Raw genomic sequence first — 60,948 nt, forward strand, 5'->3', positions numbered from 1 at the left:
AAAGCACGGTGCCTGCCATGCAACTTATGGCAACGTTCTCGGTGTGAAGGTCTTTAAAGGGTTTGCATGCTTCTGCTACTTTTGTAAAAAGCATTAATTAGGTCAAGCAAGCAAGTTTATGTTTTGGCAAGGCATGCATGCATGCAGGAAATAAAGAGGTTTTGCTGCTGCCTCGTTCTATGCTTGTGGTTCGAGTACTTTTCTGTTTGGAAGCTCAAAAATAAAGGCTCTCGCAGTTCTGCTGGATCGGCGAGAACCCACACGTGTAGTTTCTAAATAATCATGTAACTCATGTTTATGCTGCTTTAAATTTGTACCCTCCCCTTGTTGTTTACAATAAGCTATAAATCTGTGTTTCCAATATGAGTCAATGGTGATCCAAACTGTTCAAATTGTGAGGCCCATTCCGTATTGTAATCTACAGTGTATGTGTACCTAAACGTTAATACGACCCAATAATGGAAATCGTTCATATGTTAATTAGGTCTTCTTCTTAGAATTATCTCAGAGATCATTCAGCCATCTAGTATTTTAACCAAATAATACTAATTCAAAGTGCGCGGTGTGATTTTAAATAGAAAGTAACCATTTAATTAGTCAATGTTCTTTTTATATTTTTCGTCTCTTTTGAGATCCCTGCAACAAGATATGATTGATGAAGAGAACAAACCGATTTATGCTTTAATCTAATGAAATATTAATTTGCTTAAATCTTAACACATGCATTGCAGTTGCAGACTAATTAATGTTGCCTTGCATATATAAATTTAATGAATTATGAGCATATTGAGATTTGAGCATTAGGTCTAAACAATGTCAAGACAGGGTTGAGACAATCAAGATATAGATAGATAGAATCCATACTGCCAATACGTGTTTGACTGAATTTCATGAAGATATCGTAGAATCTTAACCAGTTAATGCTTTCATCATTAATTTAATTACGGTTGTTAAATTAATCCCAAAAGGATGAACTTTGGCAAAACTGGCCCCTGTTGAATATGTGTGGCAATGGAACCAGAATTTAAGTTCACGTCTCGAACTACCGAATTTCAAAGCTAAAAGAAAATAAAAAACTGGTACAACTTTTTCAGCTAAAATTTGGCTCGAGGCCCTTGAGCTAGATATCAATCTTCCTTTAGATGTCTGCGGGTGTACAACCACACGTGAGAATGTGAAGGTGACAATGTCCCACATTGTAAAATTGAGAAACCTAACAAGGACTTATAAGGTGTTGAGCTACTGCCCGCATTGCCAATTAGTTTTGGAGCGGAACCTCAACTTCCTTCAAGAAGAAACCTTTGAGAAGACCAGCTAGTCACACTCTGTAACATTAGTTTGACATTCGATTCAGAACTTGGTAGTATCGAAGCATGATATAGTTTACCAACTATGTATTTTGCTCTTTGTTGTTGTTTTTTTCTTTTTCTTTTTTCTTTTTTGTGGACTTCAAATTAGTCTTTAATTCACTATTGCACTTTTTTTTTTTTTCCAGCAAATACAATTTCTTCCATGCTCGCCAGTGGGATACAGCTCAATTGGTTGAGCTAGGTGGAACCCATGTGGGCAGAGGTTATAAACTCCCATGCACCCAATAAATGTTTGTGTAAAACTGTTGCGTAGATTCAGCTGCACCAAAATGGGTTCAACTGCATCCTCAACTTGTGATACTCGCAAGTGCACGAACCGTTGATAGTTTAGCGTATGTAAGTGCGAGGTCGATTCCACAGGGATTGGTGATTGAATGATCCAATTCAGTTTTCCTACACAAAACATAAATAAAAACAAAAGAAACAAAACAAGAAGAAAGAATGTACATTACAAGAAAAATAAATTACAACTACGAAAACATTAAGGAAATTAAGAGAACTTTGAGGAAGAGAAGAAAGTGTTGAGAACTTTGAGAGGGAGAAGAAAGTATTGAGAACTTGGAGGATTTTGGAAGAACATGTGTTTGAGAGCTTTGAGGATTTTGGAAAGGTTGAGACATGTGTTTGAGAGATTTGGAGACTTTTGGAAGAGAGGAGAGATGTGTTTGAGAAAGAGAAGGGAGGAGTGTTTGGGAACATTGAGAATTTGATGAAGGAATGGAAGAAGTGTTTGGAGAGTGTTTGAGAATATGTAGGCTTTTTGGAGAAGAAAGGAAAGTGGTGTTTGGGAACTTTGTGGATTTTGGAAACTTGGAAAATTTGAGAACGTAGAGACGGGAGGAGAAAGTGTTTGAGAAGTTTGGAGAATGTTTATGAACTTGGAGAATTTGAGAACTTAGGGAAGGGAGAGAAGGGTGTTTGAGAAGTTTAGAGAATTTGATGAAGGAATGGGAGAAGTGTTTGAGAACATGGGGAATTTGGAAGAGAATGGGAATTGTGTTTGGGAACTTTGTGGATTTTGGAAGAGAGAGTGTTTGGAAAATTGGAGAACTTTGAGAACTTTGGAAGGGAAGACACATGTGTTTGAGGAATTGGAGAATGCTTGGAAGAGAATAGAGAAGTGTTTGGGAAGTGTTTGAAGATTTAGTAAAAGGATCATATTACAACAATTGAGAACTACAAAGGGAAATTAAGAGAATTTGAGGGAGATAAGGGAAGGGAGCTCTAGAGAAGTGCTTGAGAGCTCCCCCCCTTGGGGTGTTGTTACAAGCTTAGAGAACTTCCCTATTTATAGGCCTAGGGGAAGTGAAAATCAGAATTCAATAAGACTAATGCATACAACACTTGAATTATAAAATCTGAAATGGTTGATGCACTTGTATTAGAAAATCTGAAATGGGTGATGCACTTGTATTAGAAAATCTTGAATTGGTTGATGCACTTCACCACTAAATCCCACCAGCAGCCCTAGCTCATCTTCATGTCACCATGACCAAGCTTCCAACCAGAAATGATAGCTCATACCTAGCTCACCATGACCAAGCATCCAACCAGCACATGCTGAGGTCAGCATGACCAGCAACTTCAAGGGCTTACAACTTGGGCTTCTCTTAATCAAATTAGGACTTTAAGCACTCTAAATTGAAGTTCAGAATGTCTTCTTTCCAGCCATATGTTATTTGGGCCAATCCAAGGTCGGAGGAAGAAGTTAAGGCCGAAACAAATTGCTAACTCATTTTCCGCGCTGATAAGATCCATCCTGAGCATGGTTCTGTGTTTGCTAGGTAACGGACTCCAGATTTATCCAATGGGGCTGAATTTTGGATATGTTATAGTAAACACCAATTGGAACAACTTTCATGAAGAATGTGGCCTCATTCGAGCTATGTAGGTTGTTGAAACAATGCTTGCAATATGACCTACGGAACTGGACTGGCAGGGGGCTGTAGCCAAAATGAGTTTGTCTTTAAGCTCTTCATCCATTCATCCAAATTAGGCCTTAACATGCTTGAATTGCATGAATTATGCTCTCTAAAGCCATCATTATTACCTAAAGCTCAATGAACTGAAAGATAAACACAAAAAGGATTAAAAGCACAAGTTTAACTCAAAAACATAACCAAATCATAAGTTAAAAGGGTACAAAATGATATGTAATTTATGCACCGATCAAATACCCCCAAACCTAGATTTTGCTAGTCCTCGAGCAAAACAAAAGGAAAACAAAGATAAAAACAAACAAGAAGTTAATTAAACCACTTTCGTAGGTAACTCGATTGCATTTAGCATATGCAACAAGCCTTTAAACCTCTAGGCATCCCTAATAGGAGGAGTTGTGTCTCCTGAGGGTTTAACAGATACGATACCCACAAACGTTTTTCTAACTCTACAAAACAAAATGGTTAGAAAACTTATTAGATTTGTTAGTCCTTAAGCAAAATAAAAATAAAAATAATTATACAAACAAAAATAAAACCAAAAACCAAAAAAATAAATAAATAAAATAAATAAATAAAAACAAAACAAAAGTAAGACTCAAAACAATCTTCCCGAACATTTTCTGAAGAGAAATGACTCATGCACATGACTCAAAAGTTTTTAACAATAAAAACTCAATTTTAGACATTATTCACAAAGCGGCAAAGTTCAAAACATAATATGCTCAAAGTGTAGTAGTGTGATAGCCAAATGCAACAAATTCCCCAATCTTAGTTTTCACACAATTTCAAAAATCATACAAAGCACAAGTTCAACTTCAAATCTCACCAAAGTTGTCCTCTCACAAATGAATCACTCAGAAGAGGGCTATAATGCAACACTCAGTTATAAACATGAGATTAGAGTTAAACCATAAAGACTTAACTCAAAATAGAAAGATGAAGAACTTGCATTAATATGATCTCAAGAAGGATGCCAAACACTTAAAAGCAGAAAATGAATGCAATTCAACCACATGACATTTAAGATCAATTTAGGTCTTTAGTAAAGGTTGTAATTGGGCCAAGGGAGTAAGGTGAGTAAGAAATGAAAGGTATGGATAATACAAAGTCCAAGGAACTCGCAATGTAAGAGCATAAAATAATTGTTTACAAGACTTCGAATCATCACGATTAGATTTTTTCTTTTACATGATCAAAACTCCTTATACCTTCATTTACATTGATTGATACTCCTTTCCTTTAATTGAACAAACACCAATTTATTTTGAAGGCCCAAAAATGAAATTTCAATCAACCACTACTTAAATTTTCTCTTTTCTTTCACCAATTGTGTGATTTTTTTTTCTTCGAAATGTAACACCCATTCCCAAACTTAGTATGAAAAACACATCCCAATTAAAGCTCATGAGTTCCTTAGAAAGGTAAATATTTGTTTTTCGGGCTAAGGCGAGGAAATAAAATTGGTAAATGAAAGAAAAGGTTTACATGTAGGCTCAAAATGGTTAACAATGGAAAATCATGCTTAAGCATGCATAAGGTTAGCTTGAAAGGCACAAACGATCCAAAGAGGGCCTTAATATCACTTCTTAAATGTCATGAAATCAAATTGCATAAGAATGAATGACTTTTAAGTGTTCAACCAAATCAATGAATAATGAGATCAAACAACAACTTTGATGACAAGAAAATAAGAGTATGTATATAACACTCATGAATTGAAGTACAAGGCTCAAAAGCTCACTTTATATGGTTGGTTATATAAGTCTAATTTATGCTTCATACAATTCTTTAGATCATGCAAATCCTTTAATTGGAAAATTATGAAACAAATGGTAAGTTTAAAGAAGGTTTCAAGCATATCATGTTAGAACAATGCCAAATTAATTTTTTTTTTTTTAATTTTTTAATTTTTTTAATAAAGAAAAAAAAACACTAAAATAAAATGAAATCCAATTTTCATTTAAGTCATGCAAACATTTATCACAATCTCATCAAATGTGTTCGGAAAGTGAATAAAATCAAAATAAAAATAAAAGCAAGACTCAAACAAAATAAAATAAAAATAAAAACAAGCAAAAAAATTAAATTAAATTAAGGAAAAAAAATCAAATTTACATGCTAAACTCCAATACCCCCAAACCTAGAAATGAACATTGTCCTCAATGTTTAAAAATTAGGAACAAGCAATGTCATAGCAAGAAATGAAAGGTACTAAAGTAAATATAAATCACAAAACACACAAGAATTAAAATACACAAATAAAATAATTACAAAAATAAAAATTACAAAACAAACAAACAAACAAACAAAAAATGAAACAGTAAACCCTAATCACACAATTCTGAAACCCAAAAAAAATTTGAAGCCCAAAGCCCACAATTTCGAAACACAAACCACGGTGAATTTAACCCACTTTGAAACCCAAACTAAAGTGAAACCCGACCCACAATTTGTTTTCATTTATGGCTTTTTATTATTATTTAGTTTTGTAAAAACAAACTATCGAACCGTGATTAGCAACACAAAGAGCGGGATTTTAACATGGGTCATGATGTCTCGGTTCAGTGTAAGGGACCAACAGACAGGGCGAGACAGGTGTCGACGCATAGAGGCGCCGCAGACTCCACAAGCAGAAATTACGGGGCCATACAAAGTCGTGATGACTTTACTGAACGCGTCCGTTCAGAAAGGTCACGTCGAGATAAATGTGTTGGGTACGGTTGGAAAGCGAGAAGGTTGTGGGACTCGATGAATGCTGGAGATTCAGAAATGCTTAGACGCTGCAATGGCTAGGGTTTGTCAAAGACTATATCTATAAGAAGGAAAAAGAAGGGGATAAAAACAAAACCACAAACTCAGAAACACAAAAGAGAAAAGAAGAAAAAAGTGAGAAATCAAATGGCCTCTTCCTACCCATTTTCGTTGGATCTCAACCTAGCTCCACCGACTCAAACGCGGGGCCAAGCAGCAGCACCAGTATGGATGCCCTACTTTGGCTCCTCACGGGGGCCTGTGACAGTAACTGACTCAATACTCCTGGACAACGATGTTGCCATTGGAGTGGCTAGAAATTTAGTGACTCCTAAAGATATACGTGTTCTGGGGACAAGGGATGACAACCGGGTCGTGAGCGATGCCCTGGCACTGAGCGTGTAGAGTACGGCAACAGTCGCAAGTTTGGGTCATCGCCTACTTGCGAAGTCCCATGAGGTAGAGGTGCTGAAAGGTCAGTTGGCGGCGGAGCGAAGTATGGTTGAGGAGTGTCAGACTGCTATAAAAAGCTTGAAAAGGGAGAGGTCAAGGATAGTGGAGGTGAATCGACACCAGCTAGAAGTATTGCGGGACGAGAATAGAAACCTATCAAAGATGGTAGAGTTGTACTCTCGCGACATGCGAAAACAACTGGAAGACCTAGACCGACCGGGTAAACGCAAACAAGCTGATCGCGAGAGTAGTTACGCTCAAGCTAAGATTGCGATCTTTGGGAGCTCAAGTGATGAGCCCCAAGAAGCTGTGCGTGAAGCCCCGGAAGAGGACAGCCAGAGGGCCAAACTCAAAGCTCCAATGGTCGAGACACCAAGCACCGAGAAGAAATGATTTCCTACTGCATTATTGTTGTTTTTATTTTATTTTGTTGTTTTTGTATTTTCGTTATTTTGTTTCGGAAATAAAAGAGTAAGGTTGCAGAAAGAAAAATAAAAAGAAAAAGAAAACAAAGACGACAAATGGAAAAGAAAACACATTTCCCTAACTAAAATAAGATAAAGATGGTAGCCGAAAGGGAAAAGCAAAAACACAAAGCTCTAGAAAATGAAAGTAACGGGCAAAAACATTAAACACTAGAAAACACGGAAAAAAGAAAAGTAAAGTGAAAGTAAAGGTGCTCCCCCTTGAAGCGATTAGGTCGAGCATGCCCGGGAAATCCGAAATGGTGTTGGCTCTCTCTCATCAGCATATGTCTATTTAAACCACACCTCTACAAGCGGATGATACCCAGCATTTCTTCCTGCAAACTCAAGGAAAAACATCAAAAAATTCAGAAGCAAAACAAATGGCATCCTCATGCACTCACCTTGATGATCTCAACCTTGAGCTCTCACTTGCACCACCGAATGCCCAGACAAGGGCTCCTCCAACTCCTGTCTTCCCAAACTCCACATATCATCACGGCACGGCCTCAAACTTTGCTGAGGCAATACCGAACTTTTCTGAGGCACTGTCGAACAGAACAGTGCTGCTAGGAGGCATGATTAGCAGCAAGCTCACTCCGACAGATCATCTGCATGTGGCACAGAGGTCTGATAAGGCAGCGGTAGAGGAGTCCCACAATTTAACTGTGCTCCATGCGGTCTCCGCTACCAATTTGGGCATGCGATTACTGGCGAGGACAAGGGAGTGTGCCGCGATGAGCGAGGAAATAGCTTCCTTGAAGGCTATGGTGGCGGACTTGCAGAAGCGGCTCTACTGTGCCAATCAGCACGTGGAAGCACTGCAGAGAAAAAATGAGGACCATGTGGAGTTGCTGCAGATTCTGCAAGTAAGAGATAATAGAGGCATGCCATGAAGATGAAGATGAAGATGAAGAAGAAGAAGAAGAAGTTGTTTTTATTTTTAATTTATTTGAATGTTCTTCTTTTTTATTATTATTTTTTTTGTTTTTTTTTGTTTTTTTTTTTAATTTTTTTACTTTTTTTTTTTGTTTGTAATGCAGTGTTTGAGTGAAATAAAAATAATATGTTTTTAACACTCAGAAATAAACTAACTAACCACACCACGTAAATAAATACATAAACTAACTTAACAAAACAAAAAAAAAAAAGAAAACAAAGAAGTTCCAAATTGATTTTTTTTTTAAATTTATTATTATTTACAACTAACTGACCACACAAAGAAAAATAAATAAATAAATAAAAAGAAGTTCCAAATTGCAATTTACAAGGATAAAAAAAAAAAACTCAAATTTCAATTTTTTTAATTTTTTTTTTTTTTTGTTTTTGTTTTTTTATAAAACACACAAATATACAAGCAACTCATGGATGACCAGTTAAGGGCCTCAGAAAACACAGCCAGGGGATCCGGGAAGGTTGGAGGGGTCACAAAGGTCCCACTTAAAACCCAAACTTCTTAGACACCGAAGGTGTCGCCTAAAGAACTCCTAGACACTGTATTGACGGAGACGCTCACTGGAGTTACCACGAGTCAGCTAATATAAAAAATCTTTTTTAATTTTTTTTTTTTTTTAATAAAAGAAATAGAAAATTAAAATTACTGAAGTAATAACAAAACAACTAAAGAGAAAGGATTGGAATACTCCCCCTTGAAGCGATTAGGTCGAGCATGATGCATTTGGAGGTCGCGACTTCTCCCACTGCTCCACACTCCCCATTCTTATGATTGAGGTTGCCATCTCTCTCCATTTTTATTAAGCTATCATAAATTGCTAAAACGAACACAAAAAACTTGAAACAGAATTAAAGGATTACGAAATATAAAAAAAAACTAAAAATGAAAAGGAAAAATCAACACATGTCCAATTCCATGCTTCAAAGCAACAAGCACCAATGGGTTGTGTAAGCTGGGACTTAAACCCAGTTCTCTTGCTTGTTGGGCAATTGTCCTTTTCTGTTGGACTACAAACACAACTTGTCCATTAATGTCATTAACTTTAAAACTTGAAATTGTCCAGTTAAGAAAAAAAAAATAAAGTAGGAAAGCCAAATAGAATCAAACAATGTTACCGATCCCCGGCAACGGCGCCAAAAACTTGTTGCGTAGATTCAGCTGCACCAAAATGGGTTCAACTGCATCCTCAACTTGTGATACTCGCAAGTGCACGAACCGTTGATAGTTTAGCGTATGTAAGTGCGAGGTCGATTCCACAGGGATTGGTGATTGAATGATCCAATTCAGTTTTCCTACACAAAACATAAATAAAAACAAAAGAAACAAAACAAGAAGAAAGAATGTACATTACAAGAAAAATAAATTACAACTACGAAAACATTAAGGAAATTAAGAGAACTTTGAGGAAGAGAAGAAAGTGTTGAGAACTTTGAGAGGGAGAAGAAAGTATTGAGAACTTGGAGGATTTTGGAAGAACATGTGTTTGAGAGCTTTGAGGATTTTGGAAAGGTTGAGACATGTGTTTGAGAGATTTGGAGACTTTTGGAAGAGAGGAGAGATGTGTTTGAGAAAGAGAAGGGAGGAGTGTTTGGGAACATTGAGAATTTGATGAAGGAATGGAAGAAGTGTTTGGAGAGTGTTTGAGAATATGTAGGCTTTTTGGAGAAGAAAGGAAAGTGGTGTTTGGGAACTTTGTGGATTTTGGAAACTTGGAAAATTTGAGAACGTAGAGACGGGAGGAGAAAGTGTTTGAGAAGTTTGGAGAATGTTTATGAACTTGGAGAATTTGAGAACTTAGGGAAGGGAGAGAAGGGTGTTTGAGAAGTTTAGAGAATTTGATGAAGGAATGGGAGAAGTGTTTGAGAACATGGGGAATTTGGAAGAGAATGGGAATTGTGTTTGGGAACTTTGTGGATTTTGGAAGAGAGAGTGTTTGGAAAATTGGAGAACTTTGAGAACTTTGGAAGGGAAGACACATGTGTTTGAGGAATTGGAGAATGCTTGGAAGAGAATAGAGAAGTGTTTGGGAAGTGTTTGAAGATTTAGTAAAAGGATCATATTACAACAATTGAGAACTACAAAGGGAAATTAAGAGAATTTGAGGGAGATAAGGGAAGGGAGCTCTAGAGAAGTGCTTGAGAGCTCCCCCCCTTGGGGTGTTGTTACAAGCTTAGAGAACTTCCCTATTTATAGGCCTAGGGGAAGTGAAAATCAGAATTCAATAAGACTAATGCATACAACACTTGAATTATAAAATCTGAAATGGTTGATGCACTTGTATTAGAAAATCTGAAATGGGTGATGCACTTGTATTAGAAAATCTTGAATTGGTTGATGCACTTCACCACTAAATCCCACCAGCAGCCCTAGCTCATCTTCATGTCACCATGACCAAGCTTCCAACCAGAAATGATAGCTCATACCTAGCTCACCATGACCAAGCATCCAACCAGCACATGCTGAGGTCAGCATGACCAGCAACTTCAAGGGCTTACAACTTGGGCTTCTCTTAATCAAATTAGGACTTTAAGCACTCTAAATTGAAGTTCAGAATGTCTTCTTTCCAGCCATATGTTATTTGGGCCAATCCAAGGTCGGAGGAAGAAGTTAAGGCCGAAACAAATTGCTAACTCATTTTCCGCGCTGATAAGATCCATCCTGAGCATGGTTCTGTGTTTGCTAGGTAACGGACTCCAGATTTATCCAATGGGGCTGAATTTTGGATATGTTATAGTAAACACCAATTGGAACAACTTTCATGAAGAATGTGGCCTCATTCGAGCTATGTAGGTTGTTGAAACAATGCTTGCAATATGACCTACGGAACTGGACTGGCAGGGGGCTGTAGCCAAAATGAGTTTGTCTTTAAGCTCTTCATCCATTCATCCAAATTAGGCCTTAACATGCTTGAATTGCATGAATTATGCTCTCTAAAGCCATCATTATTACCTAAAGCTCAATGAACTGAAAGATAAACACAAAAAGGATTAAAAGCACAAGTTTAACTCAAAAACATAACCAAATCATAAGTTAAAAGGGTACAAAATGATATGTAATTTATGCACCGATCAAAAACCTCCTCCCCTAATCGCTTATACTAAAAAATATAAAATAAAAAATCTTCCCGGCTCTTTGGGAACTGTATTGAGCTATAAGTACCAAAGTAATATAAAAGTAGTGTATAAATTAATACTTCAAATTTTGGTCAACGTTTCAAATACTTAGGCCTCGTTTGGTAGGCTGGCCTGGACTGGTTATGATTGACTTGTAAGTACTGGATTGGATCGGCTTGGATTTTAAGTCCAGTGCAGCTCACTTTTGCACCAAACAATGGACTGGATCAGATATTGAATGCGAGAGGGATCTCTAATGCATGTAGAGTTTTTTCTTTTTCAAACTGGAACCAAATGAAATTTTTTAACTTTTTGGCAGAGATTGAAGAAAGAGGCCCAACTTTTTACAAGAATATATGGAACCACCCAATAACAAGAGCTGCCATTGTTGCCGATTGTAGCCTCTGAGTAATAACAATTCCCAGTTTTTGAGACAAGGAAAAAACAAAAAATCTCACAATACCAAACCGAAAATAGAACCCATGTCATCGAATCCAAACTGAGACTTATATCAAGATCTAACCATTACCCAATCTCATATCAAGATAATAATAAATATCAATTTTTATATAAAAAACAGAAAATTCGATGCAAAATCACTACAGTACAGACGATGCGAGGAGAGAGAGGAGATGAGAGGAGAGAGGAGAGAGAGGATAGAAGAGAGAAGAAGGCAAACCACTAGATAACAGAGTACAGACGATGCGAAGGAGGCGGAGGGAGACGAGGCGCTCAGATTCATTGTAAACCCATTTCTATCGATGGGTTTGGAGTCCCTTGTTATTCTGGATTGGTGTCCAAGAGCCATGTCCAGTCCGTAACGCATTTTAAGCTCACCAAACAACAGACTGGACCCATGTCCATTTTAATTGAATATATCCAATCCAGTCCAGCCCACCAAATAGGGCCTTAGTGCTCTAAACTTAGTCTACCAAAAAAAAAAAAGCATTAAATTTGAATTTTCAATGTGTTTTCCTTATTTACCTCAAAGGGTAAAATCGACACAATAAAACAAGTAAATGGCAAACCAATGGTTCATCATGCAGTTTCCGACCTTCAAATATATTTCGGTTTAGTTGCCCACCTCTACACATATATACCAGTGTGGCTCCGCCCCTGTGTATGAGAAACACCTCTCTTCCTTCTTAACTTTTGCAGAAAAAAATAACAATAATCTAATATTCAAAATCTTGGTCAATCGTCAAAATATTTTAATCTTATTAAAAAAGAGTAGAAATTATAGGCCAACACTGCAACGCCACGTGCTTCTGTTGTTAGTAAACCATATATTAAAAGGATATATGCAACCAATCTTATCACATTCTTCCAATCATTATAATGAAAAGAAGCTTTAAAATTATGTTTCGAGACTTGTCAATGCTATGAAGATGAAAATGAGAATGCCCCATAGGTGCCAGGTTCAGAAGGTTACACTTTGTCTAAGTTACAATAAAATGCGTAATTTTAGAGCATCCGCAATGATGCTCTCTATTTCTTAGCTAAAATTTAGCTAAAAATATAAGAAAGCTATTTTAGGAGCTCTCTAAAAAATTTCAACTCCAACCATACTCCCTAATTTGGAGAGTCGTAAATGTTATAACTCTTTTTTGATTGGTCCATCTCTATTAAAAAAATAAAATAAAAAATAGTTAGCATTAAATAAAGGTTTGAAATACTCATTAAATAAGGCAGCATTAAATTATAGGGAGCCACTGGGAGTACTTTCTCTCTCCTCGGATTTAGGAGCTCCTAGAGGACTCCCTATTTTAGGAGGTGGATAGGGAGCATGGTTGGAGTTGCATTTTTACAATTCCTCCCTAAAATTTGTCTAAGGAGGTGGTTTAGGGAGCCCATTGCGGATGCTCTTAGGGTAAACGATTACCAAAAACATTTATTAAAAAGACTTTGGTTTTTAAAATAATGATACATATCCCTAAAATGGAGGTTTTAAGATTGTTCAGAGGATCAACATTCATATATCCCTTGTTTTATGATAAGCAGTTGTTGATATCATGACTAACCGAGCAACTAGCTAAGCAAGATCAGCCACGTGCCATGCTTTGAGAGGTCATCACCTTTGCCAAAAAAGCCTTGCCACAAGTCATGGAAGATTACAAGAGGTGGAGACTCCCCTTCACTTAGGAAAGAAAATCACTCTCCACTGAGAAAAGAGTCTTGACCCTTGGACCTTGGACTCTTGGGCTTTGTACTTTAGGCCTTGGGCTTCTTTCTTCTTCCCTTCATATTTGGGTCTAATATCCTTATACAAATATAAACAAACATTATTATAATGAGAATATCCTTCTCCGTGGACATAGCCAATCATTCGGGTGAATCACGTATACCTTGTATGCTTATTTACTTTACTTATGCTGAACGTCATTGGCTGCCGAAGGCTAACCTACCGAAGGCCTTCACTCTCCCCCAACCTACCGAAGGCAGTTTCTTACCTTGCCTCCCGAAGGCACATACACTTGTCGAAGGCACACGCCTTCACACATCATCTACCACTTCAGTCTATCTAAGTTAAACACCATTTTAGGGGTCAACAGAATCAGACATGGTGAAACTAGAGTAAAGCAAGTTTCCACGTTTACTAATAAAAGAAAGCCTAAACAGTTACGGATGTTTGATGGCTATCACACTCAAATTGGGCACACGTATCACACATACGCGTGCCCATTATAAGGCACATAAATGTCGAGATGATATTCGTGTCCAATAAGGGGTTAATAACCACTAAACATCCGTAACTATCGGAACTTTAATTACTAATAAGTCTATTGGAGAGGTGCTGGATTCAACCCGTTTTGGTGAAATTTGTTTCATAAAAAACATGTGCGGCAAATTTCCTAGGCATTCGGTAGTGTGTGCCAAGAGAACATATTACAAAGGAGTTGAGATTGTTGTCCCAACGGCCCAATAGTAGTAGTCATGTCCAAATGATGCACTGATATTGTCTCCATACTAATCACCTAGGTCTAATCCTTGGGTTGGATTAGGCTGAATGGACTTTTGGGTGTGGGGTTTTATGATGCAATTAGAAGTGGACTACCTATATTTTTGAACTGTAGATTATTATTGTATTATCCGATGTGAGACTTATACATCATGGCTTGTATCGAACCATTTAGACCAACATAGATAAATTAATATATGCTGTAATCGTGTTGAGATCAACCTTACTTAAGTTTCCTAATTAATGGAGGTTCAGTTTAGAAAGGGATTTGACTTCACTTCAGATGCTGGGTCTTCTTTCCCTCAATTGAGGAAACGGAAGGGGCTCTTGCCTTCTTAGGTTTGACTTTGATTAAACTTAAAGCAGCTATAATTCACTGTTCCCAGAATTTTGCCGAAAGACGTGCCTACAAGTTAGACTGTAGAGATCAGATCCATGAGGTTCATAGAATTATTAATAGCTTTCGTTATTCTAAAAAAATTTCATAAGCACATGCAGAACTTACAAGAAAGTAAACATTTTAATAAACAGTTTTCATTCATATATACTTCAGTCTATCTTCTACGTGTCATGTACAGATTGATCAAGTTGTGAACAACGCCTAATTTACTGATCGGATTTTCATTTAGAACCCAAAAAAAAAAAAACAAACAGTAAAGAGAGAGGGAGAGAGAGAGAGAGAGAAGGGACAACATATTCTGCCTATAAATTGGGGTTGGTCCTCACTTGTACTATCAAGAAAAAGAACCAACTAAAGAGTTCAAAGATGGCAAAGTCTGTTGCTGGAATCCGTCCCACAGTTGCTATCCTAATTGCTTTCCTTCTCATCGTTTCCTTGGGTGAGCTTAGCTAAACCCTAATCTGTATCAGTAGCGAACTCATGAATTTATTCATGTAGGGCATAAAAAAAGTTGCATTTTACAACTTCGTAATCATAGATTTTTTATTGTTTTTATAATTATCATCCTATAAATTTTATTTTTAATATATGCGATATTGAATATTTTGTTGAATTTGTGTGATAAACAGTGGTGCCAACGGCCGAGGGAGTAATATGCCCGCTGGAGTCGAAGCGCAGCAAGACATGGTCAGGGGTTTGTGCCCAATCCAAGAACTGTAACAAACAATGCAGGACATGGGAACGTGCAAAGCACGGTGCCTGCCATGCAACTTATGGCAACGTTCTCGGTGTGAAGGTCTTTAAAGGGTTTGCATGCTTCTGCTACTTTTGTAAAAAGCATTAATTAGGTCAAGCAAGCAAGTTTATGTTTTGGCAAGGCATGCATGCATGCAGGAAATAAAGAGGTTTTGCTGCTGCCTCGTTCTATGCTTGTGGTTCGAGTACTTTTCTGTTTGGAAGCTCAAAAATAAAGGCTCTCGCAGTTCTGCTGGATCGGCGAGAACCCTCACGTGTAGTTTCTAAATAATCATGTAACTCATGTTTATGCTGCTTTAAATTTGTACCCTCCCCTTGTTGTTTACAATAAGCTATAAATCTGTGTTGAAAAATCTGCCAGTTTCGACCTCCGTTTTCAGCCACTTTTGTTGACTTTTTGGGGTATGTCCAAGAACAAAAGTGGCTCCAAATTAGGTGTATTACCTAGGGTAGGAGTCTTGGCTCGAGATTCTGAGATTTTCCGGCGATGCGATATCGCTTTGGACACCCACGCGCTGCCAGCGCGTGTGGCGGCGCCTGGGCACTGTATCAGAGGGGCATTTTTGTTCCAATGCGATCCCCTGGTTGTCACGAGCGTGTAGGATTTTACGGATCTCAATTCGGATAATGTTTGAACCCCGAACGGATTTTACATATTGTGTGATTTCTGGGTTTGATATATTAGAACCGTTGGATCGCTTCCAATTTAATATATGTTGATCTAGGCATTCCTAAGATTGTATAGGATTTCACGGATCGTGAATCGGAGCTCCGGATGTTCCGATTCAATAAGTTAAAGTTTGTGTTTTACGATAACCGTCTGTTCGTGCGATCGTGAGCGATCCGACCGTCCGATCTGAACCAAACTTATAGGACGTATTTCCTAGACCTTGGGGAACCCATAGGAACTTTCGGATCGTAAAACGGAGGTCGTGGGCCCGCGGGTCTGGTTGACCAAATGTGGGAAGTTTGACCCTCGGTTGACCGTGAGTCTTCCGAGGTAGTTTCATCCTTCGAAAAGTATTAGGATGACCTTGTAAATGAGTCTTAATCGTTATTTGAGTTATTTGGATTATATTGGGAGTATGAGCTTGTTTATAATATCTTATGGGATTCTTGGATATTATTTGATAATTGAAATTATGAAATGGATAAGTATGGGATACTCGATTTGTAGGGTTGTGAAAGTGAGTCTTGGGACTCGGTTATGATTATTAGGAAGTGAATGGGCATTGCTTTCAAATAAATGGCAGAGTTTTGAGATGGAAATGTTTTACATATGAATTTAATGGTTTATTGAAATGCACTTTATATTTAATAGTTGAAATTATTATTTTGTAAAGTATTTGTGATTTATGTGAGATTAGAATGTTAGTTTGAGTGCTATTAGCACTACCTTAGGTACCTCCCGGGATATAGATTATGCTTGAGAGTTTATTGTCTATACTAGGTAAATTGGGAAGAATTAAATTAAGGAAGGGATTATTATCTATAAAATATTTATATAAGGGTTCTGAACTCCATCATCATATGTACCTCCCCTTGGATGATGACACTTGGATAAAGTGGAAACGGATTTTTGGAAACAGTGGATATGGACACTGGATTCATGGAAATGGATATATGGAAATTGTGGATATGGTCTGGATATGACGGAACCCGGGGCATACCTTAACGGGGTGTCGCTGTAGACCCTTAATTGGGTAGTCTGCGTGCGTAGGGCTGTTTTCAGGCGTACGGGTGTTGATTCTTCGTCCGTACGTGCTGGCTGAGAGTTAGTCCCCCGGTTGGACGGCTCGTCCCTAGCCACATGGATGTTTTGAGGCCGGATAAGTGTGAGCTAGTCAACAATCCCCAGTTGGATTGTTTTCCCCAGTACATGACGTGCACCATCATATGTACCTCCCCTTGGATACTGATACATGGACATAGTGGATATGGTTTGGATATGACGGAACCCGGGGCATACCTTAACGGGGTGTTGCTGTAGACCCTTAATTGGGTAGTCTGCGCGCGTAGGACTGTTTTCAGGCGTACGGGTCTTGATTCTTCGTCCGTACGTGCTGGCTGAGAGTTACTCCCCCGGTTGGACGGCTCGTCCCTAGCCACATGGATGTTTTGAGGCCGGATAAGTGTGAGCTAGTCAACAATCCCCAGTTGGATTGTTTCCCCTGGTACATGATGATGGTGAGAGGTGGGTGTCATTATATGTGGATTGAGATTCTTGAGAATGTGCTTTGTAAGTACCCTGTACATGTATGAACGTATAAGCCCTGGTTTTGGGCAGTGTTGTTTGGCACCATACGCCTTGGATAGGGTGTGGATTGACCTTTAAACCCTTGTAGGCCCGTCGGAGTTTGTCCAGGCCTGTAATGTCTTTTTAATACGATGCTTGGGGAAGAAATTGATAATGTTTCAATGTGTTTTTGTTGGATTTGGAATTGTGACAGATCTGAAGTGTATAGTTGGTTCTGTTGTAAATAATTGTCTATTATCGGAGTTGTGACCGTTGATATGAGAACTACGTGTGGCTTGATCCCTTGTCCAAGGGTACGTAGGCAGCCTGGGGTCTCACCTAGGTGCAGCCGTGAAATATTATTGTGTTTAAAAGGTTTGATCGATTCTGCGATGTGATGGTTGGATTTGAATCCGGTTTAATGATTTCTGTGGTGCTTGTAAAGTTGTTTGAGGTCATTAATTACATGGTTTATGTATTAATCGACTTGAGAACATTGTTGGTTCTGTTTCGAACTATCTGAAGGCCGGGGGCCAATTATATGAATTGCATGAGATTATATTGTGCGTGCTGCCGGTTGGGATATTAAAATGTGAATTTTGTGCAGGTTGAAATTTGGGGAATGTTCAATTTACAGGGGAGATTTTGCCGAAATTTCGGTAGGAAGTCTCGTGCCCTTAATCCTTTTTGGGAAAAGAGGATATAGTTTCAGTGAGTGGGCCTGACATCGGGGTGATGTCGGGAATTCCACATGATTCGTCTCGGGTTCCGAGAAATTCGGGGCGGGTCTTGTCAAAGTAACCATTTAGTCAATGTTCTTTTTATATTTTTCGTCTCTTCTGAGATCCCTGCAACAAGAGAACAAACCGATTTATGCTTTAATCTAATGAAATATTAATTTGCTTAAATCTTAACACATGCATTGCAGTTGCAGACTAATTAATGTTGCCTTGCATATATAAATTTAATGAATTATGAGCATTGAGATTTGAGCATTAGGTCTAAACAATGTCAAGACAGGGTTGAGACAATCAAGATATAGATAGATAGATAGAATTCGTACTGCCAATACGTGTTTGATTGACTTTTATGAAGATATCGTAGAATCTTAACCAGTTAATGCTTTCATCCTTAATTTAATTACGGTTGTTAAATTAATCACAAAAGGATGAAATTTGGCAAAACTGGCCCCTGTTGAATATGTGCGGCAATGGAACCAGAATTTAAGTTCACGTCTCGAACTACCGAATTTCAAAGCTAAAAGAAAAAAAAAACTGGTAATATAGACTAAGCTAGACCCATTGACCTACAATTCTAAAACTGGTAATTTCAAAGCCAGAATTTAAGTTCACGTCTCGAACTACAGTTCCAAAACTGTAAATAATGGTAATGACTGAGACTAAAATGGAAATTGAATCAAATTACAATGAGCCAGATCTGTTTCATTAGTAACAGAATGACTAAAGCCTAACAAATTCTGACAATCTCGACCCAAAAAAAAAAAAAAAAAAACTGTGACTAGTATAATACAGTTAGAAATTTGCTGCATTTACCATTGTGACTAGCTACTCACACTCTATAATATTAGTTTGACATTTGATTCAGAACTTGTAATAAGTTGTAGTATCAAGGATGATATAGTTTACCAACTTTGTCTTTTGCTCTTTGTTGTTTTTGTTTTTTGTGGACTTCAAATTAGTCTTTAATTCACTATTGCACCTTTTATTCCAGCAAAAAAAATTTCTTCCATGCTCGTGGGATATAGCTCAGTTGGTTGAGCTAGGTAGAACCAAGTTCTAAAATATCGATGGTTTCGGAAATATCGGTAGTCCAAAAACAAGGAAATTTCGATGGAAATATCGGGATATTATCAATATCGATAAAAATTGAATAAAAACCACAGAAATTGTAAGAAAAACTTGTAAATTTTTCTTGAAACTTTGGAGGATGTTTATTTAGTCAATTATCTATTACTTTATTACAAAAAATTGGAAGTAAATGCATTGCATGATGGGTTTAACTTATTTAAGTTGATTATATAACGAGCTGACAAACATTGCAAGTGTAGAAAATATGTAGTAATTAATGAAAGAAGATTAAACACACCATAATCATGTATTTATAATGATTTACAATATTTTACACTTTATACTTTTGCATGATAAGACACATGAGACTTAGTACCACATAGAATTCCTATAAGGTTCAAATTTGATTTATTTACACTAACACCTCCTGAGGTTTTCAGCTTTTCCATAAAACTCCTTGAGGTTTTAGAAATTATAAGAATACCCTTTGAGGTTTTAAATTGTTTTCACAAACTCCTTTTCATTGATTTTTCATTCAAAGATTGATGATTTTATACAAAAAAAAATATCCAAATGACAAAGTTGGCTTTTGAAATTAGATTGCATATATTTCATTGAGGTTAATTTTGTCATTTGCATGAGTTTTTTATATAATGAAATCATCAATTTTTGGACAAACATTCAACGAAAACGGGTTTTGTGAAAACAAACTGAAACTTAAGGGGGTGTTCGTGTAATTTTTGAGACCTGAGGGGGTTTTGTGAAAACATGTTAAGTTGTAATCTAGCTAGTATTATTTTAGCTTTCCTTGCCAACTTTGTAATAGGACATGTAATGTATTTCTCAAGCTCAAGGGTTTTAGACTAGGTTAAATTTGTATCTAGTTGTTCTCCTTTGGCTGTGTTCATCTGTGGTTCAACATATTCAAGGAATGCCAAAGGTTTGCATTACATTCATTAGAATGCATTAGGTTATGACTACTAGTCAACTTGTTTGAGTTTTTGACTAGTCATCTTTCGTGCATCATGAGGTCTGCTAGCTCATTTCGTTTTCTAGCTGGGTTCTAACGAATTTTGTCTTATTCTATGATATTCTTCTGCAACCATCTGTCTATTTCAAACCTAGGAATTTTGGGTAAATGGTCCCTTCATTCCTTTTGGAGTCGTCACTTCAGACAAGGGGTTCTTGAGAGGTTGTGAGTTTTCTCCTCCTTTACTTTCCTCTTCTTTGGAGTGATTTCTTCATCTTTTAATAAATGAGTTTTTCAACTTGATTTTGAAAACTGCTTTAAAAGATGAAATCTACATCTAGCTAAATCAAACACATTCTCATATAGATCTAGGTCATATTCTAGATTGATTTCTTCAAGAGTATGGTTTCTTAAAGAAATTGATCATTTCATTTTTGAATCCAAATTTCTCATTCTTGTTTGGAGTTTAGCTGCGTGACCTGGTGCCATGGGATGAATGAGCTAAGGAGGAAGCTGCCATTGCCATGAAGAACTAGCTGCAAGCTTTGCTAAGTTTGGAAAAGAAGATTGCATGGAGGAGGTATAGTTCATTTCCTAAATAGATCTAGGTATCCTTGAGCTTGCTTGTGATTTCTCTGTAAGAATCTTCTTTGCTTAATGGAATGTTTGGTTGGATGATGACTCCCAGTATTTCCCAATGGTGGGTTTGTGGGTGAACAATTTTCTGGGTTTGTTGTTCATGTTTATTTTGGTTTGTGTTCTTGCTGTTGACTAGTCATCATCTAATTGTTTCTATATACTTGTTCTTGATGTATTCACTCACACATCTCACCTTAGTTGTTGCTAGCACAGAGGATGCCTAAATTGACGGGTCCTTCTGAGTGCCTAGGTTGTCACTAGTGATTTTCTAGTTTTGCAGGTATTGGTTGTTTACTTTGTGTGTGTGATTGCTGCCGGTTTATGACTCTTAGTTGACTAGTCATATTGATCTCAGGTTAACCTAAGATTTGTGTAGTTGGTAAGTCTTTAAAGTAGCTTTTAATTTACCTCCTTCACCCAAGTACCAATTACAAAACACAAGAAACCTCAGGGGGTGTTAGTATGAATAACTCTTCAAATTTTTCATTGTCTTCATCATCTCGATATTATCGATATTATAGCAATATTTTGGCCAAATATTGCTGAAGTTTAAGAGAAATTAACGACGTCGATATTTTCCGATATATCGATAATTATATGATATGTGTATGGATACGTTCCAAAATATCATTGACCCCAAAAAACAATAATATCCTCGATATTTCTCAATATTATCAATATTTTAGACTATGGGTAGAACCCATGTGGGTAGAGGTTCGAAACTCACAGGCGCCCAATGAATATTTGTGTAAACCCCCCTCCCCTAATCGCTTCTACTCAAAAATAAAAAATAAAAAATCTTCCCGGCTCTTTGGGAACTGTATTGAGCTATAAGTACCAAAGTAATATAAAAGTGGTGTACAAATTAATTCTTCAAATGTTGGTCAATGTTTCAAATACTCAGTGCTCTAAACTTAGTCTTTAAAAAAAAAAAAAAAAAAAAAAGTAGTGTATAAATATTTACTTTAAATTTTCGTCAATATTTCAAATACTTAGTGCTTAAATTTCTTTTACACTTTTTTTTACAGCAAATAAAATTTCTTCACGATAGTCTAAATTAGAAGAGAGGGGGTTTCTCACACACACACAACTGGTGTCATGGGGGTTCGAACCTGAGACCTCTGGTTTACATGTCAAGACTTTTTTCCACTGAGCTAGACCTTGTTAGCAACATTGGTACAAATTAATACAAAAGTAGTTGTATAAATATTTCAGATACTTAGTGCTCTAAACTTGGGCAGAACATTGTAGTCTACAAAAAGAGTAGTAACCTTCCATGTCAATAAAAGTTTAGGCTTGTCAACGCCATGAAGGCCAAATTGGGAAGGGCCTATAGATATAGGTTTTGTTTTGTTTTGTTTTTGCTGCTTGTACTCTGTAGATATCTCAGTCAAACCGTATATGAAATAGGTCATCAGGTTATAAATTAGGATTGACCGTGACATTAAAATTGTCAACTATCTCATCAAAAGAAGAAAACTAGATAATTAGATTATAGTTTTGATGGGACTTGAGCAATTTTACAGATCTAAGGGTCCGTTTGGTAACTTTTCCATTTTGTTTCTACTGTAGTTTTTATTTTTAAAGATAGAGAAAACATATAGCGAGAAAAAGATAAATGGCTGAGAGAAAAACTTGCAAAAACCAAACACTTGAAATATACTTAAACACTTGGAATTTTGTCGGAGAAGGTTGCTCCTGTGAATAAGAATGAAAGAAAAGGTTTTGATTAGTTGAGCCGCACGGTAGATTTTAGGGTTCTTCCTGCTGAAAGAAGCATTTCATTTCGCTTTCCGAAATTGCCAGCACAGAAGTTGAAATATTTCCAGAAATAAGAATACTGTTGCATCCACGTTTTTGGAGATCCAATCAGTGAGGTGTGTATAGAAATAGTAGAAGCTTGGATTCTACAAAATTGTGGAGAATAACAACTAATTAATTTAATGGTCATGATGTTCATAAAGAAAGAAGATGAATCAATAAAAATTAAGGGAGAAACTGCTTCTTAAGACTATAAATGAGGGGTTGGTCCTCACTTGCATTACCAAGCACAAGAACTAAGAAAGAATTCAAAGATGGCAAAGTCAGTCGCTGCCTTCCATACAGCAATTGCCCTCCTAATTTTTTTGCTTTTCATTGCTTCCTTGGGTGAGTTATTAGAACCCAACTTTTATATGAACTGATCAACAGCTTATATCATCTCTGTTTAAAATGAGAAATATGCATTATTATTGGGTGAAGTGTATGCTTGCATTCTAGTTATAATATATTATTCTACTTCTGCAATTTGTGCTACAGCATTAGTGCCAACTGCAGAAGCCACAGCAGTGCTGTGCCGGTTGGAGTCGAGGTGAAGCAAGACATGGTCAGGTATTTGTCGTTAAATTTTAGAGAGACGGGCCATCGGCCCACTATTAGCAACACCGATATTGTCCTCAACTTAACCACTTACAAAGCCCAGTATGTGTAATACCCCGAAAAATTCAAGGTGGATTTTCATATTTTAGTGAAAAATAATATAATGGTGGAGAATGATTATGGGTATTTTATTAAGTGATTTTGGATTAAGATTATTAAATTAAGTGTGTTTAATTTCAAGTTGGACAAACATGACCAAAATACCCCTATGTGTGGATAATTACCAAAACACCCTTGTAGGCAAAGAAAAAAGTGAAATGTGGAGGGCATCAAACCATCATCCTCTCATTCTTCCCCCCTTGCCTCAAGCATTCATATCCACCATTTATGAAAGGATGAGTCACCTAGTCTAAAATGGTGAGTCACCTAGCCTAATTAAGATTCTTAAATCATGAAATTATTCTCTTCCTTCCCATTTATTGTATCATCACTCTCTTCTAACTTGATGACTCACCTAGCCTAAGGCTCTTCAATCATGAATTTACTCTTATCCTCATCATTCATTGAATCATCCCTTTCTTCCTCATTCACCTTAGTTTAATCCTTATTCTTCTTTTGTTCCTCTTCAAAATCCAAAATTCGTTACTTCCTTGGAGCAGCCGAGAACTCAAATTTCGGAAGCTCAAATGAGAAAACTTTCTTCATAAAAGTTGTTCATTTACATGATTCCTATAACATACTCAAAGTTCAGCTCAATCCGACTAGTATAGGCTCTGAAACGTTGGTATGATCACAATAAGTTTACCATTTCCTGATTTCACAGCAGTATGCTCGGTTTCAATATGTTTATGTGATTTCCTGTACTCAAATGACTTTGGTTTCTTCATCAAAGTTGTTTGAAATGCTGTCTATTATAACATACAAAATTTTAGATTGATCGGACTTCTATACCCACCTTGGGAATGTTTAGAGTGGAACTTGTTTGTAGTCTTCGACCTTCGTTCCTTCCCTCGTTTTCAGTCCAAAACACTCATTTCAAAAGCTCAAAACACTATGGTTTCTTCATGATAGTTACTCCAAATTCTCCTCTTTATAACATATCCAAAGATCATCCAAACTCAACCATTATAACTCTCTGAAAATTGGTATGAACAAAACTTGTTCAATTGATTATGTTGAATTTCTTGTTATAGATGTGTACTTTCTCTCAAATGGCTCGTTCCTTATCATTCAATTGATTAAATTAGCCACTATCATCTCAAGTAAATGTTTCTTTGAAGGCATGAAGCTCATCTTTTTATTGTCTCTTTGAGTACTAGTTATAAACCAAGTGTTGGCTAGAATGCCTCAAGGACATATATATACCTTTCGAAGTGTGTTTTTGTGAAGTTCTAGATTATTTCAATGTGATTTTGTTCCAATTTCATTATGGGATTTTGTTACATCAAAATGAATATCTCAAGGGTTATTTCAAAGTTGGTTTTGTGCCACTTGAATTTAAATTGATTTTTTGTGAAATTTCAAAGTAGAAACTATCCTGCTGGAATTGTTTTGATTCTGCTGCATACCTTGTTTTGAATAAGTGTTTGAAAACTTCCTAAACTTGGATTTTCATGAAATTTTAGTATGTTTTACTTTCTTGTATTTTCTTCAGATCTGGAAAGTTTTATCCAGTTTGGTTGTAAATTGTAATTTTGGTGATTTTTCAAATTAAAGTGTACAAACCTTTAAAAGAAAAAAAAAAGAACGTTATGCAGCCTAGTCTGTTTTGGTTTCTATTTTGACATGCTTCCTTAACCCTAATTTTTATCAAATTTTGACATCTTTAATGTTTCTATGTCTAGTTGTGATCTGGAAAGTTTTACATTATTTTGATTTGAAATCAATATTTAGTGAATTTTCAAAGTTAACGTGTTCCAACCCAAATATTTAGCAAAACTGAAATTTTAGTTTTAAATTTTCTTTATGAGTATAGAGCTGAACCACCTGTTTTAAACATCCAAAATAGTAGAACTATTATAGGAGGGGAATAGATTAGTTTTTCCTTGACGTTTGGTTCTAAGCTTGCTTGGATGTGAGGTTAAGGGAGTAACAATCGGGTCAAACAACTTGTCAAGTGTTTTATGGGGTTTACGTGCGCTAGTAGGACACTCAAATTTGTTTCTTTATTTCCAATGAATTTTAATAAGTAAATTATCTTAACTAGGTGTTCTACTCTGCGTACTTTCGAGGACGAAACCGCACAAGGTTAAGCTAGCTGGACATGAGGTAGGGTTTCTTGATTTCCCAATGATTGGGCTACGTCACTTTTAATCTTGGTGCTTATATTTAGTACTATAAATATGAATATTATTGTTGATTTGCTCGGTGAATATTATTATTCATGTGATTAAATATGAAATATCATTTTTATTATTTGTGTTATTATTCAGCAGAGATAAATGATGTTTGCGCTGCATTACATATGCATCATAAAGACAGTGGTGTTTGGGGTGTGTGTGTCGTTTGAGGTATATCTAAGGGGTGGGAGAAGGTCTTAGATATATCTAAGTAAATAAAATGTGGAATATATTCAGGTGAAGGGAATAGAGCTTAAATATATTGAGGTGATGGGAGCAGGGCCTCTAATGAAAAGTGAAAGTTGAGAAATTCGTAAACAAAAGAAAAATTGGTTAAGGGACGGATGAGCGCTAGTCCATATTTTAGGGTATTCGGAGCTACAGTGGTAAAACGCATGGTATGGGACATGCATGCTTATTTCCCTAAGGTATGAATTAGTGGGATTAGAAGGGAGTGAGTTTATGACATCACCGCATATGCAAATTTATTTATCTGGTATGATTACATAATTATTATATATCTTTTGTTGTTTGATGCATGACACTTTGATTAACTATGATAGCTGACCTTAAGGGGTTTAACGGTACTCTACTGGGCATTAGAATGCTCATACCCTAATAGATTGTACAGGATTAAAGCAGAAGTTTGAGGAAGCGGGTTTCAACTAAGCTGCTGGGCTTTTGTTGTTGATTTTTTGTAATTAATATTTGTAAGTAGTCAACCGTTTGTTAAAGATCTTAGTGTGTATTTAACTTCGAGCTGCTACGACTCTGATTCTGTGTTGTTAAGCATATTTGTATTTATTTGTGGCTCTTTTTCTCATCATATCATGGTTGTAGGATTTTATTCTTATGACTATGGTATGACTCACACCCTGATTCGGGAATATCCCTTATTTTCGAATTGAGTCGTGACAGTAGGTATGAAGTTTTATCACAAAAGCCCTTGTTACTATTAGTAGTGGAACCATTCATTATATATTGTATTTTATTTAGTCAAATTTCCGATGTGGGACTTATATTTTTTAACACGCCCCCTCACGTGGGACCACCACATAGTATGCCACACATAGAGCCAAGTCCACATCGGAGTCAAAGCCCAACGTGTGAACACTACGTATTGGGTAAGGGGTAAGGGGTAAGGGGTAAGGGGTAAGGGTAAACATTCAAGCCCAACATGTGAACACCACACATTGGCTAAGGGTAAAGGGTCAATTCAAGCCCAGTCAATCAACCCGCTCTGATACCATGTTAAATTTCAGAGAGACGGGCAAGTGGCCCACTACTAGCAACACCGATATTGTCCCTAATTTAACCACCTACAAAACCCAGTAGATATAAGATTTTATCACAAAAGACCTCGGTATTATTAGTAGTAGAACCATTCATTATATATTATATTTTATTAGTCAAGTTTCCAATATAGGACTTATATTATTCAACATTTATATCAAAGTCCGTACAGGATTCACGTGTTTCTGCTATTTTTGTAAGAAGCATTAGGCCAAAAATCATGTTTTTGGCTGGGAATGCTAAAATGAACAGCTTCAATTGCTGACTCAGTCCGTGCTTTTGGATGCCCATGGGTTTGAAATATGAAAAATAAGGGCTTATGTTTCTTCTAAATAATTATGTAACTCCTGTTACCATACCATCTCTGTTTACAGTACCTTTGTTGACAATAAATAAAGTCGATCCAGTGAAGAATATTTATGATTATCTATGTTCAGCAATTATCACACAAAAGCAAAAATGTGTATGATGTAATCCTTGACTACTGAAATATGAATTTCAGATAATAATAATTTCGCATATAATAAGTAACTACGGAAGACTTAATTGTATCTCGTGGGTTATGTTGAGAGCATTCACATTCATGCTCTCTATATTTTAGTTAAATTTTAGCTAAAAATATATCAAAGTTATTTTAGAAGCTCTCTATAAAATTTAAACTCCAATCATGCTCTCAAGTTTATGGAGTCATAAATGCTATAACTCTTTTTTAATTGGTCAATCTCTATTAAAAAATAATATAAAAAATAATTAGTATTAATTAAAGGTTTGAAATATTCATTAAATAAAGTAGCATTAAATTATAGGGAGCCATTAGAAGTCCTTTCTCTCTCCTCAGATTTTGAAGCTTCTAGAGGTCTCCCTCTTTTAGGAGGTGGATAAGGAGCATGGTTGGTGTTGTATTTTACCAATTCTTCTCTATAATTTGTGTAAAGAGATGATTTAGGGGGTCCATTATAGATGCTCTAAATATAACTATAGCTAGGTTAGCTCACATTAAGTACAGAAATACACACTTACCCTAATTGAGCTAAAAAATCATCAAGAAAGAGCTCTTAAATGTCAGGAAATATATTTGTTGATAGTTACAAAGCATTCAGAGAAGAGTTCATTGACGATTTTCGACTGGTTTGTGCCCTTTTTTAGATGTCAGGAAATTATAACTGTCAAGAATGATAGTACCGTTTATTGACGTCGGTACTCCTGACGCTTTTTGAGTCATTAAAAAATGACTATTGTGACCTTTTTTAGCTATCAGCGAACGGTGTGTGTCGTAAATCTTTCTTGGATTCAGTTCCAGCTTTGATTTGATCCCTTCCTCTTGAGTGCGTTGATGACTACCCGGCACGAACTTGTAGATTTCATGGGCGATGGAATTGACATAATATATTTAATGACTATCTTGTATCATGCGCAAGTTCAAGACAAAGACTAAACAAGATAGAGTCAAGAGAAGTAAAACTAGTGGGAAATACTGTTCGGTGTTCATGAATTTGTCCTATAGGTGAGGTGAAGTTGCGAGTGGAAATAAAAGATTGTTCAAAGGGTGTCAATCCCAAGATATTTCGGAGATGACTTGATTTCATGGACTTTGGGATCTAATCTTATTCATTTCAATTGCTTTCCTCTTATAAATATTGTTGTTGTGGATTCTATAAATGGTTATAAGAAAGTAGATAAATTAGCCAGTCACTCACTATATATGCTATCATGGTGATTCAATTTCAAAACCACTGCATTAATTTTATAGTAAATTTGGGTTTTCCCCTTTAAATTCATTTTTCCTTACCTACAGCCCATCCTTTTATTTTTCTATAAATTAAACCCAATTTTTATAAGTAAAACCCAATGACTAGGATCCACCTAAGCAAGTTACCTAATCCAGCTTAACATATTAAATGTTATATTTTTTCAATTCCTAAATTACCCTAATTGCATTTTAACGTTTTTTTTTCCAACAAATTTTTTGCTATTCAATGTCATAATGGTGTTTCAATTTTGCATAAGTTTTGTGGGTCAGTTTTATTTATTTATTTTATATATAATTAAAACTTGGTGTGTAATTAGTGTCGTATGTTTTTGAAATTGATTGGTTCTAATACACCTATTATGTTTTTTTTTTAATTATGATTGGTTATATTTTGTAAACGAAATATATAATTAAAACTTGGTCTGTTTTTCCGAATCCGACAACCTGACCATATTTTGTTTCAATTTCATAATAATTGGTTAGTTATTTCCTTTTATTTATATCAAAATTTCAAATTTAATAATTGTTATGGATTAGAAATTAATTTGTTTTAGGAACATTAATTTACCTACAAATATTTTGTATAACTATTTTTTCTTATAAATAATGTACCTATATTTACGTATATTTGCTAATAATGGACCATATTCAATAATAAACCTATTTTTTTTATATATATAAATAATATACCTATATTTTTGTATATTAAATAATGTACCTATCTACGTATATTGGAAAATTATAATGTACCTAGATATGTTAGATATATTAAGTATACAAAAATTGTTACACAACTATCAAAGAGACCAATATATATTTATGCTAACAAACTCCCCAATAGAAAAAAGAGAAATAGTCAACCCTAATTAATGCACGGGTTCAAATTGTGACTCTAGAGGAAATTGATGGATTAAAAAAAAAATAGAAACCACGTTGAATGCCTAGTTAAAAACATTATTGAAATCCTAACTTTACGGGATTTTTTTAAGAAGAAAAATATTCAGCAACAAAGAGGGGTTGATGGCATGATTTGTAAATATGTCATAATTTATGAACACTTTGGCATCCAATTCAAAATTGGGTTTTATTTAAATGTAATAAAATAGATGGGTTATTGTCTAGAGTATTTTAGTTGTATGGGTCTATTTTGGTTAGACCCTTAATTTTATTTAGTTTTTTTAACCGCAATTTGGTCCATAAATTTATTTATTTTAGTCAATTTGGTCATCCAACTCTCTCAATCATACCAATTAAGACCTTTTGTAACATTCCATCAATTTGAAGGTTAAAACCATGAATCTGAAACCATAAGTGTGGAAATAAAGATTGAACGAGAAAGCATAAGGAATTGAAAGGAAATGCAATTAAACTTAAAAAAAAGAGCAAAAAGTAAATTAAAGAAAGGCAATGACGTAAATGATAGAAATTAAAGTACATAAAGTAAATTATGTAAATTAAAGTGGGTAAAGGAAATGACGAAAATTAGAGTGCGTAAAGTAAATGGCGGAAATTAAAAGTGCGGAAAGTAAACTAAATTAACCAGAATAGTAAAGAGTAAACTATGGTTGGAATTGAAAGACTTGAATTGAAATACAATGACAACAATTTAAACTAGACTAGTGCGTTGAAATGTAAAGACATAATTGAAATCTACGGGACCTAGGCCAGAAAAATAAGAATCAGGCTACGTGTTATATTACGCTACTCCTAGGATAGGAATTTAAAAGAATGTAAATTCACAAGTTGTGTGTTGTATCCTTCTCCTCTTCTACAACTTAGTATTTATAGGGGATTATGTACATTCCAATTGATCGCCTTAAAATCCGTCAATCAATATAATTTCCTCCTTGTCGCTCTCTCGTTCACACGAGGAGAGCCTTGACGGCTAGGGTTAACGTTTCTCCAGTTTTCTTTACTCATTCTCTGTGCCGTCTCTCTGAGTCTTATCTAATTGTCTCTTTGGGTTTTTCTTGGTGAATTGGGTATGACGTTTTTTTTGCTCTTTTGTTCTCTGTGCGGTGGCTGCGTTGGCTTCCTTTTTGGGTTCCTAAGGAGCCAGTCGCTGGTGAGGGATCTCTATCTTAACACTATGGAGATGGCCACCGCCTCTTCTGCTCAAGGGGATGACAAGTATGCAGCACCAAGCGGGAATCAGAAGCGTGGGAAAACTGGTGTTGGGCATCTGATTGTTAGTGGCGTGGATTTTCTGATAAGCATAGTTTTTGTATCGAGGATTTTTTTGACAAGGCGGAGCAGACCAGCCTCAAGGGGTCGCCAAGATCTCCCTAATAATTCTCCTATGGAATGTTCGTGGGCTTGGCAACTGATGAACGTTCCTACTACGAGGATCTTTCTTCAGAATTTTCTTCAGGCTAAGAGGCCAATCTTGGTCTCCATTGCTTGTCAGTTGGGGTTTTGGATCAAGAAAATTGGAGATGGCGGTTGGTGTTTGGCTAGATCTATTATGATGCTCACAATACGTTTTTGACTATATACGAAGAACTATGATGCTTTCTTAAGAGTGAGGCTCTTTATAAACAACATTTTCTAAATAAAATAAAACAATTGGGCCAATATAAGTTACTTGGGTTCTGGACTGTTGCTCTGCCCGCCCTAGGGCTAGGACTGAGCCTGTTAATAACTCAAATGGTGAGGGAGAGTGAGATAATGAGTTATGTTTAGAATGGTCTAAGTTTCGATTTCCTTCAATGTAACAAAGAAAAAAGAAAATTAAAGGAACAAATTTTGACTAGATTAATGGATTATTACTGTAAGCTATATTTTTCAGGAGCACTTACCACCTAATATTTTAGCAAGAGACTTGTCTTGTTCTAAATATTGGTTGGATAACTAAGGGTTTGTAGCTCAAGTGGTTATTAAGACATGTACCTCTGCCGGCACCTGAGGTCCTAGATTCAATTCCCCCAATATCACTTGTATAAAATAAAAAAAGTATTCATTGGATGAAAATTAATTCACCCGTCAACGTCATTAGGACATATTTCATAGATGATTTAAATTACATGCTCTAAGCCTCTCTCTTACTAATTAACGGTGGATGAACTTTCTTCCACAAATATTTAGTTTTCAAGCCTGGAAGCAATTTTTTTTTTATTTTAAGACAATTAAAGTTCTGAAGCTTAGTAATTAAAAGGTTATTCTTTCACTGAATCTTAATACAACCACTTCTCAATTTATTCTTCATCTATATACAGGCTGTAGCCATATATGGCCGGTGCATGGTTTTGTTCAAAAGCTTAATTAGTAAGGCCTCCGCCCATTATAATTGCCTGGGGGATCATAGTTGCACCCAATGAAGGTGCCTCCGTTGTTGCACCTTGCTTTTGCACACCCTAGACGAACTGAGTTGCGCCAAACAACCTGAGAATAATGGCCACACACCTTTCCAGGAGCACATGAGTTGGAGTTGTAATCATAGCTGGACTTCTCTGATACAAACATGTTCACGGCTGCCGTGGCCGACAAGTCACGGCTGCTCTTCGCTATGTTTTTGCCATAAGGTCAATGGGAGTGCACAAGATTGCAGTCACCAATACGTGAATCGGCGTATCTTTGTGCATAGGCCGCTACGTTGGGATCCCACGTCAGGGGCGGAACTTTTTTTGGGTAGGTTTGTGGTTGCCAGTTTTGGTAGTTTTGTGATTGTGAGTGTCGAGAGTTGTGGGAATTGTGGTTGATTTGTGGTGGTGAGTCTTGAGAGTTGTGTGGGAATTGTGGTAGTTTTGTTGTGGTGAGTTTTGGTAGTTTTGTGGTGGTGAGTCTTGAGAGTGTTGGGACATGTGGTAGTTTTGTGGTGGTGAGTCTTGAGAGTGTTGGGACATGTGGTAGTTTTGTGGTAGTTTTGTGGTGGCGAGTCTTGAGAGTGGTGGGACTTGTGGTAGCCTTGTGATGATGAGTTGGAGGAGTATGGTGGAGAGTTTTGGGGATTTTGGGCATTGTGGTGGTAGCCTTGTGGTGAATTTTTATGGGAATTACGGTAGTGGTGTTGTGGCGAGCAGCCGTTGTCCTGTGGTGGTGAGTTTTGGGGGGTTTTGGGTATTTTGGTAGCCTTGTGGTGAGTCTTTGTAGGCAGAAATTGGTTGGACTAGGGTTAAGCAGGAGAAAAAACTAGGGCAAACGAATTCTTACACAACCCCATATTGGCTTGTATGCGCACTGCAAATAATATCTTGGGTGTGATTGATGAGGAATGAGAGATGGAGCATGGAGTTTTTATAAGGGAAATGTTTGAGGGAGTACTGTATTTTAATGCTAAAGATACCATATATTGGACAGTTTTAATTTAATGCCACGGAGGTATAATACTCTAATACATGCGGTGAATTTTAATTTTATAATGTGGTTAGAAAATATGATCTCTCAAGTTAATACGTTCTTGAATTTTTTTCTTCTTTTAATTTTGAAGAAAGCACAAATAAAAGTGCCCGTTTCTTGTTTTGCTAAGAAATCAAACCTTGGTGAAATTGCTAGTTTCAACTTCTTTTTTTGGGTATACCGTTCATATAGGCACGTTATATTGTAATGTCACTTGAAAAAACATCAACAATTGTTACCTTTTTATTGGTGACTATTGGCAACATTAGTCACCTTTGTTCGGTGAGTAAAAGCAATAGGCTGCAGTTACAATTTTGGGCTTCGTTACATATGAAGCTGTGACTAAAGCCTATTCTCACCATTTTAACAACATTTGTGACAAACACAAACTGACTCTCAACAAAATCTAAGGGTACAGCGGGGCCCATTATCTATCTAATCAACTTCAATTTATAATATTTTATTACTTATTTGACTAGTTGGCATATTTTTATCATATTACGTATTCGAATTCTCAATAGCATTTAAGTACAATGGGGCCCATCAAATTCAACAAATTGACAATACATTTTTTTTTTACTTAAATCTATATCTGTGTATTAGATTTATTAAAAAGAATTACAATTTCTATTTGTACATTTCTTACTTTTCATTTTCCAATAATTAATTAATAAAAATATTGTTTTTATTGATGTCTAGTATTTATTGTAATTTCATTATAATTCAATAAACAATTTAATACAGATATTGACTTTCATTGCAATACATTTCATAAACATATTAGCTTTGATTTCATAATTTTCATTACAATTTACACATATGGAGGATTAAAACCTCTCAAAATATTAAGTCTGGTAACTAAATATACAATCATTTGGGATCTACTTTCAGTAGCCTCATTTACAATTCCTTCCACATTTCTTGGCACGTCATCTTCTTCCCGATTGTACATTTGTGTGTTCCTAATACTTGTATGTGTGCTTCTTAGGGGCAACTGCGAGTCGTTGTCTGCATCCAACGAAGTAGTATCACCCATGTATTCTATAGAAAAATTGAGAGAAAAGTATATTTTTCTTTTGTCCAAAGAGTAAAGTGGGTTTTTCTTTTGTCAAGAGAGTAAAGTGAGTTTGTGAAAAAGCACTTATGCCAGTTTTGCATTCCCAAAGCATAATTAACATTTGAAAAAAAAATTTTAAAACTCAAAATAATTCATCAGGCGCCAAAACACACTATATTGGCGCCTAATATCCAAATTTCATGTTTAACTTCCTTTAAAAATAAAAATAAAAGAGATACCTTCTTTAAATTAACAAAAGTACAATAGACCAATTAAATTTGTCCAAAATTAATTAAAGAGATGTGGGTATTTCACCAACAAAAAAAAATTTGGGATATTTATATTTTTGACCATTTATGTTGTACACTTCCCAACATTTACGGTGAAAAAAAGTTGGTAAGTTTAATCAAGTCAGACACTTACTTCTTCAACCTACCAACCTTTAGCTATTGCTTCACTTTTCCCCTTCTTTTTTGTTTATCTTTGCCTGGAGTCTTTTTGGTCTAGCCTTCGTTCTTGTTCTTTTGCTCTTTTTGTGGCAATGAATCAGTTTCCAAATCCTCCAAAATGCGATGGACACTTGAGCATCCCATCATGCAATGCAACAAGCAATGAATCATCAATAAATTGTTGTTGACACGTCTTATATTCTTCACTTGCCCTATCTAATTTAACCCAAGATTTATCCATAACAACTAGAAACAATCACAAGATAAAAAATTTAATCAAGGCAACCCCATTAGGCAAAAAGTTCATAAATGCAAATTTAATCAAGGCAACCCCACATGGTCAAATACCAATATTAAACAGATAGTATCAAATTTGTCAAGAAGGCAGGGAGGACTCAAATTTGATGATGTAAATATTAACCATTTAAGATCCAAATAATACACGAAAATCAAATTAAGAATCTACAAGCCCTAACAAGTAAGGATTAAGATTTTATGATTCATAAAACAACATACAAAAATAAGGAGGTAGAACCTCAGATTGGGAATGGAGGCGCCTTTAGAAATTCAACTGCCATTGTGGAGTAGGAGTAAGAAGATTTGTGAACTTTAATTTCTTTCTTTTATTAAAGGAACATCGTTCGCATTGGTGTAAAGTTAAACTCCATTGTAGTTTCTTGGGAAAAAAAAAAAACTTCAATGTAGTTTTAAATGGTCATTCCCTGATCCAGAAATAAGGAATATTTTTGAATTAGGGTATGAGTCATACCATAGTTATAAGAATAAATCCCTATGACCATGATGTGATGAGAAATATAACAATAAATAATACAAATTTACTTCATAATACATAATTAGAGTCACAGTAGCTCATAGTCGAAAACACACTAAGATCCTTATCGAACGGTTGACTACTCACTACTAATATTACACAAATAAACAACAAATGCCTAGTAGTTTGGTGGAACAACCGCTTTCTAAAACTTCGCCTTGAATCCTGCACAATCTGTTAGAGTATGAGCATTCTAATGCCTAGTAGAGTATCGTCAAATCCCTCAAGGTCAGCTATCACAGTTAATTAAAGTGTCATGCATCAAACAACACAAAATATATAAATTATGCAACCATACCAGATAAATAAATTTGCATATGCGATGATGTCATGAACCCACTCCTTTCAAATCCCACTAATTCATACCTTAGGACAACAAGCATGCATGTCTCATACCATGTGTTTTACCACTATGGCTCCCAATAACCTAAAATATGAACTAGCGATCATTTGTTCCTTAACCCTATTTTTTTTATTTACAAATTTCTCAACTTTCGCTTTTCATTAAAGGCCCTGCTCCCATCACCTAAATATATTCATACTCTGCTCCCATCACCTGAATATATATTCCACATTTTTACTCATATATATATATATATATCTAAGACCTTCTCCCACCCTTTAGATATACCTCAAACCACACACAAACCCAAAACACAACTATATTTATGATGCATATGTAATGCATCTCAAACAACATTAATTTCTGCAGAATAATAATAATTCAAATAAAAACAATAATATTTCAAATTTAATCATATGAATAATAATATTCATCCAACGTCAAATAATATTCACGGAGTAATATCAATAATAATATTCACATAACATCATGGAGCAAAACAACAATAATATTCCTATATAGTACTATATATAAGCACAAAGGTTAAAAGTGACATAGCCCATTCATCGGGAAATCAGGAAACCCTACCTCGTGTTCGACTAGTTAGATTAATGAATTACCCTTCCAATCCTTCTGTTTCCACTCGAGCCTAAATCAAACAATAAGAACAAATAATAATTATTACTTTCGCATAACATAATTTTGGTCAAAAAGCTACGGGTCTCAGATGGTCCCAAAGCCAATATTAACGAACTTAAAACGAAAAATCAAGTTTGGGAGGATGACGGATGACATCAACATCATACCACATGCACTGAATACACATATGGTGACTGCATGGTACTATTCATCTTCCCCAAAACACCTTTTTTTTCTTCTTGTTTTCCACCTCATTTTTAACGTAACTAACAATAGGAAAGATTTGCAAGACTATACTTGATATATTGATATTTTACCTATTTATTATATCTCTTTTACTTGTCATATTGCTATAATTTTTAGTTAAATTGTTGGTTTTAATTAGTTTTGTAAGTATTTTCAAGGGATTAAACCTAAGAGTAATTTGGAGCTTAAATGGAGAAGAATTGAATGATAGAGGTCGTTTGTCAAATACTAGTCACGCAATTGGTTTTCGCAACTTGGAATGGCAATTACATGGCTCCTATTTGTCTATTGCTAAACTGACGTGGCTGAGTGAAATCAAATAGGGAATTTCACTATATGGGTTGGTTTTGAGGTGCAAGTGACGTAGAGGAGCTTTCCACGTGGCTTTGGGAGACTTAATTAGTTTAATTAGTTTTTATTTATTTATCTACCTTGTTGAGTAAGGAAATCCTAATAAAGTTAGGATTTCTTATGTATTAATTTCCACCTAGAATAGGAAGTTAAGGAGCATATAAATAGGAGGTTTCAACGTTGGGAGGAAGGAGAGAGGAGGTCAGAGACCACAAAGTGAAAGAGTTTTTAGAGAGACGAAGACGACGACCTGGAGCTAGAGTTGTTGTGGAGCAGAGATCAAATCTTCAATTGGGTTTATTCTATGACATTATTTATCATGGTTTTTATTAAAGTAGTCATGAACTAATTCCTTTTGCTAGGGCTACGATGTAGCCTAGTCATGAATACTCAATTACTTTAGTCAATGTTAATTCCAAGTATTTTTCCATGTTGAGTGTCTATTACTGTACTTAATGCTTTGAATGTTTGGCCAACATTTAATTGCTTTGATGCTAAATTGACGATAGGGATATCCAATTTAGAGTTTGCTTCTTGTACTAGATGCCATGGGTTACATTATTAGACATGGATGTTTGTCATGACTTATGTGGTTGTTTTGCAGGTTTTTCAAGAAACTTATTAATGAGTTCTTATTATTTTTAATTTCATTACTAGGGATAGAGTGGGTTGGTAATAAGGATACTTTTGGCATAATCGGGGATGTAGTATCAGATAAAGTACAGAAAATCGACTGTCAACATAGAGATTTATTAGGATTAACATGCTAAGGAAATTGGGTAGAATTGGCTATGGTGAAATCGGAAGCTCTAGTGCTCTCATAACTTGAAACTCACCTCCTCATTTTTTATATGCTTGCTTTTATTAATTGTTTTTAATTAATTAATCAATCAAATCTCATCATTCAATTATTAAAGTCTTGTATTAATCACATTTTTCTCCACAAGTTATATATATATAGAGAGAGAGAGGGGGGAGGGGGGGTGGGGTTGAGAGAGCGACTTTGGCCACCGACTATTTTCAATGTGAAAAGCACACAACATGAGCCTAAAAGGACTTCCACAGACTACCCTTTTGTTCACATTAGACTGTTGGATAGATCGAGCATGCAAATGCAATGAAACTTTCTTAGATATATAATATATCTAAGAGAACCCACATAATATAATATTATATATATGATAAATAATCTGTATTCAAAATGTGTCACGTGTAACACATTCACTATGATGAGTCTTCTCACTATGATGAGTCTTTTATACATGATGCTACGTGACAAAGCATATACAGCAGTAGAATATTTCAGTTAAAAGATGAACTTTAGTTAATTTGAGGCAATTTTAGAATGTATATCAAAACGAACTAAGATTTGTGATGCTACTCAACAAATTTAAACCACACTCTATATGTGTATTGACAAAGTTTACACGATTTAGGGTTTTGAGATTGACAATTGCTATTGTTTCTCTATGTTAACAAAGTTATTTGTCGGCTCAATAATGTAATCTATATCCATATGGCCAAATATTACAATTATTTAGTATGAATTATTCATTTTTATCTATATATATAAAGTAAAAGGCAGAGAATGGTGAAACATTCAAAATACCAGAAAATGCCCTTGGTTAATGCAAACATTAAGAATTGAAATTATTAATTAAATGAGGATAATATGGTAAATTCACACTTTTTCATATTTAAAAAAATTAATATTACAAGAAAAACCGGATAATCGATCCTATTTTTATGGAAAACAACTACCCATTATCTTTTTTAATTCTAAAAGAAATTTTAAATTTAAAAAAAAAAAGCCTCTCGTAGGTGCGGAAGTGCGGAGAGGCTAGTCTATATATAAAGCAAAAGGCAGAGAATGGTGAAACATTCAAAATACCAGAAAATGCCCTTGGTTAATACAAACATTAAGAATTGAAATTATTAATTAAATGAGGATAATATGGTAAATTCACACTTTTCCATATTAAAAAAAATAAAAATCAAACAATGAATCCTATTTTTATGGAACATAACTACCCATTATCTTTTTTAATTCTAAAATAAATTTAAATTTTTTTTAAAAAAGCCTCTTGCAGGCGCAGAAGCGCGTGCGGAGAGGCTAGTGTAAATAATATCCACTCTTTTAGGTGAAGCATTTAGTCCAGTGCCATTTTGAGCCAAGCCTTAAAATATATATATATATATATATAAAGGTCAGAACCATTTTGAAGAGCAGCATTCCACTCCATCCCCCCAATTCCCAAATTCTTTCTCTTATCTTCCCAAACCCTCAGCCCCCCAAAACCCCAAATTTGCAATTCCTTTCTCTCGTCTTTCCAACTCCCACCACCTCCGGGTGCTCTCTAGGGATGACCTCACTTGCCCCATGTTTCATTTTTTTGAGTTTAATTGGGTGTTGGCTGGGGCTTGCTAGGTGATTTGAAATCACTCAGAAGCGTAGGGTTGCTCTTTGGGCGTTTGTGTGTCAGCCATTTAGGAACATCTCTATCTCTAGCTTAGTTTTGTTTGTAGAAAAAAAAAAAATTGGAAACATTTACAATATGACCCTATGGGGTGTTGATTTTGGATCCGCCACTGATGATAGGGGCGGGTAGGATTTGGGTAATCTGGGTTTTTTTTTCTTCTTTTGGTTACTTTTTTTAAAAAAATAAAAAATTTGTTTTTATTTTTGGTTTTTTTAGGGTTTTGGTTATCTTTGTTTTTTGATCGAAATGCCCTTGAACAACTAACTACATTTACTCTATTTTGACAAAAATTAGAATTTGAACTTGAATTGCTTAAATTGAAAACTACAAGTACAAAATTGATCAAATTGAAATGACATAGACCAAAGTGATAAAAGTGGCAAATTACAAGAACCAAAAAGGACTTTTTTCCTTTTCTTTTCAACCTCTCACATTTGCTATCTTAATTCTTTCATGGATGCAGAAGTAATAAATTGGGAGCTTTAGTTTTAAAACACAATATAGTTTAATAATTTGGAAGTTAGGAATACAATTCATCTAATTAGCATAAGGCCAAAGACCAAAATGTAGTACCTAATTTTACAAAAATATCATTAAAAAATATCAAAATTACACACAATGCCACTCCTTCTAAAGCAAGCATACTATGTCACATGTCCATATCTAGCCAACTGCCACCGCCGGCCACCCACCCGCCGCGGGACACCTGCCACCGCCGCTGTAGGGGACCAACTCTTATTCACCTTTAAGAAAAAAAAGATTTTGTGTCATTGAAGGGACTCGAACCTTGACCCTCAAAGGAGGAAGGCTCACTCACAAACCACTACACCAAACTTGATTTTGTAATATTTATTCAGTTATACAATATTTATATAAACAATCAACTATTTTTTATTTTATTTTAAAAAAGATCATTTCAACACATATTCACACAAAAACTACAAATAAAAACAGAAACTGCAACAAAAATACAATATAGATATCAATTATGTTTAAAAACAAAACAAAAAAACAAAAACAAAAAAAGTTACAAAAACAAAAAATTTATTGAAGCAAAATGGAGGAACCAAGATGAAAGTACCAAAATGGAAATTGCGATGCAGAAACGGAAACTGCAATGTAGAAGCGGAAACTGCAATGCATAAACAGAAACTGCAATACAAAAATGGAAACTGCAATGCTTAGTTTGGGCAAAAATGCTTAGCTCAATAGTTAAACAAAACAAAACAATATTTTTTATTTATTCAATACATGTTGGTAAAATACTTTGTTTCTGGCAATGCAGTTTCCAAAAGTCCAATTTTGAGTTCCCTTGCTCTTGGGTAGTTCTACTCTTCTCTTGCCCTCCCAATTCCTCATATGGGTAGCCTCTACTCTTCAAATTGATGAGGTTGAAGGCCAAGGAAAGAGCAAAAATCCAATTGTAATTAAATGAAAACTGCAATGCAATTCCCAAAAGTCCAATTTTGAGTTCCCTTGCTCTTGGGTAGTTCTCCTCTTCTTTTGCCCACCCAATTACTCATCTAGGTAGCCTCTACTCTTCAAATTGTGAGGTTGAAGGCCAAGGACTAGCAAAAATCCAATTGTAATTAAATGAAAACTGCACGAAAGTCCAATTCTGAGTTCCGTTGCTTTTGGGTAGTTCTACTCTTCTCTTGCCCACTCAATTCCTCATCTAGGTAGCCTTTACTCTTCAAATTAGTGAGGTTGAAGGCCAAGGAAAGAGAAAAAATCCAATTGTAATTAAATGAAAACTGCGATGCAGTTTCCAAAAGTCCAATTTTGAGTTCCCTTGCTCTTGGGTAGTTCTACTCTTCTCTTGCCCTCCCAATTCCTCATCTGGGTAGCCTCTACTCTTCAAATTAGTGAGGTTGAAGGCCAAGGAAAGAGCAAAAATCCAATTGTAATTAAATGAAAACTGCGATGCAGTTTCCGAAAGTCCAATTTTGAGTTCCCTTGCTCTTGGGTAGTTCTACTCTTCTCTTGCCCACTCAATTCCTCATATGGGTAGTCCCTACTCTTCAAATTGGTGAGGTTGAAGGCCAAGGAAAGAGCAAAAATCCAATTGTAATTAAATGAAAACGGCAATGTAGTTTGTGCAAAACTACAATGTAGTTGGTCATGTCAACTTCGTATATAAAGCTCAAATAGATCCTCCACTAGGCATTAAAGTAACTATAAAACCCGAGAGATTGGTTTTCAATTCCACAGTTAAGACAATCTCCTTCACGATAGCAGTTTCCCCTTACCAAGTGAACATTGTATACTTTTTCGGAAGCCTGACTTGGAGCGATGGGATACATGCTGTGACAAGTCCCATATCAATGAGAACACAGATCACACTACTTCTCAGAGTAGCAATTTCAATAAGAAACATAGACAACTACTTCTCATGATGCTCTGTTTAGATGCTCAGGAAAATAAAAAAGAAACAACAAAAGAAAAAAAATGAAAAAAATCAAACATATGAATACACAGTGAACTTTTTCCTAAATCCACAGTTCTATGAAGAAAAAAAATCCATTTAATTGAGCTTAACTAGACAAACCTTTTCACCATTTCTGGAACACTACATAACAGAAATCATATGAAGCATTTTTTTTCTTGCATTACTTTTCTGGCTTTCTTGGCAACCAAATATACGACAAGTTCCCAACTTATTAAAGAAATTTGTTTGTGCAAATAATCTCACGGGAGAATATTCGCTCTTAGATCCTTCAACCTTCGATCTTCCTTCTCTCTCTTCCTTGATTACTGTAAAAAAGACTGGAGTAAATAGACCACACTCGTGGGGGGGGGGGGGGGTGTTGGCCAAAGGCCCTCCTATGCCTAAGTTAGTTCGAGTGTTTGTAGGAAAACAATAGCTAAGCAAAGGGTACGGAGTTGTATGTATGGTGTGAACCGGGCGGCCGGAGCCGTGTGTGGTAGCCGAAGATGTGTGGAGAAAATATGGAGAGTGGAGAGTGGAGAGTGGAGAGAGCTTTGGGTATTTTTCTCGGGTATTAGGAGTAAGTTTAGATGTACCTTGAATGATGAATGAAGTCATCTATTTATAGGAGCCTTGGAGCTAGGGTTTCGTAGAGTTTCGTAGAGAATAAACTCTGATTAAATGGAGTTTATTCTTTACCCAAATTCGTAGAGATTGAGTCGGACTTGATTATAACTGAATTAATGATATTATCTCATTAATTATAAGATAATATCCTATAATTAAGATATTATCCCCTTATTAGGATAATATCCAAATTAATGATATTATCTTATTAAATAAAGATAATATATTATAATTAAGATATTATCCCTATTAATTAATTAACCAAATAAATTGGTTTAATTAATTAATTTAAGGGATAATCTTCTTTTCCACGTGGCGTGCTGTGATTGGAAACGAAAATATTTGCTCCCACAAATGCCCCCCAGCTTCTGCATGGCGCTTGTGTGGCATGTAGGAGATGAAATTATTTTTCGGGCTCTCCAACTGTGTCTGGGCTTTCTTCTGTGAGTTGGACTCCTTTTGCAGATCGAATTCCCAATTGGAGTAGACTTCTGACTGTTCTTGGAGTTGGAATCCCAGTAGGAATGAGCTTGCGATTCCTTCTTGACCCGGGTTGTCCAACTTGTATAAATACAAGGCTTCTCTTCACTCTTTCTCACATTGCAAACTTAACTTCTCTACTTTCTAGCTTGAGAAAGATCTTGGAGAATTTGTACTGCTTGTCGAAGAGAGGAGTTGCCGTGCATCCTAAGGTAAGTCGAGCATGTATATTTTTTCTTCGTCTTCTCTTTTTCATTGCGAGGACCAACTGGGTAGGACTAGGTTGGTTGTCGTCGTGATTGGTGGTCGAAGACGGTTGGAGAGGCGGTGGGCCGCTGGTGGCTACTGAGCGAGTATCGGGAGGAAGTTGGTGGTCTGCCCCCTGCTCAAGATGTTGAGAGATTGAGGCATAATGGTCTAGACTTTGATAATTTGCTGGCTGGGCAGGAGGAGTGTTCTGCCGGACCCCCCCTAAAAAAGGAAGACTGATGTTAAGTCTTCAAGGAATGAAGTTACGACTTCGTGGGTGAAGGATGTGTCTCCGTTTGAAGAAGAAGCCAAAGATCCCTTTTACTGAGAAGACTCAAGTAGGAGTTGTTCCCTCATCATCAGCTAGGGTTAAGCATCTCGTTGATGCAAGTGATTGACAGTATGCGCAATGTTCGAGATGTTCCACTCAATCCTCCTGCTAACAAGCTTGAGGACCGTGTTCTGCTCCGTGAAGTAGTCTGTGCGCGAACTAGTTCACCTATTGGGAGGCAAAGAGATGCTAATATTCCTCTCCAAAGTTCGAGTCGTCTACACTAGTCCAAGGATGGAGATTGAACTAGGAGGTCTGCTCATCTGTCCAACCATTATGATCTAGTTGTTGGGTCACGAGTAGTCAATCGTGGAGTTGATTCAGCGTCGTTGACTCTTTTAGAAGTGAGGATGACAACGGCTAAGAAGACGAGAGATTCATCTACCCAGGCTAAAGGTTCTTCCGCAACATCAACTACTGATCCCAAGGTGGACAAGTCCAGCCCTGCAAGGGATGCAGGCGTGTTTGATTTGCTGAACACGAACTTCCTGTCAAGTCCATCCACTTATGTTGAGCTAGTTGATCAAATCCGTCAGGCTGGCAATCTTGGTACTTTCTCAAGTCTTTCCTTGGAAAAACAAAGGGAAGTGACATTTCATCTACTTCAAAAAGGAGTAGGTTTTTGCTGCTAAGACTGTTCGGAACTCGTCTGCTGTTGCCCCCTCTTCTGCTCAGTTTAACGATTTGGAGAAGAAGGATGCCGAACTGATTAGCAAGCTTTCTATCGAGCAAACCCGTTATGAGAAGAAGACGTCTGATTTAAGGACGATGATATCTGAGCTGAAAAGTTCCCTTGCTGAGAAGGATTCTGAGCTTAGCTCTTCTACTGCTGACTTGGCTAGTTGAAAATATGCTTGCTTCCGTCTTGAGCGCAAGAATGATGACATCTCTCTTAGTTATGACAAGCTATTGGCTAGATTTCGAGCCTATCACAAGTCTGCTGAAGAATCCAAGTTCGAAGCTACCATGGATGCATACAAGCTGAGCTACTTGGACTGCACAAATGGATATGATCCTTTTTATGTCATTGGAGATAGAGACATCAAGATGCTCTGTCCTAACTTGCTCATTGTGCAAAGTGAGCAGGTTAATGATGTGAACGTGGAAGGAGCTGAAGAGCAGGTGGCTGAAGAGACAGTAGTTGAAGAGGATGCAGCTGATGAGGTGGTGGCAGACATCATGGATCAGGCATGTGGAGCTGCTGAGAGCGTGGCTGATCAGGTGAATGCTGAAGAGGCCACAGATCAGGGATCCCCTGCTGGCGTCTCAGAGTAAATGAAGACTCATTTATTTCTCTACAGCTTTCGTAGTCTGCTTTCTTCTTTAGAATAATTGGTCTGGATTAACCATCTTCTTTTTGTTGAACTCAACCAGTTGGTCAGTTTGCTATGGAAATTTCAGTTGCCTTTTCTAACATCAATCTACATAGTGCCTTGTGAACTGCTTGAGTGTCTCTGGGTTGTGGCATGTTTGGCCTACGTCTGGAGACGTGCCGATGAGAGTGGCATGTTTAGCTTACGTCCGAAGAGGTGTCAATGAGAGTGGCCCGTTTGGCTACGTCCGGAGACGTGTCGATGAGAGTGGACCGTTTGGCCTACGTCCGGAGACGTGTCGATGAGAGTGGCCCGTTTGGCCTACGTCCGAAGACGTGTCGATGAGAGTGACCCGTTTGGCTTACGCGCGGAGACGTGTCAATGAGTGTGGCCCGTATCGATGAGAGTGGCCCATTTGGCCTACGTCAAGGGACGTGTCGATGAGAGTGGCCCGTTTGACCTACGTCCGGAGACGTGTTGATTAGAGTGGCCTGTTTGGCCTACGTCCGGAGACGTGTCGATGAGAGTGGCCCGTTTGGCCTATGTCCGGAGACGTGTCGATGAGAGTGGCCTGTTTGGCCTCTGTCCGGAGATGTGTCGATTGCTTTCGTGAACACTTCATTGGAAAGAAAAGCTTGAACTTGTATTATGTCTATGTGACTACATTGCTTTATTGAACAAAAGAGATGAGTTGCATGGGTAGCATCAAAAGTAACTTGGCTTCAATGAAGGTGAGGGAGGCTCGGCCGCCTGCTTGGCGGCGAGCTGATAGGTGAGGAGCTTCGTGGATAATACCCCTGTAAGTGATGGGCATTCCATTGTCTTGGAACTTCCTTCCCTTAAAAGATGATGCCATGATCATCTTCCATGACTGGGTAGCTGGTGACAGCTTGGGAGACGAAAGTTGCTTGCTTGATCTTTCTCTTCTGCTCCCTGGTGGTCAGCTCGGACTCTTGGAGTTGGCTAGAATTGCGTTGATCCGTATGACTTTTTTCGTGAAGGCTCATTGGCAGCTGCATCATAATCCTTGATTTGCTGGATAAACCCTCTTACAATGAATTCCGTGCAATGGCCATCTCTAACTAGCTCCTTGAGATGCCTTTTCCAAGCGAAGCAGTTGTTTGTGTAATGACCGTGCCCTTCATGGAATGCGCAGTATCTACTGGTATCTTTCTTGGCTGCGTTTCCCTTCAATGGTTCCTTCAACCAAGGCATGCCCTGTACTTGGGCTAGGATCTGGTGAATCGGGATAGTGAACTTGGTGTAGCTCTGAGCTGCTGGAGCACCTTCCTGAGGCTGTGATCTGCGCTTGCCTTCATCCTTGTTGTTGCCGTTCCTTTGGCTTGCCTGCTCAGCTTATTGATCGGCTTGCTTGGCAGACTTCTTTGCGGTGATCCGGTCGTCGTCCCAAAGTGTGTAGTGCTCTGCTATCGTGAAGACTTCTACCAGTGTTTGGCAGGGAGAGATAGTCAACTTGCCATACAGCTCACACTGAGTTGGCAAGCCCCTCTTGAAGGCAGAGGACGCAACTTTGTCATCACATCCTATGATTTTTGCCCTCTCCGCCTTGAACCTCTTGATGTAGTCTCGGAGGGATTCATCGGACTTCTTGTGTACGTTGAACAGATGGTCAGGGTTCTTCTTAATCGTCGGGTAAGAAGTGTATTTCTTGGTGAAGACGTAAGCAAGCTCTTTGAAGCTGTTGATCGACCCTGATGGCAAGGTGTGGAACTAGTCTTGAGCTGCTCCTAGCAAAGTCATTGCAAACACTTTGCACATTAACGCGTCTTCAGCCTTGTGGAGGATCATAACACTGTTGAACTGCTTCAGATGACTTTCAGGATCAGAATCCCATTTGAAGCATGTGAAAAAGGGCGTTGAGAATCATTTTGCGGGAGCAGCCTGCTCAATTTCAGTAGTAAAAGGTGAGGAGTTTGCTCGGTCTACCTCCATGTGTAATGCATCTTCGAAATTTCCACCAATCCTTAATTCTCGAAGTCGGTTATTTACAAGCTTCTGAACATCTTCCGCACACATAGCTGGTGGTCACGTTGATGACCTTCGCAATTTGGGCTACGCTGATTGACTTCCTCGTTGGTTCGCAAGGGTCGACCTTCTCGGTTATGCTGTCTAGGCAGCGTGTTGGTGGATTGCGCTTACGAGGAATTTCCTGTAGCTTGTCGACGGGAATTAGTTCTTCCGGAGCGGGCAGCGGAGCGCCTTTATTCACGATCCCCATTGTGGGGGTCGTCAGGTTGACCTCCCTGGGGGCCTAGCCTTTCGTGAACATTGGTCCTTGAACTCAATCTGGATGAAAGACTTCGTCTGCTCTGAGTGTAGCTTGCAGATGCTTGTGACATGTCGGCAAGCCGACCTCTTTGTTGTCCCTCTCCTTGTCTACTTACTCCTGCTCGACCTGCTTGATACACATCGAACTGCCTATAGACGCGTTCGTCCATCCTTCTCTCTTCGCCCTATTGTCTAAGGCCAAGATTTTGAGCCAAGTTTATTTGGTTAAGGAGCTGCCTCATCAAATTGTTTTGGTCGTCCATTCTTTGCTGGTCAACTCTCAGATTGAGATCTACTTAACTTCGTGGATCGGGAGGAGAGAAGGGCTAGGGTTTCATTGGAGGTGTACGCGGGAGCGTACGTCGTACGCTGGGGCAATGGTGGGAATGCTTGAAGTTGCTCCAAGATCGGGCCTAAGTCGGCGGTGGTCGTGAGCCCACCCTGATGGGAGGTTCCACCATGTTCGGCGGCGGCACTATGAAGGTGGCTAGATCCAGCTGTGGGGCCTTGAGATGGTACGGCGATGGCAGAGGCTAGTGCAATGGTCCTAGCTACGAGTCCAGCAGGTGGCACGGGGTGGTTGCAGTGGTGCGGCATCAAGGCTTTGCTGCGGGTTCACGGCGGCGAGAGGTGGAGGTGCCACCATGTCAATCGTGGGATCGTGGGAGGAGTGACTTTGGGCCATCACGGATCGTGCCATCGCGGCGGTTTTGCTCCTCGTGCACTTGCTTCCAACCATGGTTGTTTGGAAGGCTTCGGTGGATTGGAAAATAGGAGGAACGGATTCCTTGAGCACGCGTTGAGTATAACTCGTGCTCTCAATGAAAGCACCAAATGTTTGTGAAAATAATCTCACGGGAGAATATTCGCTCTTAGATCCTTCAACCTTCGATCTTCCTTCTCTCTCTTCCTTGATTCCTGTAAAAAAGATTGGAGTAAATAGACCACACCCGGGGGGTGTTGGCCAAAGGCCCTCCGATGCCTAAGTTAGTTCGAGTGTTTGTAGGAAAACAATAGCTAAGCAAAGGGTACGAAGTTGTATGTATGATGTGAACCGGGCGGCCGGAGCCGTTTGTGGTAGTCAGAGTTGTGTGGAGAAAATATGAAGAGTGGAGAGGGAGAGAGCTTCGAGTATTTTTTCTCGGTATTAGGAGTAAGTTTAGATGTACCTTGAATGATGAATAAAGTCATCTATTTATAAGAGCATCGGGGCTAGGGTTTCGTAGAATTTCGTAGAAAATAAACTCTGATTAAATGGAGTTTATTCTTTACCCAAATTCGTAGAGATTGAGTCGGACTTGATTATATCTGAATTAATGATATTATCTCATTAATTATAAGATAATATCCTATAATTAAGATATTATCCCCTTATTAGAATAATATCCAAATTAATGATATTATCTTATTAAATAAAGATAATATCTTATAATTAATATATTATCCCTATTAATTAATTAACCAAATTAATTAAGTTAATTAATTAATTTAAGGAATAATTTTCTTTTCCACGTGGCGTGCTGTGATTGGAGACGAAAATATTTGCTCCCACACCTCAAAATTCAAAACCCAGAACCCAATATCCAAATTGCAAGAAATAAAGAGAGAGGGAAAAAAACAGAAAAGCACATGAAGAATTTCATTGAACATGGAAGTATGTTTAACGAATCTGATGGCAGCCCAAAATTGGTCTTTGGTCCAATCACCATCTTCTCCAAGCAATTGCAGAGGGCAAGAGCCATTGATGAGCTTCTGAAGTAAGAAAAAGAACCTTTCATCACTTGATTAATCGAACCTAACTTTTGTGCGCTGAAGAGGAAAACTTTGCTGCAGCAACCATGGTTGCCTCTGTCCCAGAACTTATTGTAACAGATTTTCCCCTCCTTACTTTTTCATCTTTACCAGCTGATGATGAAACAAAGAAGCACGAACTGATCAATGAACTCAATCTTGTTGAGCCACTGCTCTCTTTCTTCTTGTCCTTGACCATCTTGCTTGTCAAATATTCGACTTGCAATATGTATCAGATGAACAGAAGCAGAATTCGATGATTATTAGGGGCTACATCTGGTCGCAATGGTGATGGAAGGCGTTGGGCAGAGCGAAGAGAGGAAGCGAAAGGTCCGGCTTTGCAGGAGGGTTTTGTGGTTAGGGTTTTGGGGAAGAAGAAGAAGCTGCTGGTACCGTGATTGATTTTCCATGTCAGTGCTATTTTGCAAGGGTAGCTCGGGCATAGTTTAAAGAGTCATTTACTTTGTAAGTTTTAAAGATGGGTCAAGCTTTTTAAGAATAAGGGTAGAATTGTCTTTTAAGTTTTATTTTTAAGGTGGCCCAACGAATCGGGGCCTCCTCTTCGGCTTAATCCAAAATAATAATTCTTTCCTAGGTATTAAAACCCAAACAAAAATATTCAATGTCTCAAATACTAATTAGTAAAGTTACTTATGTCTAATACCTAATTTTTCTTAATAAATTTCATCTCCCTTATTTCTAAGTCTTCTTCTCTTCTTCTACTTCTTCTTCTTCTTCTTCTTCTTCTTCTTCTCTCTCTCTCTCTCATTCATTCATTATCTTCTCCCTCCCACCAACAACTCACCTCTCTTAGCTCCAAAAAATCAGATTCATCATTGAGGAATCTTAGCCTAGGTGACTCACCCCCTAATAGCCTTCCAACTCACACCTTAGGCTAATAACTCACCTATAATTAAGGTTACCAACTCATCTCCAAAATGATTGTGGATTTGAAAGGCTGAGGCAAGGGGGAAAAAATAGGAGGAAGAGTGGCTGCTGCCCTCCACGTTTCAGATTCTTCTATTTTTTTTATATAAAAAAATTCATACAAGGACATTTTGGTAATAATCACACATAGGGGTATTTTGATCATTTTGGCCCAAAATTCAGAAACGATTTCCTATGCGTTCATTGAGTCGAATACTATCGTTCTACTTGAGAATCATAATGATATCACTTCAAGTTCTTATACTTTGAAAAATTCAGAAAATGTTACATAAGGGCATTTTTGTCCAACTTGAAATTAAACACACTTAATCCAATATTCTCAATCCAAAATCACTTGATGAAATACCCATAATCATCCTCCACCATAATATTATTTTTTCACTACATACAAAAATCTACTTTGAATTTTTCGGGGTATCACATAAATCGGGTGACTCCCTCCCCCATCATGTTGTAGAGAGATTTTCCTCCCCAGTTTTATGATGGGTTTTGCTTCTCCCCAATTTTGTGCTAAGTTTTGCTTCTTCCCAGTCCTTTTGGATTTGTTTTTAAAATCCTTTATGTTGAGGAGATAGAGTTGCTAGATTTAGATGGATCTTTCATACTGGGTGTTGTAAGATCATGTGGAATGCTGGAGGTGTTGTGGCCTTCTTTGGCCAAGTGGATGTTGAGCGATAAGGCCATTTCACTTTTGGTACTTCTGGATCCCTATTCATGCAAAATCAATTGTTATCAAGGTCTCTCTGTAGCACTAGTGCTGTAAAGAGTTTTCTTGATCCTCTATCTGTCACTCTAAGTGAGCTGGGCTTGAATTTGTAATAGTTATTACTTACTGTCTTGTTGGATTTATTGTATGCTCTTCATTTGGGATATGTTCTTCTTGGACATCCCTTGTATTTGCCCCTTTATTAATGAAATTATGCGTGTTCTAAAACATATATATATATATTAAAAAGAAATAGTTAACGAGATCTAGCCAAGTGGAAAATGATCTTACCTTGTAGACCAATAGTGTCAATTTCAAATCTCCATAACACATTGGTAGTGTGTGTGTGAAGAACCATCCTGTTGTAATTTAGACTATCACTTGTATTTAAAATCTAAAAAGAAATATAACTCTAAAATTTTAATCAATAAGGAGGAAAGTAGAATTTTTTTCATTCTTTTTGGTGCATGCTTTAATTTCACGATGTATTGGCTAAGTTTGGTACTCTATCATTCACCAAGTGCCATATTTATCTCAATATAATGTTAGTAGGAATATTTAAAAAAACACAGATTTTATTAGAGTAGCCAACCTTGCAAATTCCCTTGGGAATACACTAGATAACATCTTAAGCTTCCAACCTAAACACAGTTACCCACCTGAGCTTCTTCTGCCTATCACACTGAAAACTGCCCAACCCGCCCAACCCTTTCTTAGCCTCTCCTCAAAACACAGCATATTTACACATCTCTTTTTTTTTATTTTTTTCCCCTACATTGGAAATTTATCATCATAATTCACCCCTACATTGGAAATTTATCATCATAATTCACCCTTGAGAAAGCTTCTGCAGACACTCTTCCATGCCTCTTGGTCTGGCTCACTAGCCTGCAGCTTGGCCTTCAACTCCTCAGTTTCGGTGTCCTAAAACCAAATTAACAGTAAAGAAATTACGTTACGAAATACGAATAGCACTCTCAGTTTAGCTTCTAGCACAATAAATACTCGTACCACGATGTATTCGAGTTTCACGAGACGATCAATAAGGTTGAGAAGGATGTCCTTGGTGTACTCAGGGTGGCCTTGGATGCCCATGATGTGATCTCCATACTTGAACATCTCCACCCCAGTCTTCTCCGACCATGCAATCAACTCAGCCTTCGGAGGAAGCTCCCACACCTAATTCATTTTTAATTTTTAATTTTAGTAAGCAAAACTTACTAGCTAGGTCTATTAGCAGTGCATTTCTGGAGATACAAACCTCATCTCGATGGATTTCATATATGGAGAGAAGAGCTGGAATTTTGAGAGATGAGAAAGCCTTGGAAGATGCCGACAAGTGGACGGTCCGGATTCCTATGTCCCACCCGGTGATTGCCCTGCCGGATTTTCCTCCCAACGCACGGCTCAAAATCTAATCAAACCATTAAAAACAATATCAATTACATCATTTATCATATATATATATATATATATATCAAATGTACAGCTCATTGCAAACCTAAAAGGGAAACCAGAAAAAGAAACAGATGTTCAAGATAGGGAAAGGCAATAATTTATAGGGTGGATAAGGGTCGTGAGCTCAACCATTTCCATGTAACCTAAAGAAATATCTTATTATTTCATTCAAAGAATTGACATATAACCAAAAGGTGGCCTTCCAAATTTTTTTTTTAAAAAAAAAAGAACCATTGAGCTCAATCTTTTTACCTCCATTGATCCTACAATACCACAGATTCCATTACAATTCAAAAAGATTAAAGAAGACAAAAAAGAGCTAGATTCTGAAGCAATTTAAACTAATATGATATTCTAACGTGTGCATTTGATGTTACACAACTTTATCTTAATGTTCATAATGGGGGACAATGCAAGACATTGCATCAAGCACCCAAATGGTGAAGGTAAAAGCCAATGAGAAATCCAAATTTAATAAAATAAAATAAAATTGGAGAAGGTCCGCATTTTTCTCCACAAGTTATATAATATATATATACAGAGTGAGAGAGAGAGGGAGAGAGCGACTTTGGCCACCGACTATTTTCAATGTGAAAAGCACACAACATGAGCCTAAAAGGACTTCCACAAACTACCCTTTTGTCCACATTAGACTGTTGGATAGATCGAGCATGCAAATGCAATGAAACTTTCATACATATTATAATTGAAGTCTGGCCTACGTCAATTGAATTAGCTTTTAGTGACATGAGTTTTCAGCTTTTTGTGTGGAAGTTTACCCTAACCCAATCATCAACGATCAAGAGAACCCACATACATACATATATATATATATGAGAATAATCTCCTTTGAAAACGTGCAACACATGTAACACAGTCACTATAATGAGTCTTTTATATACGACACTACGTAAAAAAACATATACAACGGTAGAACATTTCGGTTAAAAGATCAAGTCTATTTAATTTAATGCAATTTTAGACTGTGTATCAAAAAACGGACTAAGATTCGTGATGCTACTCAACAAATTTAAACCATTCTATATGCGTATTGACAAAGTTGACACAATTTAGGGTTTTGACATTGACAATTGCTATTGTTTCTCTATGTCTAATAATAACAAAGTTATTTGTCCGCTCAATGATGTAATCTATATCCATATGGCCAAATATTACAATTATTTAGTATGAATTATTCATTTTTATGTGAATAATATTAATATCAACTCCTTTAGGTGAAGCGTTTAGTCTAGTGCCCAACTGGGTAATGTTTTTAGTGGGCACCGCGTACTTGGTGTCCATGATCTCATTGTCATGTAAAAGCCAAGCACCAGAGAGTAAGCCACGTTCTCACCACGTGGAACAAACAAATGGTTTAACTTGGGCCCACAAGAGAGGAGTGGGAAACCCCTCCTGTCCCTAACAACAAAATCCAAATTGATATTGTAAATTGATTTGACAAAAATATCTACAACTGTTGAAATTGACATGTTTTTTGACCATTAGAAAGTATTTCAGATGTTGTTAGGATGTGACACAAAAATTTTCAACTTTCTATCTTTGGGAGACTGACTGGGCTCCCTCTCTTTGTTGCTCTCGCTTTCTTTTTCGACCTTTTTGGGCACGCGTGCTTGTAAAATCTCGATTTGTAATTCTCTTTTTCACATCCAAAAATTAAGGAAAAACAACCAAACAAGTTTCGGAATTTCACCTAAACAGACAACAAAAGAGGGCAAAAGATTTACTTTTTTCTCTTTTTTTAAAGCACATAAAATCACCGTAATTATTTTTTTACTAAGAAAAGAGAGGGACTATAGAAGGAGGTGGCGGCACAAAGGCGTCACAATCGTACGGTGGATGGACCACTGACACACAAGTTCCCGTCTGATGGACCACACACCAACCTTTTTGGAGCGATTCTCGACTCAACCCCTAAACTGCCTGCGCGTATTGTTATAGGTGGTGGGCCCCTCCCTTTCACTAGGACAACATGACGACCAGCTCAAACTTCCCATTCGACCCAAAAAAAACAACTTCCCATTTTAAGCGTTTCTTGGCGTTTCGTTTTCTTCAACGCCAATTAGATGGACTTATTTTTAATCTCAATTAATTCCGCACCCCCGAAATGACCCTTATACCCTTATAGATTAAAATGTCCAAAATGCCCTCAATTTTAAAAGCCGAAAGAAAAAAAAAGTGACAATGAACGGAGCAAAATGACCTTGGAACTTTTTTCTTCATGGAATCAATCCAAAATCCAAAAAACCAGGAAAAACTGGGAAACCTATTTAAGCAAATTAAACTGAAATGACGATAATGCCCTTGTGGGTGAGAAAATGAACTTACCTGGTGGCCAAAGCAAATGCCCAGGACCTTCTTCTTCATGTCATCCAATTTCTTCAGGAGGGCCAAGAGCCTGCAGATCCAAGCATCATTGCCATGGGCATCTCTGCTGCTGCCAGATATCACAAACCCATCATAGCCGTCAATCTCCTCATCCAATGGGAACTCCCCACATGCCACTCTGTACAGGTCCCAGGCCTCCCCTTCCTCAGAGAGCATTTTCAGAAAAACCCCAAAGTACCCTCCATACATCTTCTTCACGTACTCCGAGTCCTCTGCACACAAAAGCAGAGCAAATTTCTTACCACCCATCTTCCCCTCTCTCTCTCTCTCTCTCTTAATGTGGATTAAATCCTGTGTTGTTTAGGGTTTTCTAGAGAGAGGTTGGAAGACCTCTCTGACTCTTCAAAATGGGATTTTTTGAGAGAGACAGAGAGGATTTTGGTGTGGAAAGTTGAAACTCCTTGGACTTGTCTGTTGAAGAAGAATGGAGATTGCCAGATGGGGCAATTGGAAAACCAATGGGGCTGGTTTTAAACTGGTGGGGTTCTAGAAAGGGCCATGTTTGGCTTCCTATTTTACAAATTTGACACCCTAGGGTGATTTGTCAAATCTACCCCTTTCCATTTGGCTCATCTTTATTTATTTATTCATTTTGCTTTACATATATAGTTTTATTTTGTTCCCATAAAATATTCTACAGTGAACAACAATGAACCTGCCTGCCAAATTGGCCTCCATTTGAACCAGAAATGAACCTTCTCACAATCCCCACGCAAAGATGCACTGCCCTGTCAAAGTGACAAAGACCCAAAAAGCAAAATCTGTTCTCTAATCTTTTAAAGCATCTATTTTGTGTTTGATTGGGGTATTTTCATTTATTAATAAGGCATTGCATGGGAGGATTTGTTTAAGCAATATAATTTTCCTTTTTTAGAAACGATAATATACTAAACTAACACATATTACACCGATTCTACAACTAGAACCCAATCCAAGACCTTGTTTCGAGGAGTAATTATTTTTGTTTTTAAATGGAAAACAATTTGTTTGCTTTTTTTAATTTCCTTTTGTGACCTTTTTGACCCATGCAGATTATTGGAGAATGGAGTGCACGCACGCACCTCTTTTAATGCTTTTTTTTTTTAATGGAAAAAAATTTGCTCTACTGCAAATTGTGTGCATGTTAGTGGTCATTGGTGAACTGAAAAGGAACGTCATCCCTTTCCATTGATCGATATAAAAGCTATAGGCAATACATGCAGAAGGAACACAAAATCATCACAAGTCTCATTAAATGTTAATGATCATCAAATAATGTGTCATATTCTTACTTGTATAAACAAATGTTCATTGGGTGTTCCTCGATAAAAGACCTTAACTTGCAGATTAATGGTCTAAGGTTTGAACCTTATTGACACATTGGCAAAAGCAAAACACCCCTCCCCTCTTTCGAACTTACTTTTGTAGCATTATTTGTATTGCATTTTAGGTTAAAAATTGTCCATATTTTTCAATTAATTTTTGGTCTAGTTGTGTTTGTTTGGTGAGTTGGATTATGTAGTTGGATAAGATGCATACATAATCCTAATCAATTGTTTGGTGGCTTAACAACATGGATTGGATTATGTCTAATTATACTAGGGCCAAATGTAGTAGGATTATTAATTCTAACAAAATGTTGGGATTAAGTTGGATTAGATTATACTAAGCCCCTACTAAGCCATGCAGTAGTACTAATCCAATTCCTTAATCATGTGTAGTATTAAATACATCACTGCATTAGTATTATCATTTCCAATTCAGTGTAATTCAATGCAATCCAATCTTAGTCATCAAACATAAGTTCCAAATTTAAATCTACTTTTCCATTGATTAGAAAAAGTTCGAACCAAAAGCTTTTCTTCTTTGCATAAAGAAGAAAAAAGATGAAAAAAAAAATTTAGTTTTTCTTCTTTGCACAATGATAATCATCTAATTTATTTATTATCTTCCTTATCATAAAGAAGAAAAAAGTTTAGTTTTTTGGTTTATATATGATAATGTTGAGAAATTAGTTTGTCCATTTATATATATATATATATATATATTTTTTTTATAAGAGTTTGTCCATTTATATGATAAAGTCCTTTTATAGAAAGCAAGTTATCTTGAGAAATTAGATAAGTTTGAGGTTTGAATCTCTGTTAGTGTTGAGAAAGACACAACTAAAGTATTGGATTTGTGAGTGTGCAAGATTGTGTTTTTGGGCCTACAGGGAAATCTCCACTGAGATTTGGGTGAAGAGGAGTGATTTTTTTATTTTTTTTGTTTTAATGAACAAAAAGTTTAGAGGGAGGGGAGTTTACCTCATCCCAGAATCGGGGCATACCAAGGTCTCTTTGAGAACTTATAGAGAGGGTCTTAGCCTCTTTTTTGGTTTTTACAAATTACCTACTGAGAGAGATTGTCGGCAGTAGGACTTGAATCTAGACCTTACTAGCGAAGAGAACGCTCCTTACTACCAACTCAACCAACCGTCGTTGGTAGAGAGTGATTATTTTGAGAGTGTGCGAGAGGTTATTTTCTCTTCCATTTTAATCGTCTTCTCTTTTATTGGATTCATCATCATCGCTGGACTTGGCACGGTTTGAGGCACCATGTTTTATCTTGGGTTTGTGTTTTCTGCTTTAGTTTTGTCGACATTGGCTTGTGTGATCTTTCTTTGGACTATAAATTTTGTTCGTTGGCTCCATAATATTCCTAACAGATAGAAGGATTCTTTAATAAGATTTAAGACATGGAAAAAGCAATAGAATGGGAAAGAAAAGAAGAAATACTTTTAGTACGATTTATGTGATTAATTATGACATTATTTTGTTTTCACGCAATTAAAGAAATGGTTCATGTTGTTCATGGACATTTTGGAACAGTTTGGATGTCAACTGGGAGTGATTATAGAATACTATGGTAGTACAATCACGTGATACATCTTGTACACATATGTTATACTTGAATTGCAATTTTACTTGCAATAATACATTTCAATAGTTTCAAATCAATAGTTACATATACTTAAAGGTTTTTTTAAATGCTCAAATAAAATGAAATGAATAAATTTAATAACACTAAAACTTATACCCTTGAAATATTCTCAAAGAGATCTTTAAAAAGAGACTAATTTTGAATATATTTGAAAAAAATAATTGACGTATTTTTTTCTATTGCATTGAATTATTGTATTCAACTATTGAACAAGCATTGCAGATGCTCTTAACAACATAATGCATTAATTGCTTTACTTTTTTCTACTTTTTTTATTGGCATGTGGGTCCCATTGTTAGCCTATTGTAATTCGATAGAGGATTCATCACATGGCATGCTCTATTGCAATGAACTAAATCACACCATTGCAAGTAAGAATTTACTATTTTAGTTCAATTTCATGCAACAAAATTGCATTGATCCTAACCATTGCAAATGCTCTAAGGAAGAAATGAAATTTTTTTTGACCAAGTTGAAGGTAAAAGATGTATTACTCATGAAAAAAAACTTATCCCATCTAACCCCACAAAATGGTAAGATAACGACACCTTATAACTAATCCCTCCATCATGGAAAGTCATTCACTTCTATCTTCATTTCCTCCTTCAACATACCTTAGATTTAGTGACTTATCCAATCTAATCCAATCCTCTTTTTTTTTTTTCAGAGAGAAAAACGATAATTGTATTCATAAATTAAGCACAAAGACCATCAGCCACAAGGGCAACTACAAATGCTCACAAAGGGGTAATACAAATATAGAAGCATAGTAACCACATAAGGTTAATCCATATACAAGCCACAAAAGGCCAAAGAAATTTCGGCATAAAAGCAGCATGCTTGAACAAACCACACATGAATCACAGCGCCCAAATCGACCAATACAATTACAACTTTTAACTCTCACAAGTACATACTAAAAAACAATCAAACACCCAACTCACAAGGAGTTGATGCAATTATTACAAAATAAGAAAACTACAAACAAATAACCAAAACCAGCAGAGCCACTACTGCCGTTGTTGCCACCCCACCATAGATGTCGTTGCCACCTTGGAGATAGAGAACACCACCAAGATTGCAACCAGTCACCTTACAACTAAAACACCAACCAACAAAACCACAAATCCAAGCAAATCTAGATACAAGTAGCCTCCCCATAATTAAAACCCCAAATCCAATAGATGGGGAAGGAGAAAATGAGAGAGAAAAGAGACTAGGGTTTAGAGAGTTTTTTAATCCAATCCAATCCTAGTCTAGGCACCAAACGTCAAATTATTGTGGCCCTTGGGTATCTGTCTTTATTAGAGATGACACCAATCGCAACAAAGATGGCATGACTACTCACTGTGCCGTTATGATATTGGCCTTCCCTTGTCTCAGATTTTAATTATACGCATTGTATATGGTGGGATTCCATTCCAGTTGTTAACATAACTTTCAACTATCTTGCCAAACACTTTCTTTTCCTTATCTTCACGATAAAGGGGTTCTTGGATCATTGGGACTTGCTGAGTTGCTAGTACATTTAAACCAAGGGGGATGAAAGAGAAAATGAAAGACAACAAAAGAAACTATGCATTCCATGCAAAGAAAATATTGGCTAACCATTACCTCAAGAAGTGTCCTTCAAACCAACTATGCTTCAAAAACAACTTTATTAATTTCAGTTGTGATGCCATGGAAAAAAATTCCCAGAGCTGAGCACAAATACAATGCTAGGAAATATGCCAACCTATTATTTTCACAATATTATTCACAAATTCATTCCTAAATTAAGAGGAATTTTTATTTTTAACAACCAATATTAGAAGAAGGGGATATCGAATCTAGGACCTTGAGATAAATGCTCAAGTGGTTAATAACGAAGGATTTGAAGTCAATTTTTGAAATATATCTGGTGGTAGGGGGAAAGGAAATAATACAATTGAAAGTATAAGAATAATTCAAGAGTTCAATGAAGCAAATGTATGGAGGTTTTAGATAAAACTAACTTAAAAAAATTATAAACCAGATATATATTATTAAATCATAAAAATCGATAGGACAATGACTATAATTAGAAAAGGTATTATGCTTGCTTTACTAAACCATCTTGAAACCGCAATTGACTTGTGGCTCAAGTTGCGGATAACATTTGTCCTTGCATATGTCGTATTCTCACTTCGACTTCCCATTTCCCAATATTTCAAATGTATGAAAATAACGCTTCTTCAAATGAATTTGAGTCACTTGCATTTTTTATCATCTTTTATTTCCTTAACTTGCACGCTTGGTTTGCCAGATTGTTGGGAGCCATAAACTTTAGGGGAGCATTTTTGCTCATCACTTTAACCCAATGTATATTCTCATTATCTTTCTCAGCATTTGACATGTGTCTATTGATATAACCATAGTTGCATAAATACAAAGTAAAAAGTTAATTATAGTTATGCCAAAGGACATGTGTCAAGTGTTGAGAATGATGGTGAGAGTACACTTTGGGTTAAAGCGGTGAGCAAAAATATAACCTAAACTTTAGTAACTGTAGTTGAAGATGATATGAAGCATTCACTCACTTAGAAATCACCTATTCATGACTCATGTTGAATTGACCTTAGTCGAAGCTTTAGTTTTTTTCTCCTTTCTTGTTGGCCAATATGAGATGCAAGACCCTTTAGAAAGCACCTAGAAAATTACCTAATCAAAATTTATTGGGGAATCTGATTGTCGTTTTGCCCTTTGCCTGTTGAGTTTATAGTCAATAATATACCCACAAAAGTTTTGATAACAAAGTGAATTTCCACTTTCAATGATAGCTCATTCAAATTAAGCTAGAGTGGGTGGTTGATGAATCCACTAATAATACAGTCCTATTATGTCATCTTGATGACGGAAGTTGGAACAATGGGTCCAATTATTTCATCATATCTAAAGCAAATGCCAAAGGGAAATAAAAATCCTAAAAAAAACAAACCTCATAAATGCAACAAGCTGCTGTTGTTCCAAATAATTTTGGAGTTTTTATGGGTGCCCTAGCTATGTAAAGCCCCTCGTGGGGTTTCTATTCTAGCGATTTATGGAGAATTTTATTTGCTGTAGATGTTGGTTTTTTCCCTCTCCCCATTGAAACTGACTCTTTTGAAGCTGTTATGATGATTAATTCAAGGGAAACTATTTGGGCTAATGTTGGCAACATTGTGGATGATGTGAGAGACTTGCTCGTGCAATTTTCTTTAAAGGAAGTCCAATTTTGACATAGGGAGGATAACAAAGTGGCTTATGTTATTGCCCATTTTGTTTTACACGGATCCTTATTATTTGTTAGAAGAAGGCCATGTATGGCTAATGAATTGTATTATTGATGACCTTTGTAACCAATGCTTCCGGTTAATGAAATTTACTTCTTTTCGATAAAAAGAAGAAGAAGAAGAAGAGTTCATCAGAATTATTAGACTAAAACAAACTAAAAAACAAAATCAACACTCAACATCCTCTCGGGCAACCCGTCACTACTACAAAAATCGAAATAGACGACGGTAATCCACCGTTGTGTATTCGGTTTTTCAACCATCGTGAAATCGAGCGACATCTTTTGATGCATAAAACCACGAAGGTAAATCCCCGTCGTCTATTATTTGTAAAGACGACGCTTTTACTCAAAACCGTCGTCTATTATGAAGTAAAGACGACCTT

At 36.8% G+C, this 60,948-nt stretch overlaps 1 protein-coding gene and 1 pseudogene across 1 annotated transcript; both read right to left on the reverse strand.

Annotated features, from left to right (window-relative positions):
* Positions 1-31,815: 31,815 nt before the first annotated feature.
* LOC110759116 (pathogenesis-related protein 1 pseudogene) lies at positions 31,816-32,511 on the reverse strand (annotated as a pseudogene).
* An 18,494-nt stretch (positions 32,512-51,005) lies between these two features.
* LOC110759102 (gamma-glutamyl peptidase 5) lies at positions 51,006-54,763 on the reverse strand. Its single transcript, XM_021961133.2, has 4 exons — positions 54,253-54,763; positions 51,710-51,862; positions 51,460-51,627; positions 51,006-51,372 (listed from the first exon to the last, which is right to left on the reverse strand). Exons 1-4 carry the CDS (start codon positions 54,559-54,561, stop codon positions 51,271-51,273), a joined length of 732 nt encoding a protein of 243 aa, XP_021816825.1. The 5' UTR covers positions 54,562-54,763; the 3' UTR covers positions 51,006-51,270.
* Positions 54,764-60,948: the final 6,185 nt, after the last annotated feature.

This window comes from Prunus avium, chromosome 8 (genome assembly GCF_965620075.1).
Source record: "Prunus avium chromosome 8, drPruAviu1.hap1.1, whole genome shotgun sequence".
Taxonomy (NCBI): Eukaryota; Viridiplantae; Streptophyta; class Magnoliopsida; order Rosales; family Rosaceae; genus Prunus; species Prunus avium.

Coding starts and splice junctions, on each gene's coding strand:
- LOC110759102 (XM_021961133.2), bottom strand. CDS start 54,561: ATGGGTGGTAAGAAATTTGCTCTGCTTTTGTGTGCAGAGGACTCGGAG. Junction 51,628..51,709: donor ATGAAATCCATCGAGATGAG/GTTTGTATCTCC, acceptor AAAATGAATTAG/GTGTGGGAGCTTCCTCCGAA. Junction 51,373..51,459: donor TGAAACTCGAATACATCGTG/GTACGAGTATTT, acceptor ATTTGGTTTTAG/GACACCGAAACTGAGGAGTT.